General features: G+C 41.8%; 8 protein-coding genes and 1 long non-coding RNA gene across 9 annotated transcripts; 3 read left to right on the forward strand and 6 right to left on the reverse strand.

The window, feature by feature from the left end:
• The first annotated feature begins 6,929 nt into the window (after window positions 1-6,929).
• Window positions 6,930-14,251, forward strand: LOC135490610 (protein FAM185A-like). The gene is made up of 7 exons (XM_064775856.1): window positions 6,930-7,571; window positions 8,178-8,287; window positions 9,680-9,769; window positions 11,482-11,662; window positions 12,044-12,139; window positions 12,725-12,850; window positions 13,614-14,251. Exons 1-7 carry the CDS (start codon window positions 7,073-7,075, stop codon window positions 13,709-13,711), a joined length of 1,200 nt encoding a protein of 399 aa, XP_064631926.1. The 5' UTR covers window positions 6,930-7,072; the 3' UTR covers window positions 13,712-14,251.
• Window positions 14,252-17,575: 3,324 nt separating this feature from the next.
• LOC135491419 (protein UXT homolog) lies at window positions 17,576-24,434 on the reverse strand. The gene is made up of 5 exons (XM_064777276.1): window positions 24,320-24,434; window positions 22,110-22,191; window positions 21,011-21,084; window positions 18,472-18,643; window positions 17,576-17,909 (listed from the first exon to the last, which is right to left on the reverse strand). The coding sequence occupies exons 1-5, from the start codon at window positions 24,403-24,405 to the stop codon at window positions 17,841-17,843; spliced, it is 483 nt and encodes a 160-aa protein (XP_064633346.1). The 5' UTR covers window positions 24,406-24,434; the 3' UTR covers window positions 17,576-17,840.
• Window positions 24,435-26,290: 1,856 nt separating this feature from the next.
• LOC135490611 (ER membrane protein complex subunit 3-like) lies at window positions 26,291-50,240 on the forward strand. The gene is made up of 8 exons (XM_064775857.1): window positions 26,291-26,472; window positions 27,618-27,675; window positions 28,312-28,405; window positions 46,059-46,163; window positions 46,494-46,575; window positions 47,470-47,549; window positions 47,984-48,063; window positions 48,533-50,240. Exons 1-8 carry the CDS (start codon window positions 26,324-26,326, stop codon window positions 48,650-48,652), a joined length of 768 nt encoding a protein of 255 aa, XP_064631927.1. The 5' UTR covers window positions 26,291-26,323; the 3' UTR covers window positions 48,653-50,240.
• On the reverse strand, window positions 28,382-32,416 carry LOC135490613 (uncharacterized). The gene is made up of 3 exons (XR_010447743.1): window positions 32,238-32,416; window positions 31,185-31,499; window positions 28,382-29,447 (listed from the first exon to the last, which is right to left on the reverse strand). It is a non-coding gene; the product is annotated as an uncharacterized LOC135490613 (long non-coding RNA).
• LOC135490612 (uncharacterized) lies at window positions 33,182-36,547 on the reverse strand. Its single transcript, XM_064775859.1, has 3 exons — window positions 36,242-36,547; window positions 35,473-35,781; window positions 33,182-34,592 (listed from the first exon to the last, which is right to left on the reverse strand). The coding sequence occupies exons 1-3, from the start codon at window positions 36,248-36,250 to the stop codon at window positions 34,164-34,166; spliced, it is 747 nt and encodes a 248-aa protein (XP_064631929.1). The 5' UTR covers window positions 36,251-36,547; the 3' UTR covers window positions 33,182-34,163.
• LOC135491399 (zygote arrest protein 1-like) lies at window positions 39,540-45,301 on the reverse strand. Its single transcript, XM_064777243.1, has 2 exons — window positions 44,581-45,301; window positions 39,540-42,442 (listed from the first exon to the last, which is right to left on the reverse strand). Exons 1-2 carry the CDS (start codon window positions 45,076-45,078, stop codon window positions 42,107-42,109), a joined length of 834 nt encoding a protein of 277 aa, XP_064633313.1. The 5' UTR covers window positions 45,079-45,301; the 3' UTR covers window positions 39,540-42,106.
• A 1,208-nt stretch (window positions 50,241-51,448) lies between the features above and the next one.
• Window positions 51,449-55,568, reverse strand: LOC135491103 (large ribosomal subunit protein mL46-like). The gene is made up of 6 exons (XM_064776761.1): window positions 55,489-55,568; window positions 54,822-55,029; window positions 54,062-54,189; window positions 53,010-53,152; window positions 52,612-52,734; window positions 51,449-52,138 (listed from the first exon to the last, which is right to left on the reverse strand). Exons 1-6 carry the CDS (start codon window positions 55,559-55,561, stop codon window positions 51,983-51,985), a joined length of 831 nt encoding a protein of 276 aa, XP_064632831.1. The 5' UTR covers window positions 55,562-55,568; the 3' UTR covers window positions 51,449-51,982.
• LOC135491101 (proline-rich protein 11-like) lies at window positions 55,548-58,377 on the forward strand. Its single transcript, XM_064776760.1, has 4 exons — window positions 55,548-55,689; window positions 56,273-56,377; window positions 56,698-56,783; window positions 57,516-58,377. Exons 1-4 carry the CDS (start codon window positions 55,548-55,550, stop codon window positions 58,248-58,250), a joined length of 1,068 nt encoding a protein of 355 aa, XP_064632830.1. The 3' UTR covers window positions 58,251-58,377.
• A 2,179-nt stretch (window positions 58,378-60,556) lies between these two features.
• On the reverse strand, window positions 60,557-64,675 carry LOC135491620 (uncharacterized protein K02A2.6-like). Its single transcript, XM_064777592.1, has one exon. The coding sequence runs from the start codon at window positions 64,673-64,675 to the stop codon at window positions 60,557-60,559; it is 4,119 nt and encodes a 1,372-aa protein (XP_064633662.1).
• Window positions 64,676-67,286: the final 2,611 nt, after the last annotated feature.

The raw sequence follows: 67,286 nt of genomic DNA on the forward strand, positions 1-67,286 counted from the left end.
CCGTGTTGAAAGGGTAAAACTGTAATTCAGATTACTTTATATGTTAAAGACATTTTAAGGGAGACAAAGTGAGCATGCATGGTTTTATTCTCCTATTGACTGTGAATATAGTACCATCTTTTAGTATGGGGGACACATAGGTACCGGGAAACCTAGGTACTGGGAAACATAGGTACCCGGACACATAGGTAGCTGTGTATTGGGACACATAGGCATGACCCCCAGTATAGATAATACAATAAATTACACCGACCACATCAGCAATAATTTAGGACTACGATTTTCATGGAAACTTGCATGCACCAGCGCGCAGTGGTAGTGGGTGAGGCGATATTGCTGTGCATAATATACACTTGAATAATGTGTATGCTTCGGAGAATGGGAAACTTGCTCGAAGGCCTTAGCAAGATTTTTATGACAATATTACCTTATTTTACAGTCGCAAAAGAATATTAGCTGTTAAAACACAAGTCAAGTTTCATTTTCTTCATAATCTTATGTATTAAAGGCAATGGGGAATCCCAAATCCCGGTGATTCGGCGAATATAACGCCCAGACGCAATACATTGTCAATTTTCCTGGTATTCATTTCGCAGAATATTGGTACAGCCATAGCAGAAAATAAAACACATGACAGGATAAACTCTTTTACCAGTCTCCTCCATTCACTCATTACAGTGACTGGTACTTGACGGCAATTCACTCGTCATGAACTCGATTTGGGGGCGTAAGCTTCCGGTGACCGGTCACGTGTTTTCTTCTTTAGGATGGGTAACCTCGATTCAAGTGAATAATCTGCAATACCGGGGCGCTCATAATGACAGTGCATCCACTGTGTACACTGAGAATGTATGGCTCGCCTCCGGTAAATCAACGAGGCTTCCTGGACCCTCCCTCTGCGCGGCGGCTGGATAGGGTCGAGGTTACCTGGACTAAAGACAGGAAAAAACGTTAATTCCATTGGGCCGGTCACGCTCCTCCTAAAAAGAGAGACGAATATGATGACGAAATGGACTAAAGTCATTCATTGTACTTGTACCGGTATTATACCATAACAAGGAGGGGAAAATATAGACGATTTTCAGCTTTTCATCGCCATTTGGAATCTTGCCATTTTGCCACACCATTTTACCTATAAACTGCCTTTTTAAAGACTACTCCGGTGTAGTGCTGAGCAGTTTGGTATATGCCGGTTCTACTCAACCTCGCCGTACCAATCACTCCCAATCCCACATTTGAGGTCCCTGGCCCAAAATGCAAGGTAGTTGGAAAACTTTATCCAGCAAAAATATGACATTTTTGCCTCATGACATTAGAAACTTTTGAAATATCTGAAAAATAATGTATTCCAACAGATCTGTTGAAATATATTAGTTTTCAGATATTTCAAATGAGAGAATGCAAAAATTCGAGCAATATCGTACCCTTTTTCAAATTTTTGAAATCGTGCCAATTAAAGCATTTTGTTCGAGCAGTCTTGCTGCATACATTGTATGTATCGTACATGCAATACACGTGTAATGAACGTCAATACTGACAGAGAGACAATGCTTGAATATTTTGCCTGCTTTGGAGAATGATGTCAGAAGAAAATGACTAAACAACATGATCGAGTAGTTGTATCTGTTTTCTGACAGCCACGAGGTAGAGATTCACCGAATCCATGTTGGGAATGCATAGACAGGGCACAAAGGCAGAGCTGTGGGGCGAGTTTTGCAAATCTGTTCAACTAAAATCTTTGAAAATTATGTCTGGCATAGCTGTCCAGGAGTATTTAGGTTATAAAATAGATTAAAGAAACATCAGTAAAATGCTTAGTTAGTGTTAGCCGCCTATTGAGTAGCGCTCCAGCTAGTTTCAGAAACTGCAAATTGATAACATGTCTTTGCCAAAACAACTGCTAAATCCACACTGGCATACTTTGAGGACCAAGAAGTCAATGATTTTTTAAGAACTACGGTTAGGGTTAGGGTTGGCGCGCATGAATACAAAAAAACTCCCAAATGAGACCTGTACGTCAGCGGGGAGCAGCACTGCCGGCCATGGAAATTTTCTGCATCATATTCACCAATCCCTTTATATATGATATATATAGTACTACCACCCCGAACCAAAACCCTACCTAAACCCAAGCCCTAACCGCCCGGGGAGCCAGGCTGGGGGGGGGGGGGGGGATATTATTCAAGGAGGCATTAGAAACCTTAGAAACCTGAAACCACCCGCGAGATACTAGTAGAGCCATCTACAGACGTCTGTGTAACTAAAAGTTGTTATGTAGGTCATTATATAGGTCACTTCGTCCTGAACGTACGGAAAGATGGTTAGGGCCGAAATCACTATTAACTGTTCAGTGGTACCGTGATGAAATTTTTAAAAAAGCCCTTTCATGCCTAAATACTGCCTGGAATGTTAGTTATTTGGTTTGCAAACATTATTTTAGGCTTTTTGATTTTGAATGATATCAACTAGGCCTATGATTCAGGTCGCTTTTGAAATAGGAACTCCTTTTCTAAGTTTTGTTACGGGTTCGGAAAGATATTTTCTCACAGGCGGTAAATACGGGCCCGCATCGTGTCATATTCTGGCATGTCTCACGAAAACGCTAATAAAACAATTTAGAATCATTGGAAATTTCTAAAATTCACTTATGACATTTACAAGACAAAGGACTACACTTCTCAGCATTGAAATTTTTTCGAATCACGAAAATGTATGTACACAAAATGTACAGCGACCCTATTGTCTCACTAGCCAGTGGTGATCAGGTCCGGATTGTAACCCCCCCCCAAAACTAGTTCTTCAATCTCGAGTGATTACCATGGATACAGATGGGCCTACTCTATCCCTATTGCTAATTTCCTCTGTGCACTTACACGGTGAGCAGGCCCTCAAACAATAGCCGCAACGACAGCCTATTTTATATAAAATATTGAAAGAGTCGCCAGTTGGCTTTCTCAATAGTACTAGTAGGATCATATCACAGAATAACCCCAAAAAAGGTGATGAGTAGATGTGTATGAAATTTTTTTTTTTCACCATCCTTGTTAATATCGAAGTTATAAGGCATAGAGGTGACATTTTTCAAATTTGCGTTAACATACAGGTTGTCTCATGCATTGTGCTGCATCAGTCTATGCATGACCGTATGTCTAGATGACGTTGAAACTTGGCCAGATGTATTCTACAAGAGACAAGCTATTCAAAAATGTATAGGTTTGTGTGAGAGTAAGGTACTGCCAAGTCTACAGGCTCCGCCGCTGGCACAGGGGTATGCATAAAATGACGTCGAGTCATTTTTGGAGGCAGGCAGGCCTGGCCTCCGCACCGGCTACTGAGACCTGAGGCTGAGGCCTTACACAACAAGTGCACGAGGTCACCAGTGTCAAGACCTGTCTGAAATTCACCGTCTTCATCAACTGCACACGCTTAACATGAAGGTGTGAGCACAAGGCCCCTGGCCGTTTCATTTAGTTCAGAAGTGGCCATGGATGTAAGGCTTGTGGCAGGTAACCATGATGGTTGGATCCTGGATGGCGATCATCTGCAGACATCGAGTTGCTCACATGCAACTTCCATTGAATTAATTGTTTTATTTTAGTATATATATATACATCAGAATTTTGAGTTCCGTGTTGAAAGGGTAAAACTGTAATTCAGATTACTTTATATGTTAAAGACATTTTAAGGGAGACAAAGTGAGCATGCATGGTTTTATTCTCCCATTGACTGTGAATATAGTACCATCTTTTAGTATGGGGGACACATAGGTACCGGGAAACCTAGGTACTGGGAAACATAGGTACCCGGACACATAGGTAGCTGTGTATTGGGACACATAGGCATGACCCCCAGTATAGATAATACAATAAATTACACCGACCACATCAGCAATAATTTAGGACTACGATTTTCATGGAAACTTGCATGCACCAGCGCGCAGTGGTAGTGGGTGAGGCGATATTGCTGTGCATAATATACACTTGAATAATGTGTATGCTTCGGAGAATGGGAAACTTGCTCGAAGGCCTTAGCAAGATTTTTATGACAATATTACCTTATTTTACAGTCGCAAAAGAATATTAGCTGTTAAAACACAAGTCAAGTTTCATTTTCTTCATAATCTTATGTATTAAAGGCAATGGGGAATCCCAAATCCCGGTGATTCGGCGAATATAACGCCCAGACGCAATACATTGTCAATTTTCCTGGTATTCATTTCGCAGAATATTGGTACAGCCATAGCAGAAAATAAAACACATGACAGGATAAACTCTTTTACCAGTCTCCTCCATTCACTCATTACAGTGACTGGTACTTGACGGCAATTCACTCGTCATGAACTCGATTTGGGGGCGTAAGCTTCCGGTGACCGGTCACGTGTTTTCTTCTTTAGGATGGGTAACCTCGATTCAAGTGAATAATCTGCAATACCGGGGCGCTCATAATGACAGTGCATCCACTGTGTACACTGAGAATGTATGGCTCGCCTCCGGTAAATCAACGAGGCTTCCTGGACCCTCCCTCTGCGCGGCGGCTGGATAGGGTCGAGGTTACCTGGACTAAAGACAGGAAAAAACGTTAATTCCATTGGGCCGGTCACGCTCCTCCCCCTAAAAAGAGAGACGAATATGATGACGAAATGGACTAAAGTCATTCATTGTACTTGTACCGGTATTATACCATAACAAGGAGGGGAAAATATAGACGATTTTCAGCTTTTCATCGCCATTTGGAATCTTGCCATTTTGCCACACCATTTTACCTATAAACTGCCTTTTTAAAGACTACTCCGGTGTAGTGCTGAGCAGTTTGGTATATGCCGGTTCTACTCAACCTCGCCGTACCAATCACTCCCAATCCCACATTTGAGGTCCCTGGCCCAAAATGCAAGGTAGTTGGAAAACTTTATCCAGCAAAAATATGACATTTTTGCCTCATGACATTAGAAACTTTTGAAATATCTGAAAAATAATGTATTCCAACAGATCTGTTGAAATATATTAGTTTTCAGATATTTCAAATGAGAGAATGCAAAAATTCGAGCAATATCGTACCCTTTTTCAAATTTTTGAAATCGTGCCAATTAAAGCATTTTGTTCGAGCAGTCTTGCTGCATACATTGTATGTATCGTACATGCAATACACGTGTAATGAACGTCAATACTGACAGAGAGACAATGCTTGAATATTTTGCCTGCTTTGGAGAATGATGTCAGAAGAAAATGACTAAACAACATGATCGAGTAGTTGTATCTGTTTTCTGACAGCCACGAGGTAGAGATTCACCGAATCCATGTTGGGAATGCATAGACAGGGCACAAAGGCAGAGCTGTGGGGCGAGTTTTGCAAATCTGTTCAACTAAAATCTTTGAAAATTATGTCTGGCATAGCTGTCCAGGAGTATTTAGGTTATAAAATAGATTAAAGAAACATCAGTAAAATGCTTAGTTAGTGTTAGCCGCCTATTGAGTAGCGCTCCAGCTAGTTTCAGAAACTGCAAATTGATAACATGTCTTTGCCAAAACAACTGCTAAATCCACACTGGCATACTTTGAGGACCAAGAAGTCAATGATTTTTTAAGAACTACGGTTAGGGTTAGGGTTGGCGCGCATGAATACAAAAAAACTCCCAAATGAGACCTGTACGTCAGCGGGGAGCAGCACTGCCGGCCATGGAAATTTTCTGCATCATATTCACCAATCCCTTTATATATGATATATATAGTACTACCACCCCGAACCAAAACCCTACCTAAACCCAAGCCCTAACCGCCCGGGGAGCCAGGCTGGGGGGGGGGGGATATTATTCAAGGAGGCATTAGAAACCTTAGAAACCTGAAACCACCCGCGAGATACTAGTAGAGCCATCTACAGACGTCTGTGTAACTAAAAGTTGTTATGTAGGTCATTATATAGGTCACTTCGTCCTGAACGTACGGAAAGATGGTTAGGGCCGAAATCACTATTAACTGTTCAGTGGTACCGTGATGAAATTTTTTAAAAAGCCCTTTCATGCCTAAATACTGCCTGGAATGTTAGTTATTTGGTTTGCAAACAGTATTTTAGGCTTTTTGATTTTGAATGATATCAACTAGGCCTATGATTCAGGTCGCTTTTGAAATAGGAACTCCTTTTCTAAGTTTTGTTACGGGTTCGGAAAGATATTTTCTCACAGGCGGTAAATACGGGCCCGCATCGTGTCATATTCTGGCATGTCTCACGAAAACGCTAATAAAACAATTTAGAATCATTGGAAATTTCTAAAATTCACTTATGACATTTACAAGACAAAGGACTACACTTCTCAGCATTGAATTTTTTTCGAATCACGAAAATGTATGTACACAAAATGTACAGCGACCCTATTGTCTCACTAGCCAGTGGTGATCAGGTCCGGATTGTAACCCCCCCCCCCAAAACTAGTTCTTCAATCTCGAGTGATTACCATGGATACAGATGGGCCTACTCTATCCCTATTGCTAATTTCCTCTGTGCACTTACACGGTGAGCAGGCCCTCAAACAATAGCCGCAACGACAGCCTATTTTATATAAAATATTGAAAGAGTCGCCAGTTGGCTTTCTCAATAGTACTAGTAGGATCATATCACAGAATAACCCCAAAAAAGGTGATGAGTAGATGTGTATGAAATTTTTTTTTTCACCATCCTTGTTAATATCGAAGTTATAAGGCATAGAGGTGACATTTTTCAAATTTGCGTTAACATACAGGTTGTCTCATGCATTGTGCTGCATCAGTCTATGCATGACCGTATGTCTAGATGACGTTGAAACTTGGCCAGATGTATTCTACAAGAGACAAGCTATTCAAAAATGTATAGGTTTGTGTGAGAGTAAGGTACTGCCAAGTCTACAGGCTCCGCCGCTGGCACAGGGGTATGCATAAAATGACGTCGAGTCATTTTTGGAGGCAGGCAGGCCTGGCCTCCGCACCGGCTACTGAGACCTGAGGCTGAGGCCTTACACAACAAGTGCACGAGGTCACCAGTGTCAAGACCTGTCTGAAATTCACCGTCTTCATCAACTGCACACGCTTAACACGAAGGTGTGAAAATGTTGCGTACATGCGGAAATGGTTTAGTAGCTCAATTGTGTCAATATAAATCAAAACAACAAGCAATCAAGTGCTTTTATCACCTAAAAAACTTTGCTCAAGTTTGGGGTATTGGACGGCCGAGCAGACTTCAGCACCATGTAACAGTACGGACTGCACCTTACATGTGTACGACTGCGCCTGGCGTTAAAAGTGGGCGTGGCCTGTCAAGGAACACTTCGCTTGGAACAGAGCGCCACCGGTTTGAGGAGCAAGAATTGAATGTTCATCCTTTTGGTTCTCTAAAACTCTCAACCTCACATCACATCAAAATAGCCTCGGCTAATGCTCAGAAATACCCGGAAATGGACAGATTGATGTGTTTTGCAGATGAACCCGGGGTGGCGATTAAATTCGCCAGTGATGGGAAGGAACTTTTGGCAAGTATCGATGAAAAATCGGCGAATGACAAGGTCTCAACAGATGCTCTTGTCAACTTCCAAGTTCCTATTAAATTTGGTAAGAGCTCTTTAAATTCCAGTACAAAACTTACTTATGACGCCTGCTGGGGGCATCTACCATTTTACCAAACGGAAAAATGTTACGAGCAACATGACTTTGTTTTCTGATGAAATTCCATCCGATGACTGAAGCAACATGTCTCTGGGACATTTCCTTAAGCCGCCTGCCGTTACATCATGCATGTGGTTGCCAGTCAAAACATCCTTCTTCATAGTCGATAGTGATAGTCAAAACATTCTCGCTAACATCTCTTTACCATAAAAATGATGAGGAAATTTTTATTTGATCGATGCGTTTGTGTCTCCTACTTATAACTTGTACATGTAGATCTGGCGAGAAGCCTTTGCCTACCAAGTTGCAGGTTGTGCAAGCAAAGGCATTTAAGTTAACTGCTAAACATTCAAGGAAAACAACCTGTTTAATTCTATTTTCAATCTGAAATTTGAATTTCTTCAATTTAATATTCTAATTGAAGAAAACAACCAGTACCAAGTTGGTTCACGAGGTGATTTTTAAAATCGAGAATAAAGACACAGAATTTTTGACGCACTGCTTACCCAGGAACTTGTTGTCATGAGCTCTACATGTTCAGTCTTCTTTCAGGTCTCCAAATAACTGCAGAAGAAAATGCTAAAATCCTTATCTCGAGAGTCGAAAGTGATGTTATAAATATCTCCAGTGACAAAGGGCCATGTTTACTCCAGAATGTCAAGGTACTTCTTCTCCTTCTTCTTAGCATCGGATTATCTTTTTTTCGCTATACTACAGAACCAGGCCTATATGTCTGTTTCTAATCAACCTGGCTTTTGTCCCTTGCTCCTCCCTTGATCCCAAGAGCTTTTCTCAATAATGCACCTTCCGTTATATGGCCAGTCTTTTGGTGTCCCAGAGTAAGCAGTTCTAGAGCCCATGCTCTGGTGTCTGATCTGATGCGTTGTACTGTCACCTTCCGGACGCGGCCATATTCATCCTCTTGTGGTGGGCTTTAAGTCTGCAGTGAGCTATCGTAAATGTTAGACAAAAGATTGGGGGACGCCTCTTATCTGTTCATGTCTGAGAGCGTGTTGCTCAAACTGATTTAAAATATGGCAAGCAAGCCAAAGATTTAAAACCATAAGGAAAACATGCGTTCTCTTTTGTGACTGAAATAGAAAGTCATCTTGACCTTTGCACCATTTCAACAGGTTGATTAAAACTGAGACAGCAGCCTGGTGCTGCTGGCCTCGCGATTCCGTCACTGCAGTATCGACACCAGACGAGTGGGTCAGGATCGGGTAATACTGGTAGCGACTCCTACGTTTTCTGAAGAGTTATTTCCCTGACTCTGAAAATGAGAGCAAATCCAGACCACCCGCCTTGTCCCTTTCAAAGACGTACAAAGCTCTGGCTATTGTTGGAACCATTTTAAAACCTTGGCCCATTTGTATGGCTCTTTTTCTCAAGGTTAAAACCCCAAAATGGTGTTTTCTTGAAAATAAAGCACCCTAAATGGTGCTTTCTTGAAAATAAGGCACCAGTCTAGAGACTCAAGTGTCCAGCTTCACTGTACGCGATGTGATAGTTTTTAGCAGTGTCTCTAATAAACAGCTGGTGATAGGTAAAAAGTTACAGAGACATTGGCTGATATGAATAAAGTCTAGCAAATGCTTTTACTTCAATTTTGTACAGAAAGGCTTAGTGTAAATGTACATGTAGTTTTAGATAAAAGCATTTGCTCGTCTTTATTCATATCACCCAATATCTCTGGAAGGTTGTAATGTAAGGATCAGCATATGGAATGACTTATCAATTCTACATGAGTGAAAAATGAACATCTATGGTATGAAAAGTTTTAGGCTATATCTCTCAACAGAAAATTAACCAATAGAATATTTGGATCAAGGTCTCAGTCATATGAAAGCTTCAACCTTAAACTCCACAATGAGATTGACAATATTAAATCTAGCTTATATGTAATCGAGAGAAGAGTTTGAATGATCTGTTTTAATCTCCAAAAAGCCTATGATCAGAGTTGTTCATTTTTCTGCTCACTTACCGGATATATATTTTTGATAGTGCTTATTGGACTGATTTTTTTCAATAATGTATGGATGTTCCCTTTTCAGTGTGGCACTCTCAACTTGACCAAGAACAAAGGAATCATTTCTTCAACCAATCTCCTACAAGGCAATTCTAACCTGGCACTTACAGAAGGGGTAGGTCAGTCTCAAGATAGTGTGTTACCGTAGTGGCCTTAGCTTCTCCTACTGTGGTCGAGTGGCTGAGTGGCTGCTACCAAAGTGGCAACAGCTTCTCCTACTGTAGGAGCCACTGTGGCTGAGTGGCTGCTACCAAAGTGGCAACAGCTTCTCCTACTGTAGGAGCCACTGTGGCTGAGTGGCTGCTACCAAAGTGGCAACAGCTTCTCCTACTGTAGGAGCCACTGTGGCTGAGTGGCTGCTACCAAAGTGGCCACAGCTTCTCCTACTGTAGGAGCCACTGTGGCTGAGTGGCTGCTACCGAAGTGACCTTAGCTTCTCCTACTGTAGGAGCCACTGTGGTCGAGTGGCTCAGTGGCTGCTACCAAAGTGGCCTTAGCTTCTCCTACTGTAGGAGCCACTGTGGTCGAGTGGCTCAGTGGCTGCTACCAAAGTGGCCACAGCTTCTCCTACTGTAGGAGCCACTGTGGCTGAGTGGCTGCTACCGAAGTGACCTTAGCTTCTCCTACTGTAGGAGCCACTGTGGTCGAGTGGCTCAGTGGCTGCTACCAAAGTGGCCTTAGCTTCTCCTACTGTAGGAGCCACTGTGGTCGAGTGGCTCAGTGGCTGCTACCAAAGTGGCCACAGCTTCTCCTACTGTAGGAGCCACTGTGGCTGAGTAGCTGCTACCAAAGTGGCCTCAGCTTCTCCTACTGTAGGAGCCACTGTGGCTGAGTGGCTGCTACCAAAGTAGCCTTAGCTTCTCCTACTGTAGGAGCCACTGTGGCTCAGTGGCTGCTACCAAAGTGGCCTTAGCTTCTACTACTGTAGGAGCCACTGTGGTCGAGTGGCTCAGTGGCTGCTACCAAAGTGGCCTCAGCTTCTCCTACTGTATGAGCCACTGTGGCTGAGTGGCTGCTACCAAAGTAGCCTTAGCTTCTCCTACTGTAGGAGCCACTGTGGCTGAGTGGCTGCTACCAAAGTAGCCTTAGCTTCTCCTACTGTAGGAGCCACTGTGGCTGAGTGGCTGCTACCAAAGTGGCCTTAGCTTCTCCTACTGTAGGAGCCACTGTGGCTCAGTGGCTGCTACCAAAGTGGCCTTAGCTTCTCCTACTGTAGGAGCCACTGTGGTCGAGTGGTTCAGTGGCTGCTACCAAAGTGGCCACAGCTTCTCCTACTGTAGGAGCCACTGTGGCTGAGTGGCTGCTACCAAAGTGGCCTTAGCTTCTCCTACTGTAGGAGCCACTGTGGCTCAGTGGCTGCTACCAAAGTGGCCTTAGCTTCTCCTACTGTAGGAGCCACTGTGGCTCAGTGGCTGCTACCAAAGTGGCCTTAGCTTCTCCTACTGTAGGAGCCACTGTGGCTCAGTGGCTGCTACCAAAGTGGCCTCAGCTTCTCCTACTGTAGGAGCCACTGTGGCTGAGTGGCTGCTACCAAAGTAGCCTTAGCTTCTCCTACTGTAGGAGCCACTGTGGCTCAGTGGCTGCTACCAAAGTGGCCTCAGCTTCTCCTACTGTAGGAGCCACTGTGGTCAAGTGGCTCAGTGGGTGTTACCAAAGTGGCCTTAGCTTCTCCTACTGTAGGAGCCACAGTGGCCGAGTGGCTCAGTGGGTGTTACCAAAGTGGCCACAGCTACTCATACTGCAGGAGGCAATGTCGTTGAGTGGCTCAGTGACAGTTAGTTTTAAATTGAGTGTAATTATGTTGAAACCAGTCTTCGTATTTTTCAGGACATTACAGCTGACAAACTTCAGGGCCAAAATGTAAACATCCGAATCGAAAAAGGCGATGCCACTATTCAGTCACTTTATACGGACATGTCAACCTTTTCGGTAAAGGAGGGGAATTTAAACATAAAGAATTGTCATGGTAAAACAAGGGTTAGCATCGAACATGGAGATCTCACTATTGGTAAGTGGAGGAGACTGTAGCCATCTTTGGACTTATTCGTTAGAGATTTTGAAGGGAGATTAAAGGCAGGGGTCTGGTGGCAGAGATTGAGTTACACAAAATTGTAAATTAAGTGTCTGTGCCATATCGTAGTGATTGACACCAGTCACACCTGTACAGATAATAGTTTTCTTACCTGAAGAGTAATAGTTTTATCACCTGAAGAAGTTCCGCAACTGTACATATTAATCATCAGGTCAAATCTATCACCACATGCACAAGAATCATACACAACCCAGTTCTCCAACAAATATTTTCCCCATTTTTAAGCGCGTTTAGAAATATGTTTGCCAGATGCTAGGGTGCCGTAAAGATATTTATATTGGAATATTTTTGATTTAGATTCCTTGGATGGAGATATTGCTGCCCTAGTTCAAAATGGAAATATCAAAGTACATGTGATGAGGCACCAGAATGTCGATCTGGAGACAAAAACAGGTGAGATTTCAACCTATTCATCCTCAATTCCCGGCGTAGACTCTTCTAGTTAATGCAATAGGCCATTCCATTCACGAAAGTGGGGGGATGAGCGTTAGCTCCTTTAGTGAATATATTCTCAGTGTGGATAACAAGCACTGGAGCAGGACTTGTAAGTTTGACTTTGTGAATGACGCAGAGTCATTGATGGTATTTACTGCAAGATAATGTTTGAAGTAGGTAGGTAGCTAAGTTTTATTTGGCCAATTTCATTCAAATAATGAGTTTATAGCAGTTGTGAAAGTACTGGCCAGGAACACAGCCAAGATTAACAGTTAGATATCTAGTGGCTATGGCCCTGCTGGAATGTAAGATTTGGAAGAAAAGTTAGGAGGAAAGGACAATTGAATTAGTTAGAAACGTCACATCATGTGTGACATTGATTGTCTCATCTGTATTGTGATGTCATTTGTGGTAGGATGATGTCATCATTGAGGTGATCCTGCCAAAACATGTAGCTGGGTTGAGAAGGTCTGCAGCCATACCCCTCCCACACTCCCAAGGCGGTCCATTTCATAAAACAGTAACTAACTTTTTGTGTTCCAGGTCTAATCTCTTTGACCATCGATCCTGAACTTGAAAGCTCTTTTGAAGTCACAGCAGAGACAGTCACACTGAGCGACAGCATTACAATGCACGATGAAAAAGGATCTGACGACAAGAAACTGACGGGTATGTAAAACACGTATTCGTATGCGATTTCGCTCTAATGCATAACTCATCATGTCGATTCCTTTTGTGGTTGTTCAGGCATGCATCAGGGGTAACAGCGTATTATGTAATCACCCGTCATCCCTCACATTGGCGAGATTAACTGCGAATATGCAACAGCCAAAATTAGTTATGCATTTGTGATATCGCTTATGAATAAAACAATTTTGTGGTTGACTGGACACCATAGAAAATTTTTGATCTTTTATTGTTATTTCAATTCTTCAATATGTTATGAATTATTTTTTGACCTAGGAACAAAATACCTGAATTAAAACATGTGCAAATCATCTATCAATTGCCTCATCATCTGAGATCCTTTGAGGAGGGGATAGATAAAACAAAATCGTCACAAAGGATGTTTTTCATTTTCATGATTCACAGTACCTCATCTCCTAATCAGCTCCGAAAGGGTGTGTGGATGAGCGGCCCTAGCGGATTAGTTTGACCACTACGCTGTTGTGAACTTCCAAAATGGGAGTGGTGATGGTTCCCAAAACTCAACCAGGAGGCGTTTGGAACAGTTGCTTACATTGAAAGTTGATTATTGAAACACAATGATTGGAAGAAAAAATTGTGGCAAAGTAATTATTCCTAACACATCAAATAATTCGTGGTTTATTTCTAACACAATGATTGGAAGAAAAAATTGTGGCAAAGTAATTATTCCTACAACATCAAATAATTCGTGGTTTATTTCTAATATTTTGAATTTCACTCGCAGGTTTTGTACACAAGCCATCAGAAAAGGTGATCAAGCTCAAAGCACCTGCCGTGGATATCAGCTCACAAGACTGGTTGTCTGCCTTAAAATTTAGATGATCTTACATGTGACACTCGTTGCAACCGGTAGTAAGGATGTCTACCCAGGAAATATCAATCGGAACACTTGCACATGGGACAAGATGAAATAATCACTTGTTTCTTGTCCTTGCTGCTGCTTGCGAGTTGAAATCTTGTGAGTGAAATTGTCAACATGATACCTGGAAAAGTCAGCAACATTATAAAGCCAAATGTGATGTGTGGGAACATATGGGCACAAGTAAGAACCCTATTGAAAAATTGGTTGCATCAAAATCGAGGATAGCGGCTGTCACCTTAATACCCTGTTGAAATTTTTGTGAGTGCACTAATGAACATGACAACTGGAGAACTCAGCAACTTGTCAAAGTTAAATTTGGTGTGAGTGTACCTATAGGGCCTGAGTATAAGTACCCTAGCGAAAAAAAAAGGTCACCACAACAAAGATGGCTGCAACCTTATCTGTTGAAATTGTGAGCGCAAACACCATTCATTGATGGGACCTGGGCGTAATTCTTGTTATTAATTCATTGAATTGTGAAATAAACCATATTTTTTCAATTTTGATTTTATCATTTCCTTGCTTTCCTTTGATGGAGTTTTAAGTAGTCCAATGTTTACATTATTGCCTGCTGCTGCATACAATAGTGCTTCACAACTGGGACACCGGAACATTAATTTCCCTTCTGGCCACTCCACAAGTGTCTTATCTCGTAAAGAGACAAAGGACAACCTGAAGAGGTGCGGTGGTGGTGGGTTCACAACCAGGACAGCTGTTGCCCAATATGACCATTCCACATGTGTCATACCTCGTAAAGAGACCAAGGACAACATGAAGAGGTGTTCAGGTAGTGGGTTCACAACCAGGACAGCTGTTCACAACCAGAACACATCGGACAGCTCTTGCCCTATTTGATCATTCCATGCGTGTCAGATATCGTAAAGAGACCGAGGACAAAATAAAGAGGTGTTCAGGTAGTGGGTTCACAACCAGGACACCTCGGACAGCTATGGCCCTATCTGATCATTCCATGCGTGTCAGATCTCGTAAAGAGACCGAGGACAACATGAAGAGGTGTTCAGGTAGTGGGTTCACAACCAGGACACCACGGACAGCTCTTGCCCTATCTGATCATTCCATACGTGTCAGATATCATAGAGAGACAAAGGACAACATGAAGAGGTGTTCAGGTAGTGGTTCACAACCAGGACACCTCGGACAGCTCTTGCCCTATCTGATCATTCCATACGTGTCAGATATCATAGAGAGACAAAGGACAACATGAAGAGGTGTTCAGGTAGTGGTTCACAACCAGGACACCTCGGACAGCTATTGCCCTATCTGATCTTTCCATACGTGTCAGATATCATAGAGAGACAAAGGACAACATGAAGAGGTGTTCAGGTAGTGGTTCACAACCAGGACACCTCGGACAGCTATTGCCCTATCTGATCTTTCCATACGTGTCAGATATCATAAAGAGACAAAGGACAACATGAAGAGGTGCCCAGGTAGTGGGTTCACAACCAGGACAGCTCTTGCCCAGTCTGACCATTCCACAAGTGTCAGATCTCGTAAAGAGACCAAGGACAACATGAAGAGGTGCCCAGGTAGTGGGTTCACAACCAGGACACCTCGGACAGCTATGGCCCTATCTGATCATTCCATACGTGTCAGATATCATAAAGAGACCAAGGACAACATGAAGAGGTGCGGTGGTAGTGGGTTCACAACCAGGACACCTCGGACAGCTATTGCCCTATCTGATCTTTCCATACGTGTCAGATATCATAAAGAGACCAAGGACAACATGAAGAGGTGTCCAGGTAGTGGGTTCACAACCAGGACACCTCGGACAGCTATTGCCCTATCTGATCTTTCCATACGTGTCAGATATCATGAAGAGACAAAGGACAACATGAAGAGGTGTTCAGGTAGTGGGTTCACAACCAGGACAGCTGTTCACAACCAGGACACCTCAGACAGCTATTGCCCTATCTGATCTTTCCATACGTGTCAGATATCATGAAGAGACAAAGGACAACATGAAGAGGTGCCCAGGTAGTGGGTTCACAACCAGGACAGCTCTTGCCCAGTCTGACCATTCCACAAGTGTCAGATCTCGTAAAGAGACCAAGGACAACATGAAGAGGTGCCCAGGTAGTGGGTTCACAACCAGGACACCTCGGACAGCTATGGCCCTATCTGATCATTCCATACGTGTCAGATATCATAAAGAGACCAAGGACAACATGAAGAGGTGTTCAGGTAGTGGTTCACAACCAGGACACCTCGGACAGCTCTTGCCCTATCTGACCATTTCACAAGTGCTTAGTCTCATAAAGAGAACAAGGTCAAAGTGAGCAACAAGCAGAATTTGTCACAGCCATTTTACAGCTACAAACCGGCCATGGAGAAGCGTACCACGAGCAGTAATCAGAATCAACCAGATCGAATCCATAAACTGGACAACTTAGGGGACATACATGTACTATAATATGACTCGGACATACATGTACTATGACTCGCAACTAATTCAAGTCATTTTTGTTATATTAGCATCTTGGAAGAGATATAAAACCAGACAGCAAGCACCAGTGTGCCTCTGTTGGCCAATGAGAGGAGCAAGGGGAAGTGGCAGCTCGAGGACAATAACCGCTGTTGGTCAGGTGGTAGGTCCACTGGTGGTCCATCGATTCTGTCCCTTTCAGCAGAGTCTTTCAAATAAACTTTGCTTTCAGTAAGCAATCCAGCATCCGGCGGTTGGAGTAGCAGGAGGAATAGTCTACGATCTTTCACAACTTGCGAAGGGTGCAGCAGAAAGAATGGACCCGGTCTTTTAAAACCTGTTGCTGGTGTAGCTGTCTTTTACAACCATTGCTGACGAAGCCAGAGGAATTGACTCCTGTATTTGCTGAAGCAGGAGGAGGACCACCTGTCCTTTACATCATGGTCCCCGGTCTCGCACAGCCTGTTGCACCAGACGAGTTCAGCACATGGTCTCTCACAACCAACGTCACTTTTAAGGCAGCTGCTGCTTTTACAACATTGTGGCTAGTGTAGCAAGAGGTTGAGTTCTCTGTCTCTCACAACGAGCAGCTTGTGTATGTTGCAGGGGGATTAGCCCGAGGCTTTCCCAAATTGTCGCTTATGTCACAGTAGGAATCTATCCCAAGTTATGGCTTCTGTAGCAGGAGCCTTACCCCATGTTGTCATCCTTGTCTTTCACAGCTAGTGGCTGGTGTAGCAGGAGGAATAGTCCCCCCCCCCCCACAACTTGATCCCCTGTCGTTCACAAGCCATGGCTGGTGTAGCAGGAGGCATAGTCCCCTGTCTTTCACAGCCTGTGGACTAGTGTAGCAAGAGGAACACAATGTAGTTCCTGGTCTTTCGCAATGTCCAACTTTACTTGGGAAGGAAAGGAATGGGATACTACACATAGGTTCGAGTGGCCTGGGAATATTTTTATGCCCATTTTCTCTAATGAAACAGCCTCGGATACACTTCGTCCTTTCAACTAAAAACTGACACAGACCCAGCACCCTCATCAAAACAGCATTTTTTCAAGATGGCTAGCACATGCAATACAGATCTCGAGGTCATCCGATCTTGTCCTCATCCCATGTGCAGTATGATATACGAACAGTCACAATCAGAATGCACCCGAGACAGTCACAACCATGGAGGAGACACCACAGATAGCCCTCCCCCACTTCAGCCGCCTCCCCCTAAATGCACTGTTCCAAAAGCTGCTTTTCTGTATGAAATCACTTGTGTCCTGACTGAATCTCTGTATATGGTAGGCATAGTTCCTGTTGACATGTTCCCAATAAAGTGCAACCTTCCAAAAACATTGAAAAAGAAAGGAATTGATGCATGATATTTATTATCAAAATAAAATGAATGTACAGTATTTACAGTTGCAGACCTGTTCTTGTGTTTAACATTTTGTTTTCATATCTAATGACACTAATCTTCCTGAAAAAAAACCATCCAAATCCGTTCGTATTACTGCAAAAATGCATCAGGACCAATAAACATGGACTTCTATGCAGTCCATTTTGTCATCCTAATCGTCCTTCCTCTGTACCAGGTAACAGGACGAGGGCACCCGGAATGTAAATAAGCACAGCTGTATCTTCCAGTTCTCTAAAGAAAGATATCCCTTTGTGGTGGCCTTGGGTCATGGCTGCTGATATTCTGAAGTTCTCTCAAACCCTGAAATGAAATAGTGGATTTGTTTAGATATCTGCAAATAAAGTCACGTATCCTGGGGTTTGCAGCAAACTTCGTAAGCTTCAAAGCCCATGTTTCCGGCCGAGATGATCACCCCAAAATTGAAATCTTAGGTTATCCTTTGGATCTAGAAATACTGCATGGGCCTAACATGGACAGCGTTCAAGCACCATAGCTCAGCCAAGGTAGCAAATATAAGCAAAAAACCCTTTAAATAAGTAAACAAATTGAGAGTTTCAAATACTGCAACAGCCTGCTGGACAGAGGTTTTGATGTGAAACTTCCACCAGGTGTTCCTAAAGAACCTCAGATCAGAATGCCCACAGTAAATAACAACTAAATTGGGTATTTAAAACAAGGGAGCGTTTGTTTTCCTAGACACGGGACCAAGGGAATTAAAACACAGGAATACAAGATGCTCGGAACCTCGTAATACTCAAGAGTTTGGGATTCTGATTCTCAGTGGATGCCAGAACAACAGAATGGGGATTTACACCACTGTCTACGATATCCAGCCCACTGAAAAAAATTAAAATATCTTTACCTCAAGGACGAGTTTGATATGTGCCTTCACCTTGGCAGCATCTTTTGTCAGTTGATCGACCGACATTTTAAGGAAAGATGTCTTTTTGTCGATGAAATCCAATGCTTCATCCATAGTCATCTCCACGTAGAACCCGAACCCAACGCAGACACATATCATGGACGTGTCTGGGCTGAAATCAAAACATGAAAGATGTCCGTCAAGGAGGTGTTTCAAGATGGATTTGGAGGGGAATATTAGAGAGGAGCTAGGGGTCCAATTGGTTGCCTCCATGTTATATGAGGGCATTGACAGCTTGAAGACAGATTTTAGATCACTTTAAAAGGGATCCTAGACTGGAGCCACACGGACTAGATAAGGTTACACATGACAATGATAGGAGTCACTACTGTCTATGGTAAGAAAAAATTAGATTGAAGAGACAAGACCACTAATGAATATTCATAGGTTGGAGGGTCGAGGCCTATCAATTAGACGAGTGCATGTTTTTAACTCTCAAGTACATATTTGGAGAGGTATTGAAAAAATATTTGTTGTGGCAAGTCTACAGATATAAAGAAATTATTTGATGAAAAAATTAATTTCGAATTTTGATAATTGGGTAATAGGGGGCGTGTTTTGAATTTTTTCTGCCAGTTGGCTGAAAAGAGTGGAAATATCAAAGTCTGTCTAATTTGTCGATTATCAAAAAATTTCCGAGGTCAATCACCATTTTATTTTTCACCATTTACTTGCCCGACTGTCCGGAATAACATAATCTAAATTTCAGATTCACAACACCACGCGTTCTTTGATGCGTCGCGGTCAAACATTGACAATTTAACTGCTAAAAGGCTTAAATGAAATGGCCAGGGCCATTGTGCTCACCTCATGTGGAGGAAAGATGGATAAAGAGCATGGTCTTGTGTCATGTAGTGTTAGGTTTGATGTAGGTCCAAGCAATTACAATTTCCCCAAAATGGCCAATTTACAGTACATTCGACCTCTGTGACCTTGAAAAGTAGGTCAAATCAAAGAAGACCCGGGTGACACATTGAATGGTTGTTAGAATTAAATGTACCTATGATATAAAATTGGTGCCAATCGGGCAAGTCATTACTAGGAATAATGGCATTTTGAAGAATTTAGGATTTGGCCCCCTCCCTGGAGGCCAAACGGCAAATCAGATCGCACCAAACTTCGGTACCTGAGATCACCTGACCAAGGGGTACATGTGTACTTAATTTGTGATCAATAGTCATTGCAGTTAAGAAACGTGCCATTGTTACGGCCTGACGGCGAATTTACGCCATTTGACCTCTGTGACCTTGACAAGAGGGTCAAATTAAAAACCTGTGTGACATATACTGTATGGTGGTTAGATGTACCCATGATATCAAATTGGTGGCAATCGGGCAAGAAGTTAAGGAATAATCACATTTTTAAGGTTTTGGATTTTGCCCCCTGGTGGTCAAGTGGTGAATCATATTGGACCAAACTTCGGTCCCTGAGATCAGCTGACTAAGGGGTAAATGTGTACCAAATTTGGTATCAATAGTCATTGCAGTTTAGAAACGTGCCATCGTTACATCCTAATGGCCAATTTACACCATTTGACCTCTGTGACCTTGAAAAGGAGGTCAAATCAAAAACCCAGAGGATATATGATGCACCTTTGCTAGAAGTACCTACCATATTTTTTTTCAAAATTTCCCGACTACTATTGAGGGAGATATTGCATATTTTCACTTTTAACGTTTGGCCCCCTGGTGGCCAACCATGAAACGAATCGGACCGAAACTTGGTCTCCCAGGTGTCATTACATAAGGGTACATGTGTACCAAGTTTCAACTCAATAGCTCTAACAGTTACGAAACGTGCCCTGCTAACGGACGACGGACGACGACGACGACGACGACGACGACGACGACGACGACGACGACGACGACGACGACGGACGACGGACGCCACGGTATGGGATAAGCTCACCTCTGCTAAGAGGTGAGCTAAAAATCAATTGTGGTCTTGTCTCTGAAGAAAAACCAAACATTGAAGAAATCATTACACATGACAATGATAGGAGTCACTACTGTCTATGGTAAGAAAAAATTCGATTGAAGAAAAACCAAACATTGAAGAAATCAGCCCAGCAGTTTTTGCACAGGTGCCCAAAACTAATGACAGTGACAGTTACTTCTATTAAAAAAGCTTCTAGGCCTATGTTCATTGTTTGATATAGCAAAAACATCACAAAGGCTGTTTTGGTTCTCAAATATTTCAATGTTCTAAAACCACATGATAACATTGCAAATAGCTTTGCACTCTAATTTTACACACTCATCACTGATGCATGATGTATTGAGCTGGCAGATCGAATTTCTGCCCCCAGTCTTTCGAATTCAATGCATTATGGGTAAAATCAACCCCACAAAATAGTTACAAAGATAAAGCAGCTCGAAAGGATAAGATTATGGCCGGCTTTTTGATGTGACACTTCCAGTACCCGAGTACATGAATCCTGTTGACTGACATATTCAGCTATTACATGAAATGTACCTACACTTTTGCTTGGACATAGAAATTACATCCTAAATCCACTTTCGTCTTCAGTGGGCCACCATTCAAGTCGGATTCCTGAAATGCAGGAAAAGGAAAACTTCGAAATGATTTCTAGGCAATACCTGAAAAACGATCCCTAAATGAAGTGGCATGTCACAATGGCAATGCAGAAGATTCGTTGCCCAGGACACCTCTTGAAGACGACTGTCTGCAATTTCTGTAATAAAATAGTTGATGTAAAGCGAGTTGGGAGCTGAGAGACGACCAATACATTATTAGCCCTACAGAATATATTTGGCGATTTATAATGTTTAGAATAGAAGGAGGAAACCAAAGACCCCAAAAGAAATCCTACAATGTCAAAGTGGCCCTATCTACCATATGAGCATCCCGGGCCAATCAGGAATCAAGATGTGACTGGGGACAGACCAGAAATTTAATTCGGGATGTCAGACGTGACGGGCGGTGATGTTTGCACTGCACCACGCCTACAGCCTGGAGTCAAGGTTGTCTGCATGTCATACTCCATGTTCTTTTCCAATCAGAAAATAGTTTCCAAATCTTTTGCCAATCGAGATTTACACTATTGAATAAAGAGTTTTCTCGATTTCATCCTTTGATACAGACGCAAAACCGAGGCTTCTTTCATACTTTGTGTCAGTGCAAGGGCAAGCTAGACCCCAATTAGTCAGAAACACGAGTAGCTAGTCACAGACTCTACCTCTGAAGTTACTACCGGTAGGCTCAATAAACACAACTGGTGCCCAACCATAGAGGCATGTAAAAAAGCTCATCCTGCTGTAGTGGTTGCATCATTCCTATTAGCCCAGGCTAGAAGGGAAATTCCCTTTAGCTCAGACGGTAGAGCGATGGCCTTATAAGCGAGAGGTCCCGGGTTCAATCCCCGGTTGGACCTTGGACCTCTGTTACACTGCCTTGAACTTGAAGGAGGAATACTCCCAGGAGAATATCACCTCCAAGTGCAGAACGAATGCCTGAGAAGAATTCTATCACTAAACCTATTTTCTATAAGTTATAACATGCAACAATCAGTGACCTTGTTTGATCAAGGGCTAGCCTAGAAGTAATTCTGCACTCACCTTGATTTGTTCCACGGCGGTCTTTAGCTGAAGATAGTCGGCTATTTTCTGATACGTAACATCACGTTCATCAAGGACCTTTCTGAAATTAAAGAAACACGTCTATTTCATTGTTTCAATGTTGAATGACTAACAATGTTTGCAAGGGACATAAGCGGCATGGTGGCTTGAGCACCGGGCGCGAATCAAGGCAACTTGCCCCTGCTTACAAATCTGATCAGTTCCTTCTGTCCTGCAACCCGGGGCAAACCCTGAGGTCCGAGGACATGAGGATCCCCAGGTATCACCTGGAGATGTATGGTGGCAAGAGCTTCCTTGTCCAGGCTGACAGGCTTTGTGATGAGCTTGGTGTTAACATTCAAATTAAGATTACGTTGTTGCCTTTTTCAGACACGGGCCAAAAGTCCAGAATTCAGAGGATGTTCTGAAACACCGCATTTGACCCATCTTTTTCTTTAAACAAAATTTGTGGTGTAAAGTTCAATTCGATTCAACCATTCATATTTTAGAGAGAGATTGGGGTGGCCAGCACCACTTTTATTGTCCATGCAATTTTCCCGCCAACTTCTGGCTTCTGGTATAAGAATTATCAATCATCCAATATAAATTGTTGATGGCCGACATCACTCTTTTTTCAATGTTTCATTACTTAGACTTTGAAGGGAAAGGGTCAAACATACATTAAACCTACGAAGAAAATATTTCACCGCACTGTTTTAATATTTTAACCCCCCCCCCCCCCCCGCTTTAGTATCCTGAAGGATTTTTCACTTATCTTTGTAGGATATAACTTGATAAAGCATGATTTCAATAATCATAGTAAACCACTTCAATATTGAACCCCAATTTCAATATTGAACCCAAATTTCAATATTTGAACCCAACTTTCAATATTGAACCAGGACTTCAATATTGAACCCCCGCCTCCATCACTCCATCAGTCACGCGCAAGGAGTCACGCGTGTTCAAGCATGACATCTGACATTTCTGAGAGGATTTCAGTTTGTAAGGGATCGTGCTCCTTTTCATGCCATAGTATCAAAATGCCGTAGTATTAAAAGACAAAGTAAACAATATGGTGAAATACATGGGGGTTCAAAATTGAAGTTCGAGGGAGGTCAAATATCAAAACAGTGCACTAGAATAATGTATTTGTACGTTTGTTAATGTATGGTTGATGTTTTCTTATTCAAAAATATCTGACCTCAATACTGAAGTCAACAGTTCAGTATTGAAGTCGCGATTGAATGTTGAATTTTGAATGAGTTTTCTGCGCTCTCGTCGTTAACGCACATCCGTACGGTGGCCCATAGAGGACATGCGTTTATTTTCAATATAATAGAAAATTTTTCTTTTTACAATGCGTTTTTTTTCTCTCGAATTACAACCGCCGTCGGATTTATTTCTCACCGCCGAAAAAATAATTTCCACCGCCGGGTAAAAAATAATAATTCCCACCACTGCGGTGGAAATTAATATCGACCGCGGTGGAAATTAATATTCACCGCGTGGTGGAAATTAATATCGACCGCGGTGGAAATTAATATCGACCGCGGTGGAAATTAATATCGACCGCGGTGGAAATTAATATTCACCGGCGGTGGATATTAATATCGACCGCGGTGGAAATTAATATTCACCGGTGGAAATTAATATCGACCGCGGTGGAAATTAATATTCAAACCGGTGAATATTAATTTCCACCGCGGTCGATATTAATATTCCACCGCGGTCGATATTAATTTCCACCGCGGTGGATATTATATTATTTCCACCGCGGTCGATATTAATTTCCACCGCGGTCGATATTAATTTCCACCGCAGTGGTGGGAATTATTATTTTTTACCCGGCGGCGAAATTATTTTTTCGGCGGTGAGAAATAAATCCGACGGCGGTTGTAATTCGAGAGAAAAAAAACGCATTGTAAAAAGAAACATTTTCTATTATATTGAAAATAAACGCATGTCCTCTATGGGCCACTGTACATCCGGTAGAGCGTACATCCGCTGGAGCGTTCAGGCTCGATTGATACTGGGCATGCGCTTCAAGGCCCAAGATCCGGTGCTTACCGAATCGAACGCGCTGTAGTCCAGGCCTACAGATATAGGCTAGAGCTATTTAATTGTAAGACTAAATACAGTGCTTATTTCCCTATCGCCATAGTTAGTAAAATGACAGTAACCTGACAGCCAGTTAAAAGTGTTCTTACTTTAAGTCGTTCCTCAAAACCTCATTTAGAAACTGCTCGTACTGAATTATCTTGGGATTTATATCGAAAATTTGAGATTCTGTCATTTTCGTCGAAATCGAATGAACACACGAGATCACGGGTTGGTGTAAACTGTAGACGAAAGTGTGGACGAAAGTGTGGACAGCGGCCCTCCGAGTTTGGTGGGCTGGCATTTCTTTGTCTTTCAATATATTTAAAAGAAATTGCAGTATATTATGCATTATACTCTTGGGTTAAAATTTACAATCCCCGATCGGAAATGACGTAGTTTGATCGTATTCAACTATAAATCAATTGAACAGGGTGCTTCGTCAGTCAACCGATGACCTTTTTGGGGGGTGTGATCGGGGATTGTAAACTCGTTCCCTTTTATTTGAATGACAATGACAATATCATTCAGTTGTAGGCAAAAATAGTTGGCCCTCTCTCAGACCAACTTTCGTTGATCCAAGATGGCGGCACCACTGAAGCCCTGTTGAAAGGTTACTGTAAATCAGTCAGGAGTTATACTAGTCAGTTTCACGGAGACAAGTCATACTGTAAAACAGATCAAATTTTTTTTTTCTTTTTTCTTTCGCTGACCCATTAAAAAGATTATAATGCATAATATACGGCAATTTCTTTTAAATATATTGAAAGACAAAGAAATGCCAGCCCACCAAAATAGAGAGCCGCTGTCCACACTTTCGTCCACAGTTTCCACCTTCCCTTCAGTGACGCCGCCATCTTGGATCAACGAAAGTTGGTCTGAGGTCTCATTAGGGAGTTTTTTTTTGTTATTCATGCGCGGCCAAGCCCTAACCGTAGTTCCTAAAATCATTGATTTCTCGGTCCTTACAGTATGTCAGCGTTGATTCAGCAGTTGTTTTGGCAAAGACATGTTTTTTTTGAGTTTCTGAAACCTATAGGGCTACTCAATAGGCGACTAACAAGAAACTACGCATTTATACTGTTGTTGCCGACGTATGTGTACACTGAACTTGGGATGTGCGTCGGCCCCGTGTTGAAATGCCGTCCAGTGCCAGTTGGTGCGTTTTTCGCTGATTTGTGCAAAATTCAACATATCTCAAAAGTTCAATGGTTGACCCTCGATTTTTTTTTGATTTTTGTGTAGCGTAAGCAACTGTCTTTCATGGGAGAATGGTCTCTGTAAGAATTATTCAGGAAGAAATGTATAATATTTGGGGTTTTTCGTGATTCTCCGGCCCAATTGGCAATATTGCCATTTGGGATGGTGAACATAGCTAGGAGCAAATGCGACGCTAATGATTTATTTAAAGAAATAAAATGCCCGATTTAACATCCTGCAGAATCAGGGGAATCGGGCGTTTCCAGTGATATACGACACAAATGGGTTGTCCTCATGCATTCACTTTGGAAACGCATTTTAAAATATATGTTACGCCCTGTTAATGGGGCACGTCATCATCGCGTACATTTGAGAAAAACTCCCTAACGAGACCTGAGAGAGGGCCAAATATTTTTGCCTACAACTGAATGATATTGTCATTGTCATTCAAATAAAAGTAGTTTTTGTGAAAGAATATTATTTGGACTAGTTAGAAATATCACAGTTTCAACAAATTCTTTGATAATTAGTCCACATTTGGACACTAGACCTCGCATTTCCCCATCCACAAAGTCAAAGGCCACTTCGAAAACCTTCAAAAAAGGGGCAAAAAAGCCCGTCCACTCATTGATCAAAATCACCCATCAAAATAATTTTTTTTCTTTTTTCTTTCGCTGACCCATTAAAAAGATTATAATGCATAATATACTGCAATTTCTTTTAAATATATTGAAAGACAAAGAAATGCCAGCCCACCAAACTTAGAGGGCCGCTGTCCACACTTTCGTCCGCACTTTCGTCCGCACTTTCGTCCGCACTTTCGTCCGCACTTTCGTCCACACTTTCGTCCACAGTTTACACCTACCCCGAGATCACGGCGAGATAACACGAGATTTGGAAATTTCCAGGAAAAAATGGCGGAGGTGCTGCTCGATTCCGAAATTCGACTTTGGGTGTTTTTACCCATTGTTATTGTCACGTTTCTTGTAGGAATCATCCGACATTATGTTACTGTACTACTGTCATCAGAAAAGAAAGTAGAAATCCAAAAGATAACAGACAGGTAATTTTAGAGCACAAAATTAGGTCTCTGAAACTGATCGGTTCGATTTATCGGATGGCTTGATGCCGTCACAAACTATACCTATTTTCGGACAAACGGAGTGCTTTACTTACATGAACCGTTGCTTACAACACAGGATGATTGTAAAATAACAGAGAGCCCGCCCACAAACAATCATTTCAGCCTAAAACTTTATGTCAGGTCATATGTGGAAAATCCATCCACATTGCGCAATGGCAATACGGCCAATGGGCAATAGTATGCCAATTATTGCCAATTGGCCATTTTCCAGATCCCTCTCGAGCCATTGTATGATTGTCTGGCGTCTTTTACCATGAAGATCTATTGGTACCAGAGTATCTGGCAAAGGGCCAATGACAATGTATCGCAACGTTGTGAGAAGATCCTGTGTTGATCACCACTTTTTCAAAATGGGTACTTACGTCATGACGTAAATGGTGATATAACGCAGAAGTGATGATACAATACTTCCCAACGTTAATTTACTTATGCCCAGCTTATTTTTTACGCTGATTGAGGGTGTGATTTAAATTAATACATGTAGCCGATAGACGCCAATACTAGAGGTTTGTTCGGCACTGAATCAGTGAATGATCATTCATGCGTTTCACTTGGAACAAAGAGTCACAGTGGCTGATGGGGTTGTGCGTTTTGAGCGTGCTATTTTTTTCGTTAGTGCTCTGGTTCTTCTTTGTCGAAATTGTCCATTATGGACCTGAATCAGTGACTGAATGGCCTACAGAAGAACAGCTCGATTGACAATATATAACCGCTCACTAAACAAGTCGAAGTGTGGGCTCCAAAGCTTGTTTGCATGTGTAGGGATGTTTTTCACAGGGCTCGAGTTTCGTATTCACGAGTACATTGCCCTAACCACGCCTCAGTCCCGCTGAGTCAGTATCAGCTGGGAGGAACTTCAATTGTTGAATATGTTAATATTGTAAAGTGCTGCCCGCACACTTGTACAACCTATACCGGTACATCTACAAGCCTTTCAGTTGCATACAGGGCGTGCTTCCCTTTTTTCCTAGGCTAGTAAAGCGAATAATCGTCAAGTTTAAAGTTGGCCATCGTGCTTATTGTTGGTTTAAAAATATGTTATTTTTTGGACATCTTCATTTTAGCCAAGCCCTTATACGTAGTCGCATGCTGAGGGAAAATGGAAAATATCTACCTAGAGAGGTGAGTGCAGCCTCTGCAGGCAGAAGTATTCGTCATCCCACTCATCTTCATAATACTCTGAAGGGGTGGACTTAGTCCGACCCTTGTTGACAAATATGTGCTCATATTCAGGAGGAAGTTCAATCAGATATGCGTCTTGTGGACTATATATAGTCTTTCATCTGGAAGAAATAAATCTCAAAGACTATTCTTTTTAAAATCTTGCAATTATGGCTAATGTTGCAATTCTGATATACTGGATCACTCTCACTTGTGTCTCTGACACTTCAAAATGATCGCATGTTTACTCAAGGGGAGAATTCCGCCACGCCAAGCAATGTACATTTTATTTAACTTCTACCTGAAGGTGAGCGTATGTTTGTCAACGATGGGCTTAATCCATCTAATCGCCTTGGAGAATCAATATCCTGTGTCAGGCTAATTTAATGGCACAACCCAACCATGATGACAGTGTTTATACCCAACACCAGAAATACATGTATATTACTAGAATTGGGATATGCCTGTTCCAACAGTCGTCAGTATAAAATCTGCAACGTATCTCCATGAAATCCAAAGTGATGTACATCCTACACTTGCTGGTACATCCTGATGTCTGATTACATCATTTTTAAATTTTTAAAAATCTTTTCCTAGGCTTTTCATATGCGGAAAAAGTTTTTCAACGATGAAGAAAACGGATTTTTCAAAACACAGAGACGAGAAGTTCAAGCTAGCAATCCTATGACAGGTAATCAATTTTATTCATTTTTAAAAATAATAATGAATGTCTTAGACAACCCAGGTGGTGATTGTTGTTGACGTCACTCACAAATACAATGGTGTTTTTTCCATCCCCAGGTAGACTGCCAGGGAACTACAATGCTTGAAATATAGGCAATGTATTACATGTACAAGACCACTCATTTTTGAGGACATACCAGGGCTTTCCAACTATTCCTTAGAGCAGTTTGTCGCTGGGGGTCTCTGATGTATATAATAAATACCGTAGATAATTCAGTGAAAAACGCGCATCGATCCCGAATTTGCTTTTTGGGATTGATTGTGTGCGTATTTAGCCCTTGTAAGAAAGATTTGAGGCTGAAATAGACTTGTTTATATTCATTTGCCATGATTGTGGGTTAGAATGTGATTGGGGAGTCAAAAACCCCCTACTGGCAAGAGAGGTGTCCTGATTAATTTAGAGAGGTCAAATGGAATGAAAACTAGGCTCCTTAATAGAGAGGTGTCCACTGAGGGAGGTTTTACTCTACGTGCACGCACAAAAACAGCGCATTTGCAGCCAATAATTCATGCATGACATAAGAAAGATATTATACATTGTTGTAAAGAAAGATATCGATCTATAGTTGGCCAATATGGAACTATTGAGCATTGAATAATAGCCAAATTGTGCTATTTGACCTACTGTGACCTTGAAAAGTAGGTGGAAAAAACCTCGCGTATTTTGAAATGTAGTCTCCTGAGGAGTGTCCACAGTATGAATTTCATGATTTTGGTCAGCTATGTTCATAAGCAGTGTTTTCATACATGTAGCGCCATCCTAGGGCAAAGCAAAAGTGTGCACCAGTAAGGGAAATACAAGTCTAGAAACAATCCTTTTTGCAGGCCACAATTATCATACATGTAGATTTTGCTCACAGACACATCTTCGAACTGTTTAATCTCTACCATGTCCCATTGCAAGAGTGTTCTAATTCTTGACACTTTCCACAACGCTCCGATAGATGTGGCTTTTCAGGATTCCTTTCTCCGGATCTCTCAAGTTTACGCTGTTGACGAAGAAAAAATGTGGTCAAGTTTTCAAAATCATCCATGCCATCACAAGCCTTTCATTAATTGCATAGTTTTTACACTGTTTAACGGTGTATTATTAGAGGGTGTCACATCTCCCCTAATAAGCAAAAAAATATCAAACTTTTTTTTAGGGATATCGCACCTCAAAGTGCTTAATTATGCTCCTTCATGTCCTAAATTCTATAAATTAATGCCTGAAACCCCCAAGTACAAGGCCCAAGTATGTCATTTTCTGGTGGAGATTGCAATTTTCGAGACGTCCTTTAAATTTGGCAGCTGAAATTGCTAATAACTTCAACAGGTCGCAATGACAAAATGTCCCTAAATTTGGCTGAATAGCGCAAAAAAACCTGTTCCAAAATACATGTAGGCTATAAAATTACAAGGTGTACATGTACATGTAGTTGAAAGGCCTGCATCAGATAAAATAACGAAAGCTTCGAAAATGATATGTGATCTCAAACGCCTCTAGCATGGGTAAAATCATTCCAGTACTACATTAGAATCATGAGCGAAGATTAGCACCATTCCGACTCCCACTCTGCTGACTCAAACTCCGAGAGGGAATAGCACCAACCAATGGACAGCCGCGATTTAAATGATTTAATGGATGTTTTCCATTCCTGGAAAACCATCACATCCTATTCGTAAGAAATTGGCACAAATAGGAATACGACTTCGATATTTGCGGTTAATGCGCGCAATCAATTTAAGACGACAAATCCTTCCTAGCATTATGACAGTGTTTCATCAGTGGTTAGCGTCCATCAAATAATTCAAATCATAAGTATCCATAGGTGGCTACTATTTGCTTTTGGAGTTTCAGTCAGAGTGGGAGTCGGAATTGTGCTAATCCTCGCTAATATGTAGCGTTTAACTGACACGATATATTCTCGGTGAAATGGAGGTGGAAGCTTGGGTCTTAGTCCCGAACAAAAATGAAAGTATTTGTAGGCCAAAATGGTGTCAGGTGTTCAGTTCTTTACGCCTACTCAACTTCACCTATTTCAATATGGTGATTGCGACAGATGATATTGAATTGGACATTGTTTTTTACTACGAAATTGATTATGAAGTGAAATAAATGGCCCTTACATTTTTTAAATGTGCACATTCCCTCTAATTTAACAACCAACAAGTCTAGATTGCACACAACAAGGGAATAATCAACAATTCTCGTCCCGGTCAAGGCTGCAGCTTACAATTCACTCTCACTGGACGCCACCACTGACATTTCAGTTATTCCCACTGGCTCAGTCTACAAGCTTGAGAAAGGTGTTCTGTCACGATGGCCACTACAGCATTAATTCTCATTTCAAGTCTTGCCTTTCCCTCACTAAAGCATACGTCCCCTTTTTTCGAAAGAATTACGTGGCCTTCAAATCCAATTGTACATAATCAATCACCTCACACCCATGTCGTTTCCACCATAATTGTCATCTCTCAAGGGTTCAATTCTAAACTGAGGGCTTTATGTTTGTATAAATTTACATCCAATATAGTGTGCTGAACCATAATAAGCAGAGGGGGGGGGGGCAGGGCTACTGCCCCCTAGTTGGTTCCAAGAAACATGTTTTTCATGCAGAACATGCAAAATTGGGGCGTAAAGTGGTGTTCCGCATCCCCGGACATCCTATGACCCCACCCCCCAGGATCAAAAAGTCAAACATGGCCTAGGTGCATGTTCCGCTAAAACTCTGCAATATACATACCTGGCCCTGAGGATACACACATCCATCACAATTCACACACTCTTGATAAGTGTTAGCCCAGCTATATGCACTTGACCATTTATTTTTACATTCATTGCACGAATAATAACCGAAACATCGTCGTCCACCTTGGTATGGAGTATGAAGTAACTTTATTTTAGTACAGCCTCCGCAACCTCGACATGATGGTGAATCTGGTAGACTGTCGGGCCAGTATCGCTTTTTGAGGGTCCATACTTCATCGCAATCACTCTCCTCACAGTCACAACTGCACTGGACCTTGAAGGGACCACTGTTTGTCAACGCCTCACTCTTCTTTTGAAAGCATAAAAAAAGAAAATGAAATCGAATCTGTTTGGTCCTGCCCTATCCTCAAAGAAGCGGAGTTGGAATAAAAAGTTTGATCTTATACTGCCAGTGACCTTTATTTAGGGAATTAAGGCAGAGTTGGCAGATCTTGTTGGTCCAATTAAGACCACTCAGGAAGACCGAAAATGTAGACCAAATCCTAATGTTCTTCAAGGACCAACAACAAAGTATTGATTTCTGTTCTAAAAGGTCAAAATGAAAACAGGTGTGATCTTCTTCAGGAGGATTTAGGTGCAAATTCGCCCAACCTGACTTCTGGAACCACAATATAGTGACGTCACGACGTCCCCAATCACTCGAGAGCGAGTGTTATATAAATGTTGCGATAATGACCTACACAACAATGTTGGTGGTTTTTAGTATTTCGTGACAATTCAATAGAAATGGTATGTTCACATCGATGTCTCTTGCTGATTAAATGCGGCACTGCTTCTCAAATTTTTAGTTGGGGAAATCAACATACCAAGCAGTCCTTGCTGCGATACCAAGGGCCACTGAAATCAAAACGAGGCCCAATGGAAACCTTGATATCCTAGTTGCCAGAAGAGTACCAACTTGACCCACCAGCTTCCGACTCTAGCCACCCTTTATAAAGGGACTCTGCAATCTCAGAGCCTTGTGTGTCAAGATGAGCCGGAGTAGCCTACCACTACCTGTGGTTGCTCTCTGAAAAGAACAGCTTACCTTTGACTCCTTTGAATTTGACATTCTCTTAATATCCAACTCTAGCCGTTTTCATCAATATTCATATGGGTATATATATAGGGTATTCTGCACAGCACCAGCTCAAGGCATTGACGTGTGTTGTGTTTGACCTCAATTCCAGTACTGGTTGGAGTAGGATTCCTCGAATCCTATCATGGAAAGGTAGTATGTAAATGTTGAAACGAGCCAAACGAAACGAGCCAAACTAAACGACCCAAATTTTTACATATCAAACCTGAACTGAAAAATCAAGTTTACATATAATAGTCATTGCAGGATTTGGTCAAGTATGTTTATGGCATGAAATATATAGCAGGGATTAGCACAATTCCGACTCTCACTCTGACTGAAACTCCGAAAGCGAAAAGTAGCCATAATAATGCTACGAAGCAAGGATTTGTCGTCTTAAATTGATTGCGCGCATAAGCTGCAAATATCGAAGTCGTATTCCTATTCGTGCCGATTTCTTACGAATAGGAATTGACTTCAATATTCATGATATAAGTGCAAAATAGATTAAAGACGCTGATTCTTTTTTTCCACATGTGATGGTTTTGTAGGAGTGGAAAACATCCATTAAATCATTTTAATCGCGGCTGTCCATTGGTTGCTGCTATTCCCTCTCGGAGTTTGAATCAGAGTGGGAGTCGGAATGGTGCTAATCCTCGCTAATATCATCGACATAGTCCCATTGGATTTGGTTCATTTTAAGTTTTGCAAGGTGCACCATGGAACGTTTCAATCACTCGTTTATTTTGGATTGTTTAAAACTTGAAATGAGCCAAATTAAGTGGGCCCGAGTGAATAAAAGTGCCTTTTCATTTCAGGCAAGTATCAACCTAACACTTGCAACTAATTGCATCTAAACGTGATCTTCAATTTCATGTTTAGAATGTTTATTTGGCACTTTTAGTTTGGCCTCTTTCGACATTTACATGTTCCATCATGGAAGCCTTATTCAGTGTGCTCTGGAATACATCATGCGGTGGTACAACGGTTGAACGTCGGCCTTGTGATCGGGAGGTCCCTGGTTCGATACCTGACCGGTGCCACTTTCTTTGTAACTCTCAACTGTCCTGAAAGATCCTTGCGTGCGCTAGATTGTGGCCGGCCTGGTTCTCCAGAAAGGTTTCTGGACAGGCTGGGTAATAATGTTTGCGATTGTAAAGCGCTTTGAGACAGTAGATATTACAGTGAAAAGCGCTATATAAGAACTTGCTATTATTATTATTATTATTATCATTATTATTATTATTATTCATTAGGCATGTTCGGGTTTTTTTTTTTTCACATATAAATATTACAGCGTGGCATCGTTATTTAACATTTAAAAAAATCTTTCGTCTCATCATGTATACAAATAGTCCATGAGCTAGGCCAGATATTGTTACCACCTGGGGGAGAAAAGGGTAGTGTGTAAATGTTGAAACGAGCCAAATGAAAAAGCCAAACTAAACTCAGGCCCACTTAATTTGTCTCGGTTAAGTTTTGCACAAGCCAAAATGAACTGAGTAAATGAAACATTCCATGGTTCAACATGCAAAACTTAAAATGAACCGAATCGAATGGAACTATGTAAATAATATTATATTTCATGCCATAAACATACTTGACCCAATCCTGCATTGAATATTCCATGTAAACTTCATCTTTCAGTTCAGGTTTAATACGTTTATTTGGCTCGTTTAGTTTGGCTTGTTTCATTTGGCTCGTTTCAACATTTACATACTACCGGAGAAAAGGTCACTATGATTTTCGTAAAGTAGTGAACTAGGTCTAAATACATTGCAGTTTCACACATACCGAGATCATACTGATCATACCAAATCCCGTCATGTTAAAAAGTGTCATGAAACATTTCATCAGTCAGTTTGCACGAGGTTATGACGCCTTTCCAAATAAGAGCTAATTTGAACGTGATCCAAAAACTGTCCAAATAATCAACAACCCAAGACCCACACAAACCATCTTCAAGAAACTTGGAGAGTCTGATGCGGTTTCTTCAGGTTCAACATTCACCCTGGGGAACACTCTTTCATTCGTAACTCGTGATGGAACAGCAGAATGGAATCCCCTCCTTGTACTAGGGATGAAGTTTTCGTATGGAACTGGTTGTGGAACAGCATTATAATCATAAGAAGTGGATCTTCTCCTTGTAGCCGTGTTGCCTGCTTGCTGGCCTTGCAGTAGGAACGTTGTAGCCACAGACTCTCCTTCTACTTCTTGTTCCTGAAGAAATCTGCAGCTGTATCCTAGTTCCTGGCACTTCCCGCAAAGTTTCTGATGATGGGGCTTTTTGTTCTCCACATCGTCTGCTGATTTCTGGAGTTTCCTCTGAAAGCAAAGCCATCAGACTATAATAACGTACTATTCTAATTTTTTCCCACTCATGGAGCAAGATGTCATGTCTTGCATTTCAAATGTAAATGTCTATGGCCAGGGATTCTGCCAGATGAGGGAAACGGAAAAACATTCCAAAAACATGTTTCTCCCCAAATATGGAAAATTGGACCCCGAATGTCACAATTTCACATCATGAATCATTAAATGTGAGGGAAATGTTTTCTGGGCCACCCTGTATATTGCTGTAAAGGAATGGCTGTGCCTCATTGAGACAAGACCACCATTGAACATTCATAGGTTGAAGGTTCCAGACCTATCAATTAGACGCGAGTTTGTTTTTAACTGCCAAGTGCATATTTGGAGAGGTATTGAAAATATATTTGGTGTGGCAAGTCTACAGTATATAAAGAAATTTTGATGAAAAAAATAATTTCGAATTTTGCTAATTTGGCAATAGGGGGCGTGTTTTGAGATTTTTCTGCCAGGTGGCTGAAAAGAGTGGAAATATCAACGTCTGTCCAATTTGTCGATTATTAAAAAATTTCCGTTGTCCACTACCAGTTTACTTTTCACCTTTTACTTGCCCGACTGTCCCGAATATCATATCAAAATTTCAGATTCACAGCCCCACACAGTATTTGATGTGACGCGGTCAAACATTGACAATTAAGCTGCTAAACGGCTTAAAAAATCAATGGTGGTCTTGTCTCCGATTCCGATGGAGGAATTTCAAACCGAGGACGTCGTCCATGTTGGAATTTGAAGGTCAGTCCTCGGTGGTGAACATGTAATGGAGATGAATCTGACTTCTGTCGTCAGTTCAAACCATCTGCGCGTGCACCCAAATAAGAATTCACAGAAAAGAACCTGCCTGGCTTTTGGGGTAGACATGCTTCTGACATTTCTTGCATTGTTGGTAGGTGTTAGCCCAGCTGTAGGCACTTGACCAGGTGTAGCCGCAGTTATTGCAACTATAATCCCCATAGCGCCGCCCTTTTCCTTGGTAGGGCGTCAGATATATTTCTGGAGGAATCCCTCTATTGCAGCAATTGCAGACTTGCGACGTGCCCGGCCAGCTGTCGTAGCTGACCCACTTGAAATTACATCTTTTGCAGTAGAATGCTGCCTTAAAAGGTCCACTATTTTTAAGGGCTTCTTTATTGTACTTCTCATCAGCATCCTGTTGAAAAAAAGATAAATGGTTTTTATAATGAGCAGTTTCATAGCTGAAAAGATCTTTCAGTGAACCGACAGCTAGACTTACCAATCAGCAAATCCACGTCGAGTGTCATAGGACAGGAAATATTAGCGGTTGAATCTGCAAGCCGCTTTGGTAACCATAGCGGACAGTGATTTGCTGACACTGTCCAAACCCCACGCTGTATATGCAGTCGAAAAGTTTAGGCCATAATGTAGGCCGACCCATGTTTACAAATAAAAACATCAGGTGGAAGTGTAACATCTACCTTACTTATTTGGTAGATTTCACTACCTGCCCAAACACCAGGCCTGTTGGAAGTGGACCTGGTATCCAGGTGTGTGACATGAGTCCAAGTAAGTCAAGAAAGGTACATTAGATTCAATGTTACCTGGGGACGAGTATTTGCTTTTAACCAGGGTACATGTATGGCCTACATTACCTTTGGCATAGTTCCTCTGTCTGAACACACTGCAACACATCTACATGGACGATGACCAATGTATAGTGACTGTTCTCTATTGTACTCTTTCTCCGTTGGGATTCCTTGAATCCTATGTTAGATGACCAATGTTTTGTGACTGTTCTCTATTGTACTCTTTCTCCGTTGGGATTCCTTGAATCCTATGTCAGGAATCGGATTCCTTGAAACCAATGTCAGGAAATCTAAAGGTGTACAAGGAATTTCCTATGAATAGATTTTTAAAAATACACCTCCTTCTGGGATAGCACACGAAAAGAACATGGCTGATTTAATACGGATGGTGATTGTATTCACTTGGTGGCAGCACTGTTCAATAACCACATCATTAACTCTTGAACAACTGATGACAACAAATTATATCTAATTTTTATTGAAAAAATTAAAGGAAGGTTGCGAGCATATTGCATTTCACATCTTTGTCTGAATATTTTCCACCTTAACAAAGTGATTTTTGGTGCATACTATTTTTGGGTAGGTGATAAAGCTTGGAATCAGTGAAACCTTGGAACCAGTGATAAACCTTGGAATCAGTCCTAAAATGCATAAAAACATGAAATAATGCCATTTGAACCTAAGGTGGTTACGAATCAATATTTGGAGCTTATTTTTACATGATCAGATCGGAATTTGACGGTAGTTTAGAAATCAGTGGCATATCCGATTCAATAATACATATTTTAAAACAACCCAGTCATACCTCGCCTCCAGTGTACATTACTGATCTCCCAAATATGGGCATGCACGTCACGACACGCCCACCACACACCCATAATATGGACCAATCAGCGCTCCGCTTACTACGCCACCACACGGGGCCTATTTGAACTACGGAGCGGTGTGATCATACAGGATGATACAGAGACGATTGACTACATCATGCAGTACCGGCTGGCACTTATCCGTAGAAAAGTAGATGAAAGTTTATTACCGAAGGTTTTAGCCGGGTTTGGAGATGAAAAATGTGAATAAATTCCTTCGCCGTGAGCGATTTCTTACATCTTCCAGTACGCATCGAGGGATGCAGAGATCTTTGTGACGTCACCAGTTCTAAGCGGTTTTTTTTATTCACGTGTGTGTTTGTCCTATGATCTCGTGCATCTAGTACCGAGCATAATACTTTATCGTCTATGGAATACAAAACAATCATAAAAACTAATTTTTGCTTCCATTGAAGAGAAATAAAATATTTTAACGACCACAGCGCATTGCCAATTGATGACGTCATCCTCCACATTAAAAATGTTGGCTTCTGAACTAACTGGCAAATTGCTATCAATAAAGTCAGCTGGGACGAGACTGTCAGTTGGGAGGGTATAAATCGTGGAAGGAACGCACCCGATTTCCCGCGCTATTTGCACAGTGATTCCATGGTTTACATTGAATATTACAAGGTTTATCAGTGTTTCCAAGGTTTCACTAATTCCATACTTTATCAACTACCCTATTTTTGTAGCATATGGAAAATAGCGGTATGATCGGTTTTTTATGCAGACATTGATGTTTTGGCCCTTGAATGGTTAAAATCAGCTAAAAGCCGATTACTGAGTGGCGAATGATGTTACTTGTTATTTTTTTTGGAACACATACAAATAATCTTCGTACATTCGTCACCTTTTCCTAACGTGGCTTCGGAAAATCGCAAAAATAGAAAAGAAACTGCTGTGTACTTTGAGATGACTTCAGGTCCCCAAATCTCGGCAAAACAACACTGCCTTCACTGCCCTCAGTGACCCTGTTTTTGAGATGAAATCGACATGAGGTCATGGAATTCAGCCGGCTTCGGGGAACAGGAAAGCAATATCCGCGGGGAGAATTCTTTAACCCTTTGAGGGCGACGCTTAAGGAAATTTGTGTTCATTCTTTACAAAATAATAAATCGTCAGAAACTTTCAGAAGTATATACATGTAGTTTGCTGATGAAACAAAAGAAGAAACATATTGAAGTATAAAGCCACCAATTCCCCTCAAGTATGTAGCCCTATTACTAAAATCATCATCCTGTATGTTTGTATCCATATTCTCTGAGGTCCTTTGATCTTTTTATCAGCAATCTTTACGTGCATTTATGTTGGGGTCATTGAGTTGGGACAGTGTATGGGCGGTTATTACCGCAAATAAAGACAAACCAAAGCAAATACACTTGTGTAGCATATCAAGGACACGTAGATTGATACTCCTATGTGTGCCACATCAAAGACTGCATGTTTTGTTTTTGTTTGATACAGCATAGATAAAACTAGACCACAACCTCTCTGGGATAGACAGTTGTTTTCATGAGCCATACACAGCACAGATAAGACATGACCGCAATACCTCTCTGGACCATACACCACTTCAAAGATAACGATGCGAAGTCAACAGACGGCGCCACCGTCTTGGGAAAAGTAAAAACGACATCAACAACTTCAGGTTTTTGTTGATATAAGCGACTAGCGGGAAAATGCACATGTGTTGTTATGTCACTATTGCATCTATTCGTAGTAGTTATATCATCACTATCAGATTCCAAAATAGCCTTATACCCTATTCGCTTTTACAATTTATAAACAAATTCATCAGGTTCATTTCCATTTTCATGTAAAACACGTTGCTTACAACAATAAAAATAAGTGCGTTGTTTTGTCGTTGAAGATAAACTTTATTGATCTAACAGCATCCAGCCGCCAGCAATCTACAGTGGCGCCTCCTGTTGACTTCGCATCGTTATCTTTGATGTGGTGTATGGTCCAGAGAGGTATTGCGGTCATGTCTTATCTGTGCTGTGTATGGCTCATGAAAACAACTGTCTATCCCAGAGAGGTTGCGCTCTAGTTTTATCTATGCTGTATCAAACAAAAACAAAACATGCATTCCAGATGTCTTTGATGTGGCACACATAGGAGTATCAATCTACGTGTCCTTGATATGCTACACAAGTGTCTTTGCTTTGGTTTGTCTTTATTTGCGGTAATAACCGCCCATAACAGTGAGTCCTGAGGTTCTGTACAATATGATGAACCCAACCAAGAGGTACTTGCTATAATAATTTCAGCAAGCTGCGACCAACATCGTCGCGCTTCTAGTATTTGTTGTGTTTTCCCATAATGCACGCTAGCAGTATGTCAGAACATGCAGGAAATTGTGGCCCCTTCCAGCAAACCCATTTCAAAACTCCGCAAACCTGGTACGCAGGGCACTGCTAATGCACCGGTGCACAGAATAAAACATCATTGTCCGAGGTTGACCTTATATATAAATACAAGACCATCAACACAGATTACAATACAACTGACTAAATTTTATTTGTCGAAATATAACCAGATGAATATATTTCAGGCTATTTTTAATCAACGGTTCAACATGTTCAATGGATTTAAAGTGTAAAAAACATTCTGAGAAAAGATGTCGTCTGGGGAAGGTCTATGGACCATAAACAAAATACAGGGTGGTTTAGAAAAAACACAAACGGGTAATCCATCTACAAGGGGGTTAAAACCATTGATACCAGTGGATTGGTAATCTTTCAAGAAGAATGATTGATAATACCAAGATTGACCGATTCTCTCCAGTAATTTTTGTTGGAGAGACATTTTTGTGAAGCAAGGTTGGTGTCCCTTGGCTTGGCCAGGTTCAATGCAGAAAAACAAAAGTGCCTCTGCTGTAGGTTACAGACATCTCGATGGTGTGCTGAGGCCTGGCCATGCTAACACGACCTTTACTCAGTTACAAATTGTCACTAGGAACCTTGTCGACATTATCTCATGTCAGTATTATTACCTAACATTTAATCCACCTTCTTACTACAGTTCGATATTTTTCCTATGCGCTAATGTAGCCTGTCGGTGCTTCCCAAAATAGGCTCAAAAACAAAAACTACTGAACCAAATTGGGCGACCTTGGTGTCATTTTCCTCCTAGAAAGATTCCACATCCACTGATATCAATGGTTTTAACCACGTGGTAGTGGCAGTATCCGGTTGCGTTTTTTCTGGACCACCCTGTATATACTTCTTTTTATAGATATTACAACATGGCATCATTGTACATAAATAAGTTCTATGCTTTACCAGTCACCTCTAATGCAAGTATCAATTCGTTTCTTGTACCCCCCCCCTCCTCAAGGGTAGTTAAGCTATCACCACTAATCTTTGCCGATGCTTGAATAGTATTTATTTTTCCTTTAGTGAAAATTTGGCGAAGCTGGAAAGAATAAGGATGCTAATGTGTCGATGTCTTGTCGAACATACAGCCTTACCCAGTAAAATTAGTTCGGTTACTTTATATGACGGTGATAACTGATATATTGTTGATGGTGATGTCTTGACGAAAGAAAAAGTAGCATTGGTGAAAAAAGGGTGATGCTTCAGCCTAAAGATGTCGTTATAGGGTGATAGGGTGTCGTACCCTTGAGGAGGGGGGGGGGGGTACAAGACACGAATTGATACTTGCATAACTGATGTGGTAGCCAAGACATGCCAAAACCACTCTATTTATATATTTATTTAATAAAACCTCCTAAAAGGAGAAGTATATACAAATTAAATACATCAGATAATACACAAAACAAATCTATATCATAATACTATAAGGCGGCTCACTAAAGTGCCATTTGGGGGTCGTGTTTCGTCTCGAAATTTTGCACGTTTGCGGGTGATATGTTATCCTGATGCAACGTCATGTTTATTTTCGGAAATTTACTTCAGCGGAGCAGTAATGAGGATTTTTTAATCGGACACGGTCAATTCTCCTTACCACTCACGGAAGCCAAGCCATTGCTGTTTAGTTATGCAGGGGATTAATGAATCACCTGCACTCCCTGTGGGGTGACTAACACCAACTGTTGAACGGCTGGCTGTAGGGGGGTGATTGGAACAGCCTGTACACGTGTTGACCTCCTGACCCAAGGTTAATGTTATTTTCAATCCACGATTGTAGGTCACCTGATCTTCGAGATTTCGCGGGGAAAGAAATTGTAAACAAACGTATGTGTGCAGTTCAAATGTTAACAAAAATGTATTTTTGGTACTTTCGGTTGCTGGACTTGGGTTTTCCCGCAGTAAGGAGCTGGGGTCAAATTGGTGGTCTATTGTTTATGGGTGCTGTGTTAGCCAGAGCTAACCCGTGATAATGAAGGTTACCATGGTATGTTTATGTGCTCACCACAGCTCTCAATACTTGATCTGAAGAGGCGCGCTGAACCTGAAATTGCCTTATCAAGGAGCTGCTCACGGTGCTGAACTTCTAGCTTGCCTGTCGAGTAAGTGCCTTGCCCGAGACCTGGCTACATGTATAGGAGGAGCACGCATTTTAAAGTTATAGTAGTGATGGTTCGAGCCATTTGGAGGCCGACATGTGAAGGCCTATCTGGGTACTCCTTCTTCTCCGTATAAAAAGGCGCATATTGCTGACTAAGGAACGAGGCATTGCCTCATCATCTCTATCGGACCAACTGATACACTTTTATATACACGCATACAGCACGCCACAGCTAGGTCCGAGTCTGTGGACAAATGGTTGGTTTAATTTGTCTCTTCGATATCGCTCCTTTGATATTACATTAGATGTTTATTGCAATTTAATCTATTCAAGGTATAGCCCATTTGAACCTGCCTGCGCCACAGGTACAATGCTAGTAATACATAATGCACATGATACAATGCTAATATTTATATAAAGTGCACGTGATATCTATACACGTGATATCTATACAAGTTACAACTAACACATTGTGATCATCATGGTACTGATCATCATTATAATATAATCTGCTTGGTACAACCATCATTGCTCTGATCATCATTATAATCAGCTTACTGTTGATGATCATTATCATCTTAGTAGCCTACTAGTAATCATCTTCATAATCATTTTGGTACTGATCATCATAGTCATCTTGGTACTGATCATAATCGTCATTTCGGTTCCGTTCATCATCATCATAATCATTTTGGTACCGATCATCTTGCTGATCAACATACTCCTGTAGTCTGTCATACTCATAATAGTCATCCTGGTCATCACCATCATCATCGTGTGTCGTAGAACTCCCAGCATCATCACCATCTGCACCAACTGCTAGTGAGAGGCAAGGGTGTCCCAGTTCCTGACACTTGCCACAGAGTTCTTGCTGGTGCGGTTTACCACTGCCAGTGCTGTCATCTCCTGAGTGGCGCAGTCTTTCCTGAAAGCAAAGAAAACATTATTCCTTAAAGTTGTGATGTAAATCACAAAAAAACCTAATTGAAAAGGTTTCTTCCCGATTCACAGTATAGGTGGATATGTAGTACTTGTTTGACTTTATAAAATGAAATGGTCCAGGGACCATGTGCTCACCTCGAATATTGTAATGCATGTCATTTGCAGTGAATATGGGGAGAACAGTTTCTGGCTAGTTTCACCAGTTTTGATTCCATTGAATTATATCCATCTAAGTGAAGCATTTTGGTTTAATGTTGACTGAATTTCAGGGTTATTGAAGAGTGTACATATCACATGGAAATTGGTTGACATCTGTGCAACAGTTTAGGAGTAATAGGACTTCGTTGGATTTTCAAGATGTCGGCTTGGCGGCCATATTTGTCATGGGATTTGACTGAAAATTAGGGATATTGAAAAGAGTACATATATACATAATCACATGAAGTTTGGTTGCAATCCGATCATTGGTTTTGGAGTAATAGGACTTTGGTTAATTATCAAGATGGCAACCTGGCGGCCATATTGGTCGATGGATTTTACTGAAAATCAGGGACGGTAAAGAGGGTACATAGATATACAATCACATGAAATTTGATTTCAATCCGACTTTGTTTAATTTTCAAGATGGCCGCCTGGCGGCCATATTTGAAGTCCGAGCGGGACAATTTTTTTTGGGTAGAATAGTCTTATAGAGGGTCCCTAGATATATGTCCTCACAAGTTTATAACCTTCTAGCTCAAATAGAAACTAAACGTGCCACCAATCGGGGATTTAGTGAACTTTGACTCTGTGACCTTGAAAAGTAGGTCAAATCAAAAACCCGGGAGATATGTCATTTAACCTTACAAGATACACCCACCATAAATATTTTGTAACTCTACGTACAACCATTAGCTTCAAAAAGGAAAAAAAACAATTTCCAAGATGGCCGCCTGGAAGCCAGAAAGTACGTCATATCGCGAAAAATAAACATAGGTCTGGGCAGTGCCCAAAGCTACCATCACACCAAGTTTTAGCCATCTAGCCTAGCGGTGACGAAACGTGCTCTGCTAACGGACGACGACGACGACCGACGTCACGGTGTCATATAAGCTCCCCAGAGGTGAGCTAAAAATGGTTCTTGAAGCAATTTGACTGTGCCCAAGTTGCATTAAAACTTTAACTGTCGAGCGCATAAAGCAGTCTGTAGACAACATTCAAGTTCCACAGTGCATGTACATCTGGACTTCAATGCACAGAACTATCCACTAAAACATAGGTGTTTTTTTCTTATCATGTAGTGTATGTATCATTTATTCCTCTCTAAAAAAATGTCATGGCTATGTCTCCAGAAGAAAGGGTTAAATCGTCTGAGAAAGAAAATTTGATTAGGGAATTGATACCGAACTGGGGGTATTGGTTGTCTCTCCCAAACTGCGAGGGTGGAGCTAAAATGTAGACCAAAACCGAGGCGGGGCCGAGGTTTTAGCCAATAGCATTCCGCGAAGGTGAGGTCACTGCAGCTGCTGCCCTCTATTTCCCCATCGCTGAATTACAGGCAATGTCGGACAAACATGCGGTTTCGTAATGGATTCAGGCTTTCTAACTAGGGCAGTTAGATTCAATCTGGCACATGTCCGAGTGTTGGAAATACTACATAATTGTTCTGAATATTTCTCTCTCTGACTCTATGGTATCATTCATGCTAAAAACAATGCAGGGTCAAAGATAATTGACTTTGAAATAAGCTCAAATGCGTAGAAATAAGTGTCGATGTCCGACTGTCACGTGACTAAAACGTCATCAATATCTTATGCAAATGACCTTGTGAGCTATAAATAGTAACTTCGCGGAATGCTATTAATTGGCTCCATCGGAGCGGTTTGGTGAGACAATCAATACCGACAGTGAGGTATCAATTTCTATTCTAAGACATCTTAAATCTAATAGCGAATGATGTAGTTTCACATGCATTTTATTTTTTAACTGCTTCTACATTTTGCCAAATGGTTCGGTTTGCCTCACCATACCTAGGCTTCGTTGGCACGTAGTGCATTTACACTGTGAAGTGAGTTTCTTTCTTAATCTAGGTGATTTTGAATCTGTAACACGTGGCAGTGAAAGAGTTTCAGATCAACCTACCTGGGTTTTTGGGTAGACATACTTCTTACACTTCCGGCATTGTTGATAAGTGTTTGCCCAGCTAGCAGCACTTGACCATGTATTGTTGCAATTTCTACAATGATATCCTCCATAACGCCGTCCTTTTCCCTGGTAGGGGGTCAAGTGCATCTCTGGACGAATCTGTTTCTTGCAGTGTTTGCAGTCGTCTAGTTTCAGTATGCTTGGCCAGGTGGCGTAGCTCACTGCCCATGAAATCTTGCAAGGTCTGCACTGAAATATCCCGTTAAATGGTCCACTGTTACGGACAGCCTCTTCGTGATGTGGGCCTCTGCCTTTGCACTGCTCCTCTCCATTGGGATTTTCGCTCTTGTTGTCGGACGATGATGAATTGTGAGAAATCGTCATCTGGGTAAAGCTCGCTTCAAGGCTTGAATCATGAACACTTGGTATTTTCTCCACTGTGGAGCGTCCTGGTTTTGGATTCATTGTAATTGTTAGTTTTCGTCGAGGTAGCATTACAACCTTTTGAAACTCAAATTGATATGGATATTCAATGTCTTCTGATTTGAATATATCTGTCTCTTCGGTTGATTTTGGTTACACAAATTAACAGACTGAATAAATGTTGCCAGTTTGAATCATTCCAAAGTGATCCTCTCGAATTCTGCAGTTATAATGCCACTAACACTGCACAATGAATTGCTCAACAGTGGTTTTCCCATAGTGTATTCCCCACGTAATTTCCAGAAGTACATGGTTGAAATCGGTGACCATCCCAGATTTGTAGCATGAATTGATCCAAATGATCAGTATGGCTTCATCGATGGTTTTCCCTGCAAGGTTTCCCCGATTCATAAATTTGACCTAGATTTTTAAAGTATTTTTAGTTGCTCCAGACGGCACCAGATGTCTCTAGGTACTAATAACTATGATGTGTTTTATACTGATCTGGCCTGGGGTTTTCAAATTGATTAATTTTTTCGACTCAGAGGGTGGGGCCACCCCACATTTTGGGTGAAAAATGGTGAAAATTGGCCAAAAAAATACCACTCTTTTAAAACATTTTGGAAAATAATCCCAATATGCCCTACTTTATTACTGCTGCTTTATTGAAACTAGAGGTAAAGACGAAGGTTTTGAAGAATTTTGATGAGTGTATCCCAATTATGATTGTAAGATATTGGGTGGTGAAAATGACTTTGGGTGGTGTCCTTTGGCCTGCTGTATTCCTCTCTTATTCTTCACATTCGCTTCGAGCAGATTCTCGTAAGCCTATTATGTGAAGGTGCTTTCTGGGTCGGCAGTGCCCTGTGCGTTGATGGTAGATCGGCAACTGTTGCTTCCTGACTAGCTAGGTGGCCAGGGGATCAAAAGATCATATATATTAACTCGGAGAGAGAAGAAGAATGGGCCCACCCCCACCTGTAAAAGCTATACTGGTTGGCTAAAAATCTTTATCAAATTATTGATGGTTTTCCTCCTTTCTCTCCTTCCAGATCCCTCCATGATGACAGACATGATGAAAGGAAACTTGACTAATGTCTTACCTATGATAGTCATTGGTGGATGGATCAACTGGGCTTTCTCAGGATTCCTGACCAGTAAGTTGTAAAATTAGACATGTTAGAGTCGGACTGATGAGGCAACCATCCTCTTGTAAACAGGGCCTACAACATGACTTCTCCCTTCGCATGTTCCCTCATTGAGGGAGTAAGTATGCATTAAGTGAGATGGCCTGATATTGTCTCAAAACCTCATCCCTTGCACCTTCTAGCAATCACGAACTCAGTATATGTAACTATGTATATAAGTGAAGCATTGTTTGCCCTAGCAGGTACGAAACGGGCTCCGCTAACGGACAACGACGACGACGGACGCCACGGTGTCGTATATTGATGTCTTATTTTCCCTCTGTATTTCTCCACTTGCAGCCAAAGTGCCATTCCCTCTAACACTCCGATTCAAACCAATGTTACAGAGAGGAGTTGAATTGTCATCGTTAGATGCCTCATGGTGAGTGAGCAGTCTCTTGTTACTAGTTTCTCATACGAGCGCTAACTGCTGACAACTGTTGTCCCTGCCCCCACCCCAGTCAATGCCTACATGCCTCACCGGCTGTGTGCACATTCCAATTTCCTCAGGAAGGGGGTCATTTTGAGTTCAAAATTCTGGTGTAATTCCCCAAGAAAATGCAAAAGGGGGTACTTTTCCAGGGTGACTCTTGCATCTATTCAAAAGAGGTTAATTTTCAATCGAGGTCTGACCAGGACATATAGAACCTGGAACACTTGGAACGCAGGACACATAGAACCCACATAGAAGTTGGAACCCAGGACACATAGAACCCCTGGCACATAGAAGTTGGAGCCCCAGGATACATAGAACCGCAGACACATAGAGGTTGGAACCCAGGACACATAGAACCCCAGACACATAGAAGTTGGAACCCAGGACACATAGAACCCCAGACACATAGAGGTTGGAACCCAGGACACATAGAACCCCAGACACATAGAAGTTGGAACCCAGGACACATAGAACCCTAGACACATAGAAGTTGGAAACCAGGACACATAGAACCCCAGTCACATAGAGGGTGAAACCCAGGACACATAGAACCCCAGACACATAGAAGTTGGAACCCAGGACACATAGCACCCTAGACACATAGAAGTTAGAACCCAGGACACATAGAACCCCAGACACATAGAAGTTGGAACCCAGGACACATAGAACCCCAGACACATAGAAGTTGGAACCCAGGACACATAGAACCTGGAACACATATAATCCAGGTCATATAGAACCTCACTCCTTTTGGGACACCCTGTAAACCACATACTCTTGTTGGGGTGGGTCTTTACATGTTTATTACTTCATACCCAGTGACGATTCACGCTTTTGCAGGGTGAGCTCAGCATCTTGGTATTTCCTGAATGTGTTCGGCCTGAGGAGTATGTACAATCTGGTATTAGGCCAAGACAATGGTGGGTATGAAATACGTGCTTCTAAACTTTTAGACTCTTCAATGTTTTGTCATAAAAAGGTTGTTTGTTTAGTATAGTGTCACCCCTTATGAAAGGGCCTGCCAGAATCAGCTCATGAGACACTCCTTACTCTCTAACTTGCTATCTCAAACGCCAGGTGCCTGGATGTTGTTGAAAATTTGTCTGTATTCAAAGTTAATTTGGGATGATCAGCATTTTAGCCTATTTTTAAATTTTCGCTGCCCGTGAAAATGCACCTTCTCATTTCCTGTTCAAATCTCTGTCGCTGATCAGTTAGAAACTTGTGTATGGGAATTCCTTATTAACGAATCGATGCATCAACTGAGGTCGTAGATGCTCTTTTGGTTTAAAGCTGATAACTTCCAAGACCGCACTGTTTTCTATCACCGATGTCTTTTCTCTTCACCACTCAGCTGCCGATCAAACAAAGATGATGCAAGATCAGATGTCAGGAGCGGCCATGGCTGTCCAGGACCCGACGAAGGCGTTCAAGGTATGATAAAGACTGTATCACAATTAGGAAGAAATGACGTCAAGAGGGAGGTTCTCCCAGATCATGTTGGCGCCATTCAAACAGTTTTTGAAAAATGATAACCAACTTTGGAAGTGGTTCACTTGATTTTTTGCCTCGTATCAAAAGTCAGACCAGACGTGGTTCCTCCCAGAAACTTTTTAGAAAATGAGGAATTTGTCATGGCGATTCTTGTGGAATGTCTAAAAATACAAAGCTTCCACTAGTTACCTTTTGTTTTGGGATTTTGAAGCAAGACAAAAGAATTTCAATTCACTGGTTTGCCATAATTAATGTTTTGGGCCATGGTGTCATCCATGCAATTGCGAGTTTCAGAAAAATCACCCTGGTAGTTTTTGCTAAAATCACAATCCAAGGGATGGTTCCTTAAGCACCCAGCCCCTTTTGACCATTTCTTGCATAAAAGTTATTGTATTTTTGTTCTCTTCAGGCTGAATGGGAAGCGTTGGAGATCTGTGACCATCACTGGGCCCTGGAAGGTGTAGAGGATGATCTCACTGGAACTGTTATGCCACCAGATACCATCTACATCAAGAATAAATTTGACTAAAATCCGGATATGTTCTGTTATGCTGCCAGATACCATCTACATCAAGAATAAATTTGACTTAAATCGGGAAATGTTCTGTTATGCTGCCAGATACCATCTGCATCAAGAATAAATTGACCAAAAATCGGGAAATGTTCTGTTATGCTGCCAGATACCATCTACATCAAGAATAAATTGACCAAAAATCGGGAAATGTTCTGTTATGCTGCCAGATACCATCTACATCAAGAATAAATTGACCAAAAATCGGGAAATGTTCTGTTATGCTGCCAGATACCATCTGCATCAAGAATAAATTCAACTAAAATCTGGACATGTTCTGTTATGCTGCCAGATACCATCTACATCAAGAATAAATTGATCAAAAATCGGGAAATGTTCTGTTATGCTGCCAGATACCATCTACATCAAAAATAAATTCAACTAAAATCTGGACATGTTCTGTTATGCTGCCAGATACCATCTACATCAAGAATAAATTTGACTAAAATCTGGAACTGTTACATGTATGCCCACAGATACCATCTACAGTTGAAATACTAATTAGACATTTTTGGGGTTGGCAAGTTTGACAAACTTTGAGAAAAAAAAAAAAATTTTGACGTTGTCATACTCTATATAATGCCCCACCTTGCAATATCTGCCATACTGTCAAACACCGAGTTATTTTTACTTCAACACTATTAGATTTGTTGTATTTATTGTTTTTCTCTTCTATAAATGTACAGTGGAACCTCCCTTAACAGACACCTCTCTATTAAGGTCTCCCTCTCTATCAAGGACACTAGTCTTTGTCCAATATTGGTTGTTTCCATTCAATTTGACCTCTTTAATCAGGACACCTCTCTATCGAGGACAACAGAGGGTGTCCTTTTTCTGGATGCTCTACTGTACTTTGGTAATCCTGTTGTGAATTTTTATGTATCAAAGGCTAGATAAATATCCCTTGGATGCCACTGCAGTTGTTCTTGGACAGTGAAGCACCCCACAAACAGGTGATTGAAAATGCTGCGTTCTTTGATTTAAATCGCGTGCAATATGCAAAGATTTCGTGCAATAATTATCGCACATCTGCGGTGGTCATCGCAGATCGCAACAGCCTGCAAGTCAATATCAAACAAACCAAGTGATTACTAGTTTACCCAGGGACGAGAGATCCTGTTGTTTTTTGCATAGCGGCATTTAATCGCAGCCAGCAAAATCACTTGTTTGCAATACGCTTTAACTTCTGCAGATTGTATGTTTGCCTAAAGCATTAAAACTTTTCTTTTGTAACGAGGACAGTGGAACTCAGTTGTAATAAGAAATCAACATTGCCATGGTACTGTAACCAGACATCCCAACGTGATGTGAATAATCTCAAATTCAGTTACAAATTCTATTAACGAAGGAATTTGGCATTTAACATCTCTACCTACCGGAAAAGGTGGCCAGAAGTTTGTGTGTTTTGTTCAATTTTTATATGTGAATTTTGCACATTCGTCATTTCAGCTGTACAAAACTGAAATTAAAGTATAAATAAAATGTTGTAAAAGATATCCTGCTTATTTACTTATGTGGTTGTCCCTCCACAAACATAAGGATGTTATGATAGATATTTGATGGCGTCCCAACAGATTGTATGAATAATATGAGCAGGCAACACAGTGTAATGTACAGCTCCTTATGTCCTGGTTCTAAGGAGGAGGATGCTGCGTCACTCAATACAGCAATTCTTGACCGACAGTAGAGTAGAGACCACCAGCCAAGATGGGGTTGATATCACCATAAAAGTTAAATACTCTCCCAAACGATGAAAATTCCTACAAAAAAATATTCCCCCTGGTCTGAGCCAAACTGGCTGCAAGGGTTAATAAACAACATTGTACCCAGGCTCAAAAAATGAAAATTGCAGGTGCAATGAATGTATCAAGAAATTTTTAACTTTCCTAGGAACAAGGTTTCCATTAACCCTCTCATCCCGTTTGGCTCTGACCATGGGAATATTCTATTTTTGCAACATTTCTCCCTTATGAAATGGATATACCTTTTTTTCTCAAAATTAACCCCCTCTGTGTGGAATCGTTGAGTATCAATTGCACTTTAAAAGTATGATCCTTTTTCACATCTTTGGACCACAGAAGCAAATGAAGGAAGAATGCCCTTGGGAAAAATGTGTCTCAATTTCACCATGGCAAACTCACAATTCACCATGGTAAACTGACAGCACTTCACTATGGTGAATTGGGACGGAGAAATATTTGACCATGGTGGGCATTGTAAATTCACAAGTTCAAAATGCTTGCTTGTCTCAACCTGCACTTTATAAAGGATTTTGATGTAAACTTCAAAGGATTTGATGTAAATGTCCAGACTACCTTTACAGCTTGCCTCAAGGTGGTACCCGCGTATAGTCTGGACTTGTTTTTCACAACCTACCCGTACACTTCAAAGGAATTCTTATAGAGGTCCAGACTGCATTTACTGGCTGTCCCTAGGTTGTGACTGGACTGGTTTGTCCGACTGATTTGGTGTTATGGTTCAGACTGCTGAGACTGGTTGTGACCACACATCTACTGGGTTGTGACAGTCCAAGGATCACCATTGCAACTAGTAAGATTACCTTCAAATCGTAATCACGCTCTCACAACCAGATGGACCAAGCGAATCTGTCTGCCCGTAGGCCTCCAGTTTCTTCTTCGTACACCGTAACCCCCCCCCCCCTCCCAGGGACACAAACATGGTCCAAATGGCTTCAAAACTGCAGTTGATTAAAATCTGCGTTAAAGACAATGATTAAAAGAACTGTGTTTCACACTACAAATATTTTATTTACATTCTCACCGTTTCGATTGTGTTTCAGGAAATATTACCGCACTGGCATCGAGATCATGAGGATAGAGCCTAAATTTAAGCCCAACTTGAGGCGCTTTGGCAGACGGTTTTGCCCAGAATTTGAATGCCACACAACAGTCAAGATTTTAGTACAGACACCGAACAGTGCCAATTTCATTTCGATTACACTGAAAATGTAACGAGTTGTCCGCACAAACATTACTGAAAACATCTCTGAATTTGTCTCCATTCCGTAAAATCTCGAAGACCACATGCAACTCGATTGCACTGTATTCACCTTGATAACAAAATCAAGACCACAGGCACACAAACAATAAGCACTGTTTACAATACAACAAAATTCGTGAAGATTTGTCATCTTCTGTAATTTTTCGCAAGCTGCAAAAAGAATTGTACAAAAATTTGGTAGTTTCCAGTGGTGCATCCCAACCTGTATTCATCCTCAAGTTCTAAACAATCCACACATTATAGCATGTCAAAGTTGTCAAATGCCTGCTATAATTCGAGCACAAACTTGTCAATTTCCTTGATATATCCCTCAGACACATAGTCTTTTAATTCAGCTTTCGTAACCCATAAATGGTCTTGGATACTTTCACTTTTGGCCGGCTTCACATCTCCAGAATCATGATATGCCTTGAAGAAGAACACCTGGAACAGTCAAGAATATAAGGTAACATAGTACAATTATAGCTGCAGTACAATAATAGCAATTCAATGCCCTTATCGCACCTTGGTCAGTATTAAAGCTACAGATATATCATTAAATCGTATGTGTGTTTCTCAACGTAACCCTATTGCAGGCCCTTTTGTCCACATGTTCATCAGGCCATTGTACCAATTCACCTTACTAAATTAGTTTTAAATCGTGAAAGTTCATCTCTCTGGTGAAATTAATACCAGGTTCAGATAAAACACTTCAGATTTGAAAGAGAAATGTTACGAAGAGCTCTAGGTCCATATTGGACTCTCGGTTCCGCCCTAGATCAGCTTGATAGTGGAAATCATGATCCAGAACCTACATGTAGATGCAATGGTTACATAAGGCCGTACCAAAAAGGGTTTGTTTGATGCTTTAACATGTTCTAGTCTTGACTAAACACTTTATGAAATAAACAAATTACCTTTGCACCGATGTGACCGTCAATATCTTTTCCGTATTTATATTTTAAAAACCCACAGGGCGAATTTCCTAAAAATGCTGCTTTCAGATCATCACCACAGAGAGAGAGGGATTTTTCAGCCACCTGTGATATCAAGAGGACATTTATAGAAGCTGTGAAATTTCCATGAGCGCTTTATATGAACTTTTTGTGGTAAAATTACGAAAATAACCAATTACAATTATCTGTAAGCATACGGACACTGCTTACCATTTGATTCTCTACTGTGATCCATTACTGGGACCCCACTTGGAAATCCGGATCTTGTGCCTTAAAATACACACGCCCAGTAAATTATCAAATTCAATTACAAATGTTAAATTTCAAACGAACGGCAGATGCCTTTAAAAGGGTCTTACCTCTCTAAGAGATGATTCATCTCCACGCTGTCGCTGAGGAAAAACCCAATGTGTTTGTTCCCCCAGCTTTTGCTTGACCAGCAGCATCAACTTCTGATCAAGTTTGCGCTCCGTCGATTTCCTGTTGTCGGTTTTGTCTGCTTCTGAAATTGACATGTTTAGGCAATGATGAACTAACCACTGATTATCACTCGCACAACGTAGTGAGTGTAATGGTTACGTATGTATACACTGTATGTAAAGTGTAAACAAAATTCATAAATCCATCATGTCCATCGAATCTGAAAATATTTGTGCAGACCCATGACAATTCTGGTTCCGGTACAGTTTTGTCGCATTCCATATGGGCCGCACGTTGGCCGATCCTGCATTCATGACGCGCCGCACCCACAGTTACGACGTCGGACGTGAATCCCATTGTTTCCTTCCTCGTGACTCAATTGTTTCATGACGTCATGAGCCGTTGACCATTCACACAAGTAGATTTATTCACACCGGCGCCACTGAAGTGCGGGTGTGGGACATCATGTATTTAAAAATCGTCTGCTAGGATACAGTTGTGTGAGTTCACTAGAGCTTGCTCTTTACATATTAATTTCATGGAATTGTTTAACATTTTTATTAACACTTTCAAAGCCATAGCATATGAGAATTGAGTGACAATGCTCGAGATGACATTGATACAAAAATCATCCAACATTTTTATGTTGACATGTCTCGTTGCTGTGCAGTGGCAATGTTTATTTCTTTTTGACTTGCTGCGCAGAAAAAACAATGTATACAAATTCTAGCCTTGTCCTCCTTGCAAATGAACAATTTCTGTCACTGCAACTGCCAATCATTATCACACCAATGATAAAAAGATCGCTTGTCTGTAAGTAATAGTGGTAAACACTTGGTTTGATATAGTGCGCCGGTCCCAGCGATCCCCGATTCTTGTCGCAAGCACCTGCGATGACCACTGCAATGTATTTGTCGCATGCAATCATACAAGTCGCAGCAACAAAAATCACTTGTTTGCAGCGTAGACTCTATATCACTTCATTACCTACCAGTGATTCTTGACACCGGTTTGAACTCCTGTAGCTCTTGCTCCCACACGTCCTCAACATCAAGAGCTGTCTGGATATTCTGTTCCACGTCGTCGTCTTCACCCTTCTTCTTCTTTTCGGCACGCTCCCTAAAAATATCAGGAATGAAGGTTCCGGTCATTTGGTTTTGGTACAGCTCGAAGTCAGTTGTTTAAAAATTGTGCTTGAGGCCCGTCTGGGTTCCCTACACAGTCTGAGTCGAGCCAGGTGCATTTGCTGAATTTTTGAGCATGGGGGAATTTTTAAAGTTTTTTCCAAAGTGATTTTAAAAGCCCTTTTTATGTCTTGAAAGACATGTATTATTTATGAGAAGAGGTTTAGATGAGATTCTATGTCATATGAAGATGTTTTTTTACATGTTTTTTTGGGCAGGCCACAGCGCCAGGCTGGAAAGGCCTGTGAAGAATCCTGCCCATAATTGACAATGTGCCATGTCCAAATGTTCAGCTAACGAGTAATGATAAGTAGTATGAATTTGGGAGTTCTGGGGCAGGTCAGTTGACTCAATTTTGATGACCTGCCCAAGAACTCAGAACATTTTCAAACCACTTACGACAATCTGTAAACACACTACGCCCTCAAACGGGCTGCTAGTCAACTTGGCGCTCGTTGAGCAAGGTCCGACAAACTGGTTATCTTGTTGATATTTCTCCTCCTCTTAAAGATGAACCGCCCAAAATCTGTCTTCCTTTTTAGCTCTTGTTACAAACACAATACTTACAGATCTTTTTTGTGTCTGAGCTCATGGTCTGACAAGACGCTGTATTCACGTTCCAATGTCTGAAGATGATTGAAGTATTGTGTTTCTATATCGGTCATTGGGGGAGTGAGAACTGGCGACCTCTCCAAACAGACTGCACTGCAAAGGTGCCATTTTTCATGCTGGTTTTTAGACGTTGAGATACCTCGAATGTTTGAAAAAGGTTTGGCTGAAAAACATGCAAAGTATACCATCAAGAATTAGTAAAGACTGAGAATGTGGAAGCCACACTATCAAAACAATTTTTTCAAGCACGAAGTTTTACATTCTGACAATAGGGGGCTTTTACAAGATAATTAAGCTCTAAAAGCTTCATTTGGCTAAATGCAAGCAACTTTTAAGTAAATAGCCTCGAAGGCTAGTGCTACTGGCCTGCCGCTACTCAGCCCAGGTCTGCTTTGGCGGCTTCAGATTCAGACTAACCAACCATTACTGGTATATAAATATCCAACAAGGTGATTCGATCATCATGTGCATGTACATGATCATGATGAAAGCATTGCAAATACACAGGCAGCATAGGGTTAAATTTAAACCTTGTATTGTCATCTTTTAGAGACACCGATTGGATGTAAAATTAGTTATCTGGGTTCTTGATCATTAAAGTGAAATGCATAACAGGTATTACCGAAGAGAAAACGAGATTTAGTCCACTTTTGAACCACTTTTCTGCCAAAACATGAAGCCATGGAGGCTGCCATCTTGAATTTTCCCCACACGGTTGACTTGGAAAGCAACAAACCAACAACCAACAAAAAAATATCCAAATTTGAAAAAATTATGGGAAGTAAAAAGGCCAATATTTACGATTTAACACTAAAGCAACACGGTAAAACTTCACCAAATTTTGTGTATAGTTAGCAAAACATGTATAGAACATTGTATGTGTAAAACGATAGCAACTTGCGGAGTCATTGGCTCAGTCCACCTGGTCGTCCTGGCTCGTCATGCTGGTGCCAGTGGTGTGAATGGGAATTATGTCCCCTGGAGAAATGTGTGGGAACTGAGGCGGTGGTCATGGCGAACATTAAATTTAATAGATACATCTACATAGGCTGGCCTACACAATTGTCCTGTTCATGACGTGGTACATCATACATTTATTTGTAATACAGTGCGGACACCAACAGAATATGACACTTGGTAATGACGGTTTGAGAAGTCTCACGCGGAATGGATATGACCTACAAAGCCTCCCCTTCAAAGAATACACTGCGTTGTGCTCAACTGCAAATGTTATTCACAGCATAATTAATTGCAGTTGAGTGCAACGCAGTGTTTTCTTTGAAGGAGATAGGCTTTATAGGTCATAACCGTTTTCAGAGGCGGATAAACTCGTGCCTCCTTTCCAGTGACTGGCGTTTGACCTACGTGTAGGCTTCCTTATGAAAAAAGTTTAATTTACTTTTCAGATGTTTATGCTTGGCAGAAAGATGTGCCCCCTAAAGTTAAGGAGAAAGTGCTGGAAGACAGACGGAAGGAACTTTTGGATCTGATGCCTGCCATACCTGATCCTTGTAAGAATGCTTCGGTCGCCTTGGGAGTGTAGGCAGGGGGTGTCCTAGATTTTGAGCAGAGGGGGGTCTGGCCCCTAATAAAAATGAACAATCCCGAGGGGTGATTCAATTGAAAATTTTGGTAATTTGGAATGCCGAATTGCGAAGGCATCATTTCTCAGCACTTCAACCATACATGCCATAAGAAAACAGCTTTTCCGGTACAAAATCTATACTTTGCCCTGGACACACACCAGATAGGCTCTTATGTTTAATAAAATTTCAAATAAGTCCTTATTTTCTTCAAAATCAGTTTCTAATTTTAAATCATTTTTCTCCAGGTGAAGAAACAAGCTGTGATTTAATCAAGGAATGGATCACTTTGGTTGAGGAAAGAAATAATTTGCTCCAGCAAAGAATGATTGAGGTGAGATAATTGTTTTGGTAAAGTTGTGCAAATCATACTCATTATGTTTAATCTGGGCAGATTTACAGTGGTGTGGCGCAATGCTGCAACGAGGGGACACATCGCATTCAGTGCTTATTCTGGGCGTGACTGGAGTGGAACAGCGCCATGCTGCCACTAGGCCTAGGGGACACATTATAGTGCTCATTCCGGGCATATTAAGAGTGGTGCAGCGCCATGCTGCCACTAGGGGACACATAATAGTGCTCATTCCGGGCATATTAAGAGTGGTGCCGCGCCATGCTGCCACTAGGGGACACATTATAGTGCTCATTCCGGGCATATTAAGAGTGGTGCAGCGCCATGCTGCAACTAGGGGACACATTATAGTGCTCATTCCGGGCATATTAAGAGTGGTGCAGTGCCATGCTGCCACTAGGGGACACATTATAGTGCTCATTCCGGGCATATTAAGAGTGGTGCAGCGCCATGCTGCCACTAGGGGACACATTATAGTGCTCATTCCGGGCATATTAAGAGTGGTGCAGTGCCATGCTGCCACTAGGGGACACATTATAGTGCTCATTCCGGGCATATTAAGAGTGGTGCAGTGCCATGCTGCCACTAGGGGACACATTATAGTGCTCATTCTGGGCATCATGCTGCCGGTAGGGGAAACCACACTAGGGAACTCCTCTGCTGAAATACTAGGACATTGGATGCTATTAGCTTATTGCGTGTTTTTCATTTCAGGAAGATCAAAGGCAATTTGATGAGCACATCAAAGAACTCTATGGATTATTACAGAAGATAGGAAGCCTTGACAAGTCTATTGGACATTCCCTGCGGCAGAATCTAGCATCTGCATTCAAGTGTGTCAAGGAATACTGCCAGGAAAAAGATTTGAAATTAGAGAACACGAAATCGCTAGAAAGGGGAAATACAACAGCTGTCCAAGTGGTCATCCCCCTTCCTACTGCCGCTCCAGTGGTACCAGCCCTTTCACTGGTACCAGTTCCTCCACCGGTACCAGTGATCGGTGCAGTAACTGTCCCTCCAGTTCTTCCAGTGGCTATCACCGAACCGATATCACAAGATGCATTCATCCCAAAGTCATCGCTGTCAGAAAAGAAAAAATCGAGTCGGTCTCGTGTTGGTCGTAAATCAATGAGGTTGAACAGAAGTGGTCTTGTGACGGAAAGACCTGACACCCCTCGACCGAAAATGGGTGTTAAAGAAACACCGCATCAGGAATTCAAGGTGGATTTACGTGCAAGGTTGTCGACTGGGCGGAGGAGTCTACGTGTAACGCCAGTCGTACGATCACCAGGAGGCACTCCTGCCAAAAGGGCGCGCCGACTGTCCCCCACTAATCCAGCAGATCTTATGACAATGGCTTTACGTCGGAAATTCAAACGAGCATTATTGTACAGTCCTAACAGGAGTATGGATACCTCTGATAATTCAGCTAACATTAGTATCGACTGAGGTAATGTTGATGAAGTAATGTGAGGTGTTGGACAAGTTGAACTACTAACCCAAAAACCCAGGGTCGTGTTAGGATTAGCCACAGAGATTTTAGTGAAATTAATTGGTACTTATTCCTTTGACAAAGATCCAGTAAAATAACATCTATTTTCAGTTTGTGTTTTTTCTGAATAAAATATCAAAGAATATCAATTTTGTTCTAGTATTTGATTTTTCTCAAGTACAAAATCAAATTGCATGATCTGTAGGTATGCAAACAATGTGGTTATGTCAATCCTAAAGTATTCTTCGCACACTCATAGTGTGTCCTGATTGTGATTCTTATAGGCTGCCATGTCACTCGCATGCTTCACTCAGGTTTTGTAAGGCTCTTTTGTGAAACTACTGCAACCCCAGAGTCCGGTTGTTAAAAAGCATGTAAGCTCTTATCATTATGTGGACATGCTCTTACACATGAAGCAACGTGTCAGTATGTAAGCTCTTATCATCATGTGGACATGCTGTTACACATGAAGCAACGTGTCAGCATGTAAGCTCTTATCATCACGTGGACATGCTGCTACACATGAAGCAACATGTCAGCATGTAAGCTCTTATCATCATGTGGACATGCTGTTACACATGAAGCAACATGTCAGCATGTAAGCTCTTATCATCATGTGGACATGCTGTTACACATGAAGCAACATGTCAGCATGTAAGCTCTTATCATCATGTGGACATGCTGTTACACATGAAGCAACATGTCAGCATGTAAGCTCTTATCATCACGTGGACATGCTGTTACACATGAAGCAACATGTCAGCATGTAAGCTCTTATCATCATGTGGACATGCTGCTACACATGAAGCAACATGTCAGCATGTAAGTGTAGCCATGCTACTTCTGGGGGTACATGATTATACCCCCAGGGAACATTGCGCCCCTGGCCGGGGCCAGCTTAAGATTAAGAGAACAATTGGCTCTTTATTTATCTTTTGCAATTTGTTACATGTATTGTAAGAACGTTGTTGTTCGGAGGAACAGGGAGAGGCAAGACGTGTCTGCTCGGCGGTTAGACGTTGATATTCATACACGAGATGTGTGATTAAGGCTCGTGATAGTCAGTTTTCATGCAGAGAGTCGGAGGTATGATGGATATATCGGATACGATCGGACAGTCCAGCTGGTGAGAGCTTCTTCGCTACCATTATATATATATAGGGCCCTCGCGTATGCATACTCGCGTCGCGCGGCACGGACATTATCCTCTCGTGTTGATTTTTCATATGTAGTACCTGTGCGCGGTATTTCCAGACTTTAAGGTCCATCTATTCCGGTGATTGGAAGAACAATGTTTCAATAACTCAATTAAGTATTAATTTTGTAAATAAGTCATGATTATTAATCCCTTGTATTGATATGTTTTAACAATGATAGATTTAGACAAGAAGTTGTGCGTGTTCCTTTTTTTTAGTGTGTTTGAACCCCACCACACGTTGAGCTTGAAGGCTAAGTGTGGCTACATAAGCTCTTATCATCATGTGGACATGCTTTTACACATGAAGCAACATGTCAGCATGTAAGCTCTTATCATCACGTGGACATGCTGTTACACATGAAGCAACATGTCAGCATGTAAGCTCTTATCATCACGTGGACATGCTGTTACACATGAAGCAACATGTCAGCATGTAAGCTCTTATCATCACGTGGACATGCTGTTACACATGAAGCAACGTGTCATCATGTAAGCTCTTATCATCACGTGGACATGCTGTTACACATGAAGCAACATGTCAGCATGTAAGCTCTTATCATCACGTGGACATGCTGTTACACATTTTAGCATCTTCGCTAATCATAACTCAGGAAATCGAATGTAGTAACACATAAAACGAATGATTTTATTTCCGAGCTCTCACTACACAATGGCTGCCCACTCGGCATACAACGTCTAGCCAATCGGTATACCACATCTCCTCCCCCTTAAGTTTCCGAACAGTCCAACTGGGAGGATTCCGCACCACAAGACAATATTTTAGTATATTAACCGCACATAACACCTTGCCAATAATTACTGCAAATTTGGTTGTGAAACACGGTAACTAAAACCTCTGAAAACAAAAAATCACAGAACCACTTACATGTAGGTTCCAAAACAACCACTTAAGCAAATATCTGTGCTATGATAGTGGGACGAAAATTTGCGGAGACAACATCGAACGAACTTAACTAACTCGGAATTGTAAACTTATGACCTGAACACAATGTCTTAACACAGTCTACTCTTAGGCAAACAATATAGTGCCCAGTGACAATCTGATTACAAATCTAAACGCTCTGGTGCTTTGTGAACACGTTGGGAACGACGAATTGGTCCCGGTGGTTGTGTCACCACTGGTGATAGCGGTGTAACACCCTTAGCACTTTCAACATTTCCACCTGAACTTTTGTCCTCCGCAACGGGTGGAGTACTGTCTTGCACCGGAGTGTTAAGTGAACTAGAAGTAACATTAGGAACCTCAGAAACTACAGGCACACTTGGCTGTGGAACAATATTAGCGTCACATTCAGCCCCAGTGGCTGGTAGGCCTACAGTAGGAAGTTCAGGACCAATGTCAACTTGCTCCTGCACATAACGCTTGCGGATGTGATCAACATGTCTGCGAACCATGCGACCATCTACTAGTTCCACAACAAAGGATAGTGGTCCAGTCCTTTCAGTGATTACCCCCTTAAGCCAACAATGACCACTACTGAAGTTGGTTACATAGACCTTATCACCCACTTCGAAATTGCGCTTCTTGGCATGAGTGTCGTGGTACAGTTTCTGTTTACCCTGTTTCTCTCCAACAGTAGCACGTACATCCGGATGTAGTAAATCCAGATGAGTTTTAATTTGACGGTTGAACATCATCTCCGCTGGTGTTCTACCAGTAGTAGCATGCGGAGTACTGCGGTATTTAAACAAGAATCGTGCCATTTTTGTCTCAATGGAGCCTGACACTAACTTATCGATACCTTCCTTGACAGATTGAACGGCTCTTTCCGCTAACCCGTTTGACGCTGGATGTTTAGGCGCAACTTTGATATGTTTCACCCCATTCCTACTCATGAAAGTCTGAAACACTTCACTAACAAAGTTAGTCCCGTTATCACTGACAATGGTATCTGGAATACCAAACATAGCAAATGTTGTACGCAGTTTCTCCACAGTCAGTTCAGCAGTACTTGAGTTCATGACATGTACCTCAATCCACTTAGTATATGCATCAACGATTATCAAGAGCATCTTTCCCTTATATGGCCCTGCATAGTCAATATGCAGACGGGACCATGGCCTGGAAGGATATTCCCATGGATGAAGTAATGCCTTAGCAGGTGCATGTCGCCTAACCTGACACGCTTCACAATGTTTCACTTTGTCTTCCAAGTCTTTATCCAAGCATGGCCACCAAACATAATGGCGAGCAAAGGTTTTCATGCGCACGATACCCGGATGTGCTTCATGAATCACTCCAAGTACTCGATTTCTGGCGGCTTTCGGGACTATAACACGTGCTCCCCAAAGAATACAGCCGCCCTCCACCGACAGTTCCAATTTCCTAGTGAAGTATGGACGAAGTTCCTCCTCCACTTTTTCCGGCCAACCAGCACTAACAAATCGACGCACCCGAGACAACACTGGATCGCGACCTGTGAGATACTTGATCAGCTCAACGTCAATCGGTGAAGTGTCCATAAACTCCAGAAGACCAATAGTTTCAGCAGGCAACGGCACTTCGATAGCAGAATCAGACAACGGCAATCTACTCATGGCATCAGCAGCACACATTTGTGAACCCGGTTTGTACTTTAAAACATACTGATACGCACCAAGAGTTAGAGCCCAACGTTGAATTCTCGCAGAAGCCAAAGGTGGAACAGGCTTGTTCTCACTAAGTAAAGATTCTAGCGGCTTATGGTCATTGTAAATAACAAACTCATGTCCGTATAAATAGGAATGAAACTTTTTCACCCCCCACACAATCGATAACGCTTCTTTCTCCAACTGAGAATAGTTACGCTCAGCAGACGTGAGTGTCCTCGAAGCAAAACAAATGGGACGCTCGTCACCATTTTCAAAACGGTGAGAAATCACAGCTCCGATACCTTTTGGCGAGGCATCACATGACAGTACAATGTCTTTGGTCGGATCGTAGTGGACCAGGACCTGTGAAGACTGTAGTAAGTCCTTAGATTGCCTAAACGCTGACTCCTGCTCAGAACCCCAGTGAAAAGGCACATTTTTCACAAGCAGTTCATGCAGCGGAGCCAAAACCATCGATAAGTTTGGTAAGAACTTTGCATAATAGTTCAAACAACCTAAGTAAGACCGTAACTCCTTAACGTCCATCGGTGTTGGAGCTTGAGCTATTGCACGAACCTTCTCCTCGACCGGGTGGATACCCTCGGCATCAATCTTGTACCCAAGGTAAATGACGCTATCCGCCAGAAATTTGCATTTCTCCATGTTAAGCTTAATCCCTGCTTCATGGAGTCGGCGCAGTACCTCATCCAGAATTTCCAGATGCTCCTCATCAGATGCACCTGAAATTAGCACATCGTCCATCCTCGCAACGACGTAGGGGAGACCACTGAGAATGGAATCTATGATCCTTTGAAAAATGGCGGGAGCGGAACTAACCCCAAACGGTAGGCGGTTGTATTGAAACAAACCCTTTGAGGTATTTATTGTAGTGTACTTTTTCGACTCTTCCTCTAACTCAATCTGTAGGTACGCATTCTTAAGATCAAGCTTAGTAAACTTTTTACCCCCAGCCAACTTAGCGTACAGGTCTTCGACCTTTGGCATTGGGTATTTCTCTACCCTCGCAGCTTTGTTCACCGTAAGTTTGAAGTCACCACAGATTCGGACAGTTTTCTTATCCGCTTTCATAACAGGAACAATAGGTGCCGCCCAGTCAGCAAATTTGACCGGAGTCAGTATACTCTCGGAACGCAAACGATCAATCTCCGTCTCAACTTTATCTGTAATCGCATAAGCTACACTACGCGGTTTAAAGAATTTTGGTTTAACGTCAGGATCAATGTAAAACTTGCCCTTGACGCCCTTGACCTTGCCAAGCTGACCGTCTCCTATGTCAGGGTATTTACTTAGTACAGAATCCAAAGTAATCCTATGCACACCATCCTCCTGTTCTGAATCAGCACGGTACACTTGTTTCCAGTCTAAACGAATCACAGACAGCCAATCACGGCCTAGTAACGTTGGACCATCACCCCTAACGACTAGTAATGGTAAATCATAACATGTTCCTTGATATGAGACTTTCACATCAAGCCTACCTATAGCTGGCAGCGGTTCGCCCGTGTAAGTGCGCAACCTACACCTTGACGGTTTTAAACATGCAATGTTCCCAAACTCCTTGACAAATGTTTTCTCACTCATCAATGTAACAGCGGCTCCAGTGTCGATTTCCATCGACAACTGACGATCGTTAACGGTCATTTTCGTAACAAATGCGGACGCACTCCCTGTAGTTTTCATATGATACAAATCAAACAGTTCATATCCCTCATCTGCATGAGTTTCTGCAGAGTCCACCAGATGGACCCCCTTACCGGTCGGCTTTGGCTTAGCCGGAGGTGGTTTACCCTTTTTCTCAGTCAGGCAAACTTTTCGCAAATGTCCGCGCTTTCCACAAAAATTGCATTCTGTGTTCTTATGTGCACATCGGTCCGCTTTATGTGACTTGTCACCACACCGGAAACAGTAAGTGGAACGACCTTGATACTTGGTATCAGTTTTACTATTAGCACTAGCGGCACTTCCACCGTGTTTGCGTTGACTTTGTTTCTTCACATATTGTACAGAATTACCAGTACCACTACTAGATGCACTACTAGCTTTAGATAACTCTTTAGCATCTTTCGATGCCGTTTCTGTTGCCAGAGCAATTTCAACAGCTCTCGCAAATGACAAGTCTCGTTCAGTCAGTAGCTTCCTCTGTATCGACTCATTTTTAAGACCAACCACAAACTGGTCTCTCAGCCTTTCATGCAATGACCCTCCGAATGCACAGTGCGTGCTAAGGCGTTGTAACTCTGCCTTATACGATTTAATCGACTCGCCTTCTACTTGTAATCGTTTCATGAAGCGAAACCTCTCCACTATCGCCAACGGCTTTGGACAGTAGTGTGCCTTCAGCGAGTTAACATTTTGGGCAAATGTTTTGTCCTTAGGGTTATCTGGAGCCACCAGAGAGCGTAAAACAGCATATGGTTTAGGGCCAATAAGAGTCAGCAACGCCGCAACCTTTTTCTCATTTGCCACAGCATTGGCATCAAAGAACAAATTCACCCGTTCCAAATACGTTTCAAAGTCCTCGGTTTCGTTATAAGGTCCAACTGACCCGATTAGGGCACTCGCAGCAGCCATCGTAAGCAGTACAGCAAGTACAGCAGCAGTACGTAGACGAACAGTGTCCTAGTAGAGTATGCACAGCATATACAGTCAGTAGCATGTATGTAGTACGCAGCAGCCCACCGGAGAAAACCGCCGGTCTATCTAACTTTCTAAACGTATTGCAGCACTTCAACTATTACCCAGCAGGGTCCCAAAGTCCTCGTCGCCAGTTTGAGCATCTTCGCTAATCATAACTCAGGAAATCGAATGTAGTAACACATGAAACGAATGATTTTATTTCCGAGCTCTCACTACACAATGGCTGCCCACTCGGCATACAACGTCTAGCCAATCGGTATACCACACACATGAAGCAACGTGTCAGCATGTAAGCTCTCATCATCACGTGGACATGCTGTTACACATGAAGCAACGTGTCAGCATGTAAGCTCTCATCATCATGTGGACATGCTGCTACACATGAAGCAACATGTCAGCATGTAAGCTCTTATCATCATGTGGACATGCTGTTACACATGAAGCAACATGTCAGCATGTAAGCTCTTATCATCATGTGGTCATGCTGTTACACATGAAGCAACATGTCAGCATGTAAGCTCTTATCATCATGTGGTCATGCTGTTACACATGAAGCAACGTGTCAGCATGTAAGCTCATCATCATGTGGACATGCTGCTACACATGAAGTAACATGTCAGCATGTAAGCTCTTATCATCATGTGGACATGCTGTAACACATGAAGCAACATGTCGGCATGTAAGCTCTTATCATCATGTGGACATGCTGCTACACATGAAGCAACATGTCAGCATGTAAGTTCTTATCATCATGTGGACATGCTGCTACACATGAAGCAACATGTCAGCATGTAAGCTCTTATCATCACGTGGACATGCTGTTACACATGAAGCAACATGTCAGCATGTAAGCTCTTATCATCATGTGGACATGCTGCTACACATGAAGCAACATGTCAGCATGTAAGCTCTTATCATCATGTGGACATGCTGCTACACATGAAGCAACATGTCAGCATGTAAGCTCTTATCATCATGTGGACATGCTGCTACACATGAAGCAACATGTCAGCATGTAAGCTCTTATCATCACGTGGACATGCTGTTACACATGAAGCAACATGTCAGCATGTAAGCTCTTATCATCACGTGGACATGCTGTTACACATGAAGCAACATGTCAGCATGTAAGCTCTTATCATCATGTGGACATGCTGCTACACATGAAGCAATATGTCAGCATGTAAGTGTAGCCATGCTACTTCTGGGGGTACATGATTATACCCCCAGGGAACATTGCGCCCCTGGCCGGGGCCAGCTTAAGATTAAGAGAACAATTGGCTCTTTATTTATCTTTTGCAATTTGTTACATGTATTGTAAGAACGTTGTTGTTCGGAGGAACAGGGAGAGGCAAGACGTGTCTGCTTGGCGGTTCGACGCATATATTGATATACGAGATGTGTGATTAAGGCTCGTGATATTCAGTTTTCATGCAGAGAGTCGGAGGTATGATGGATATATCGGATACGATCGGACAGTCCAGCTGGTGAGAGCTTCTTCGTTACCATTATATATATATAGGGCCCTCGCGTATGCATACTCGCGTCGCGCGGCGCGGACATTATCCTCTCGCGTTGATTTTTCATATGTAGTACCTGTGCGCGGTATTTGCAGACTTTACGGTCCATCTATTCCGGTGATTGGAAGAACAATGTTTCAATAACTCAATTAAGTATTAATTTTGTAAATAAGTCATGATTATTAACCCCTTGTATTGATATGTTTTAACAATGATAGATTTAGACAAGAAGTTGTGCGTGTTCCTTTTTTTTAGTGTGCTTGAACCCCACCACACGTTGAGCTTGAAGGCTAAGTGTGGCTACATAAGCTCTTATCATTATGTGGACATGCTGTTACACATGAAGCAACATGTCAGCATGTTAGCTCTTATCATTATGTGGACATGCTGTTACACATGAAGCAACATGTCAGCATGTAAGCTCTTATCATCACGTGGACATGCTGTTACACATGAAGCAACAGGTCAGCATGTTAGCTCTTATCATCATGTGGACATGCTGTTACACATGAAGCAATATGTCAGCATGTGAGCTCTTATCATCACGTGGACATGCTGCTACACATGAAGCAACATGTCAGCATGTTAGCTCTTATCATCACGTGGTCATGCTGTTACACATGAAGCAACATGTCAGCATGTAAGCTCTTATCATCATGTGGACATGCTGTTACACATGAAGCAACATATCAGCATGTAAGCTCTTATCATCACGTGGACATGCTGTAACACATGAAGCAACATGTCGGCATGTAAGCTCTTATCATCACGTGGACATGCTGTTACACATGAAGCAACATGTCAGCATGTTAGCTCTTATCATCACGTGGTCATGCTGTTACACATGAAGCAACATGTCAGCATGTAAGCTCTTATCATCATGTGGACATGCTGTTACACATGAAGCAACATATCAGCATGTAAGCTCTTATCATCACGTGGACATGCTGTAACACATGAAGCAACATGTCGGCATGTAAGCTCTTATCATCACGTGGACATGCTGTTACACATGAAGCAACATG

Source organism: Lineus longissimus, chromosome 7, assembly GCF_910592395.1.
Source record: "Lineus longissimus chromosome 7, tnLinLong1.2, whole genome shotgun sequence".
Classification (NCBI taxonomy): Eukaryota; Metazoa; Nemertea; class Pilidiophora; order Heteronemertea; family Lineidae; genus Lineus; species Lineus longissimus.

What these genes read in the sequence shown, in the direction of transcription:
- LOC135490610 (XM_064775856.1), top strand. Translation starts at nt 7,073, where the DNA reads ATGTTGCGTACATGCGGAAATGGTTTAGTAGCTCAATTGTGTCAATAT. An exon ending in CCAAGTTCCTATTAAATTTG is followed by an intron (nt 7,572 to 8,177) that starts GTAAGAGCTCTT and finishes GTCTTCTTTCAG; the next exon opens with GTCTCCAAATAACTGCAGAA. An exon ending in CGATCTGGAGACAAAAACAG is followed by an intron (nt 12,140 to 12,724) that starts GTGAGATTTCAA and finishes TTTGTGTTCCAG; the next exon opens with GTCTAATCTCTTTGACCATC.
- LOC135491419 (XM_064777276.1), bottom strand. Translation starts at nt 24,405, where the DNA reads ATGACAGAATCTCAAATTTTCGATATAAATCCCAAGATAATTCAGTAC. An exon ending in GTTTTGAGGAACGACTTAAA is followed by an intron (nt 22,192 to 24,319) that starts GTAAGAACACTT and finishes CTTTAATTTCAG; the next exon opens with AAAGGTCCTTGATGAACGTG. An exon ending in CCGCCGTGGAACAAATCAAG is followed by an intron (nt 21,085 to 22,109) that starts GTGAGTGCAGAA and finishes CCTGCATTTCAG; the next exon opens with GAATCCGACTTGAATGGTGG.
- LOC135491103 (XM_064776761.1), bottom strand. Translation starts at nt 55,561, where the DNA reads ATGGCAGCCTCCATGGCTTCATGTTTTGGCAGAAAAGTGGTTCAAAAG. An exon ending in TAAATCTCGTTTTCTCTTCG is followed by an intron (nt 55,030 to 55,488) that starts GTAATACCTGTT and finishes CATGTTTTTCAG; the next exon opens with CCAAACCTTTTTCAAACATT. An exon ending in ATGAATCATCTCTTAGAGAG is followed by an intron (nt 52,735 to 53,009) that starts GTAAGACCCTTT and finishes TTGATATCACAG; the next exon opens with GTGGCTGAAAAATCCCTCTC.
- LOC135491399 (XM_064777243.1), bottom strand. Translation starts at nt 45,078, where the DNA reads ATGCTACCTCGACGAAAACTAACAATTACAATGAATCCAAAACCAGGA. An exon ending in ATGTCTACCCAAAAACCCAG is followed by an intron (nt 42,443 to 44,580) that starts GTAGGTTGATCT and finishes CTTTGCTTTCAG; the next exon opens with GAAAGACTGCGCCACTCAGG.
- LOC135491101 (XM_064776760.1), top strand. Translation starts at nt 55,548, where the DNA reads ATGGAGGCTGCCATCTTGAATTTTCCCCACACGGTTGACTTGGAAAGC. An exon ending in TTTAACACTAAAGCAACACG is followed by an intron (nt 55,690 to 56,272) that starts GTAAAACTTCAC and finishes TTTACTTTTCAG; the next exon opens with ATGTTTATGCTTGGCAGAAA. An exon ending in GCCTGCCATACCTGATCCTT is followed by an intron (nt 56,378 to 56,697) that starts GTAAGAATGCTT and finishes ATTTTTCTCCAG; the next exon opens with GTGAAGAAACAAGCTGTGAT.
- LOC135490611 (XM_064775857.1), top strand. Translation starts at nt 26,324, where the DNA reads ATGGCGGAGGTGCTGCTCGATTCCGAAATTCGACTTTGGGTGTTTTTA. An exon ending in GAAAATATCTACCTAGAGAG is followed by an intron (nt 27,676 to 28,311) that starts GTGAGTGCAGCC and finishes ATCTTTTCCTAG; the next exon opens with GCTTTTCATATGCGGAAAAA. An exon ending in TCATCGTTAGATGCCTCATG is followed by an intron (nt 46,576 to 47,469) that starts GTGAGTGAGCAG and finishes ACGCTTTTGCAG; the next exon opens with GGTGAGCTCAGCATCTTGGT.
- LOC135490612 (XM_064775859.1), bottom strand. An exon ending in ATGTCTACCCCAAAAGCCAG is followed by an intron (nt 34,593 to 35,472) that starts GCAGGTTCTTTT and finishes CTTTGCTTTCAG; the next exon opens with AGGAAACTCCAGAAATCAGC.
- LOC135491620 (XM_064777592.1), bottom strand. Translation starts at nt 64,675, where the DNA reads ATGGCTGCTGCGAGTGCCCTAATCGGGTCAGTTGGACCTTATAACGAA.